The 72,089-nt window shown below is 41.5% G+C and overlaps 1 protein-coding gene across 1 annotated transcript; it reads left to right on the top strand.

The window, feature by feature from the left end:
- Positions 1-55,788: 55,788 nt before the first annotated feature.
- Positions 55,789-56,769, top strand: LOC124413798. The gene is made up of 5 exons (XM_046894579.1): positions 55,789-56,179; positions 56,273-56,349; positions 56,404-56,502; positions 56,581-56,668; positions 56,744-56,769. Exons 1-5 carry the CDS (start codon positions 55,789-55,791, stop codon positions 56,767-56,769), a joined length of 681 nt encoding a protein of 226 aa, XP_046750535.1.
- Positions 56,770-72,089: the final 15,320 nt, after the last annotated feature.

The raw sequence follows: 72,089 nt of genomic DNA, 5'->3' as shown, positions 1-72,089 counted from the left end.
GTCCTGCCGGTTTTGCTTGTATGATTTTTGTCCGTTGGCAAGTTCCGCATTTGCGTACGTGGTTGACTATGTCGCGGTACATGCCGGGCCAGTAGTATTCTTTTGCTACGCGTTGGTATGTCTTTTCTATCCCTAAATGTCCTGCTTGCGGTGTATTGTGGTTTTCGTGTAATATTTGTGTGATATTGTTTTTTAGTATTACTAGTTTCCATGGGTTTGTGTCGGGTAAAAGGTTTGAGTGTAGTGGGTCTGGTCTATGGAAATATAGGTTGTTGTCGCGGATCCGCCATGCTTCGTTTTTCTCTGGGCGTGTTTGTACTTGTGCTTTTTTGTATGTGTACCATTTGTCTGTGTTGTCTGTTATCGCGTGTGTGATTTCTTCTTGTTCGTGTAGTCGTGATAGTGCGTCTGGTACGTGGTGCATAGCTCCTTTTCTATGTTCTGGCTCGAAGTCGTATTCTAAAAGCTCTAGTGCCCATCTCGCTAGTCGTCCGGTTGGGTTTTTTAGTTCCCTGAGCCATTTTAGCGCCGCGTGGTCTGTGATGACCCGGAATTTGTACCCTTCTACGTACGGTCTAAATTTTTTGATGGCCCATACGACGGCTAAGCATTCCCTCTCCGTTGTCGAGTATTTGCGCTCTGCCTCGCTTAACGCTCGGCTGGCGTATGCGATGACGTGTTCTTCGTCATCGAGGGTTTGCGTTAGCACGGCGCCGAGGCCTGTACCGCTTGCGTCTGTTTGTAGTGTGAATGTTTGTGTGTAATCTGGACATGTGAGTGTGGGTGGCGTGCTGAGTTTATGTTTGATTGTGTCTAATGCGTGTTGTTGTTCTTTTCCCCATTCCCATTTCTGTTCTTTTTTCAGTAATCGGGTTAGTGGCTCGATTATTTCCGCGAAGTTTGGGATGAAGCGTCTGTACCACGAGGCCATGCCTATGATTCTCCGTACCTGTTTGATTGTTTTTGGTTGTGGGTAGTCTGTTATTGGTTGTGTTTTGTCTGGGTCTACGTGTAGGCCGTGTTTGTTTATGATGTATCCCAGGTATTTAACTTGTGAGCACCCGAATTCACACTTTCCTGGGTTTATTGTTAATCCTGCTTTTGTTATTCTGTCTAGTATGTGTGCGAGTCTGTGTATGTGTTCCTCGTATGTTTGTGTGACTATAATGATGTCGTCTAGGTATGCGAATGCATATGGTTCCGCGTCTGCACCTATTAGTTTATCGAGTAGTCTTTGGAATGTCGCGGGTGCGCCTGATAGGCCGTACGGCATTCGTTTAAATTGGAATAACCCTTTTCCCGGTACTGTGAATGCTGTTATGTGTTTGCTGTTCTCGTCTAATGGTATTTGGAAGTATGCTTGGCTCAAGTCTATTTTTAAGATGTATTGTGCTTGTCGTAATTTGTCTAGTATTGCTATCATGTATGGTAACAGGTATGCATCTTTCCGGGATACTAAGTTCACTTTTCTGAAGTCTAGGCAGAATCTGTATGTATTATTCGGTTTTTTTATCATAACTATTGGACTTGACCATTCGCTGTTCGAGGGCTCTATTACGTCCTCTCTCAGCATTTTTTCTACCTCCTCGTAAATTGCTTCCCGTATTTTCGGTGATACCATGTAATATCGTTGTTTTATCGGTGCGTGTCCTTGTGTGTCTATTTTGTGTTTGATTAAGTGAGTGAGGCCTAGTTGTCCCGGCGGTGTGGTGATTTTCTCGTGTATTACTGATTGTAGTTGTGTGTGTTGTGTTTGTGTGAGCTCCTGTATGCCGGCGCATGCTTGTGTTTTTGGTGGTTGTGCGTGACTTTGCGTTGAGTGTGTTTGTGTGTACCGGTTCGGGTCCGGTAGGGAGTCTGGTGTAGGTAATAGTGCTTTTCTTGTTCAATTTTTTTCTTCCGGTTTTCCCTGCGTGTGGATTTGTGTTGGGTGCGGTTGTGTGTATAAATTTGGATTCGGCGGGAAATTCGGTGTGGGTAATAATGCTTTTATTGTTTTATTTTTTTCTTCCGGTTTTCCCTGCGTGTGAATTTGTGTTGAGTTTGTTCGCGATCTCCGTGCGGTTAGTATTTTCTTGGTTCTGTTTGTGTCTTTTTTATTTTTGCTCCCGCTTGTTGTAATTTTTCCGCGGCTTTCGCTTGTTTTGTGTGTGTTTGTGATGCTTGGTCGTGGGTGATAGGTTGTGGGGTGTGTGTTTGTGTTGCCTGTTCTCGTGTGGTTGTTTCGTCTGGTGTTGGTAATTTCTGTGGGTTGTGTGTGATGTTGTATTTTAATTCTGGTTGCTCCGCTATTGACCATGTATTTTTTTCATAATTAATTATCATGCCGAACTCTGTTAACGCATCTACGCCGAGAATGCATGGTTCTGCGAGTGTCGTTACGGTGCCGAAATGTATGAGTTTTGTGACCTTGCCGATTCGCAATGGCAGCATTGTAGCTCCGCTTATAGGTGTTTTGGAGCCGTTAGCTGTGCTCAGTGTTCTGTTCGGTGTGTCGTATATGTCTATTTGTGCTTTGTGTATTAGTTTGATGGTTTCCGCGCCTGCATATGAGTGAGATGAGCCTGTGTCTATCAACGCATTGAATTCGAAGCCTATCATATCCACTCGCACGTGAAATCTTGGGTCATGTGTGTTATTGCGTAATGTGTATGTTGTGTAATCGGGTGTGTTGGTGTTGTTGTTTCCGGGAGCTACCTCCACCCTGTTTAGGTGTTCCCTTATTCGTTTCCCTGGTTTTGAGTGTGGGGGCATTCTCGTCTGAAATGTCCTGTTTGGTTGCAGTTAAAGCATCTGCTTATTGCTGTGTTTGTATTTGCCTGTGGTTGAATGTGTTGGTACGGTGGTCTGTACTGTGTTTGGCGGTTCGTTGGCAGGTTGTAGGTTAACGCTGGTGGTATGTTTGGTGTGGGTAATAATGCTGCTCGTGTTTGTATGTGTGTTGCTATCCGTGGTGTGAATGTGTTTGTGTTTTGGTATGCTGCTGTGTATTTTTGTTGGCGGGAGCTTGGTGTTTGCGATCTGATCGTATGTTGTCTGGTGTTTTCCCATTCTACGTTTGATTTCCACATTTTCGCCGCGTTTTCTAGTTGGTCGAAGTTTGCGAAGTCGTATGGTTTTATATAAGTTTTGTATTCTATTCTCATGTTTCGGTATGCTATGTCCAGTTGCTTGTGTATTGGGTATGGGGTTATGAGTTGTGTAAATAGTGTTCTTATTGCGATGAGATATGGTGTGATTTTTCAGAATTGTCCCTGCATGTAATTTCTCATTTTGTGTTCCAGTCTGTCTCTGTATTGTGAGTTCTGGAATGTGTATAGTAGGTCGATCTCGAATTGCGCACGTGTTTGCCATTTTCCGCGGTTCAAGCGGTACCAGTTTTTCGCATCTCCGTCTAAGATCGGGGTTAAATTGTCTATCAGTTGTCTGTCCGTCATGTCGTATCCTGTCTGTAATTCTCTTAGGTTTTCTATGAATTCGTATGCGTTTTCGTTTGTTCGCCCTGCGTATGATATTTTCCACGTTTGTATGGTTCGCATTGGTATTGTTGACTGCTGTGTGTTATTCATGCTCGTATTGTATGTGTTTATTGGTTGGTTATGCGTGTGGTGTGTTGTTTGTGTGTCATATCGTCGCGGTTCGTCAAAGTCTATCAGGTTGCGAATTCCTGCTAGGTTGAGGTTGTTTGTGCCCATAAATGTATCCGCGCCTATTGTTGGGTGTGTTAGTCTGTTTTGTGGCTGGATGGTTCTGTTGCTGAGATCGTGTAGTGGTGAGATTCTTAGTGTTTGTGTGAGGTCTATTGGTTCGATTCGTCTCGGTTGTATCTGTGTGCTGTGCAGTGATTCGCTAATCGGTTCATTTATAGGTGCATCTAATAGGCTTAACTCGTGGTTCATTATGTTTCCGTCGTCTCGAAATGGTTCGTGAACTTGCATACGCTGATAATATGGGTATTGTGTGTGCGTCATCTCGCCTGTGTTGTGGGTTTCGCGCGCGTCGCCGTGTGCCGTATTGTTTTGGTTCCGCGCCCGGGTGTGTGTGCTGTGTCGTCGGGTGCCGAGCCGTGCGGCATGCTGTGTCTTCTATTTGACATTGTTTTGTTTTGATCCTGTGTGTTAGTGTATATGTATGATTTTAACCGCTCCTTTTCAAATATCTCGAATATTCTCGTCGTGCTTCTAATTTGTTAGACTGATTAATTTGTGTATTGTGTCGTTTCTCGTCTCGATTTTTGGGACTTAATGTGGGTGATTTACGTTGGGCGCCAATTTGTGACGAGGGGTGAGCCTCGCACCTATTTGGGGAGAGCGGAAGGAGACGAGAGACGAGGGAGAAAGAGTTCACGCGTCTGAGTCGTGCAGAACAAATATCGGACGTATATTTTCTTGTCCCCCGAGGGGCCTTAAAAACTAAATTACACAGCGTGGTCCCACGTGGCGGCCGGTCACGCCCCGGCCGATTAGCGTGTACTTCAATCTAATTCCTTAAAACTACGGATGATGTATAAATGATGGTGTGGTTGAAAGGGTGTGTGTGTGAGTGTGTGGGTATGTGGGGGTGTGTGTGGAAGGGTGAGATCTGGAGAGGGTGCCGTGGTGCGATGCAGTGACGGGAGGAGGGGGCGATTAGCGTGGGGGTTGCACAGAGGAGCAAATACGGATCAGCTGACCTTTTCTCTAACGTGGCGGTGACTTCGTCGGTGCTTCCGTCTTGGCCGGCGGTTGTCACAAGAGTGGCTTCTCCGGCCGGCCTGGCGCGTCTTCGGGTGCGCCCGGGCCGGTTCGGCATTGTTCGGCCACGCTCCGCGGGTTTGGGGCTTATTGTGACGTGCACGCGGGGTGCAACGTCACAAAATGTTGAATAAATCCATTTTACCTTCGTTGTTTCCTTTTCGTTCGTTCTGAATTTCGGTTTGTAAAGCAACGAACAAAAATCAAATTTGATAACTGCACAATTTACACTTGCCGTCAGTTGTAGCCAAGATTACAGTTCGTAGTAAACTAACCATAGAAAGAGAAAACAGGCGGGAGAGCACCAGACAATCGCTTCTTTGCGCCCTTCCTAGCAGCGCTCCAAAAGGCTAAAATAATAACGATAAACGCCTTTTCGGGTTATAATTGTATCGGTAGGTCACTCTGTCGATATATATACACGCTAATACTCGAACCAAGAGCGACAGCCACGTACTATACTGTAACAGGTTTTTTAATGTATATTTTCTGAAAAGCAAGTTGCGTATTGTATATTTTATGAAATTCGCTTCGGTTGGTATTTTCAACTCTTTTAGGTAATTTTAAAATCCTCTGATGTATGAAAATGCAAGTGAAACTTTTGAGTTTAACCTTTATTTACAAAATAATTCGGCAAACCGGCTAAAAAAAAATCGAATTATCAAAAATGGTTGTTTGACAGGTGGAGGCAGTCTCCTAGAGTTTTTTTCCGCAAAAAACGAAAAATCGATTTTTGGTGAAAATTCGGGTAGGGTCTTCCCTTAACAAGTCTATTCAGTTTTGATAAGGTGATAAATATTCAAGTATTTCACTTTTTGTAATTGAACTGTTAATGACCTCTTTTTATACGTAGCTTTTAGCCAATTGAATAAAAGTGTTGACAACGGTTTATATTAAATCGATTTTTGGTGAAAATTCGGGTAGGGTCTTCCCTTAACAAGTCTATTCAGTTTTGATAAGGTGATAAATATTCAAGTATTTCACTTTTTGTAATTGAACTGTTAATGACCTCTTTTTATACGTAGCTTTTAGCCAATTGAATAAAAGTGTTGACAACGGTTTATATCATGCGTTCACGTTCTTTAATATCACAGTAAGCTCGACAGCTCACTTCTTTCTTTCTCGGATTCTTATTATAAATGAAGGGTGCAGAATCCGAGTCAGTCCTGACTATATACGCTTCAACGAAGAGCGCTTTGAGGGAAAATAAAGTTGCTTAAAAGCGAAAAATATTTTTAATGCGTCAATAGAGATATTCCAGTCTGCTTCTGAGCTCTCCGTATCATCATTATTATATTTATCTCTGATACACTGTTTAACAGGTTACCTGACAGTAGAGTTGTCACATTCGATTACACTTTTGCATGTATTTTTCGACACAAAACAATTTACGTTGCACTTATTGGTTGGTTGTTATAATTGTATTAATATTAAGAGCTCCAATTTTCACAGGCATGTTTTCATACCTAAATGAAACTTGAAGCATGTTTCCAAGAGAAAGAATTTTTTTTTCAATACCCCGGTGACCACACAATAATTGTAACATAAATCTGTTTGGAGTCGTAGGATACACCAAATTGTGTTTCGTAAAGTCAACACTCTGTTGTTCGATATAACGTCATACGGTGTACTAACGCAATCACCAGTAAGTGCTATTTTTTGGGTCTGAACAACTGTCTTCAGAGTTCTTCGTTACGCGAAAAACAAGCAGAGGAAATCGTATCGTGTGTTACCTTTCACACCATATAAAGGCAATCGTACTTTGCGTTTGGTGTTGAAATTATAAAACGAAACTACACATGGTGTGGAAAAACCACACAGTTCAGTGTTGTGGACTTGATTTTCTGACCACTTTTGACACCGACTTCATAACACCAAATGATTTTTTCCGACCACTATAGAATTTGCCCTGGTGTTACATCGAGTCCACTTTTTAGTGTTAAATCTAATTATCAACATTCTGGTGTCAATAATCAATGCACCAAACGGAGTTACTGATAATATCTCAGTTTGGCACAACATCTTAACACCGGACGATTAACACTACTAAGTCACACAAAACGGGGTGGACCACTATAGAATTCGGGCGCTGTGTTGAAATAGTGTTCAATTTAAAACCAAATTTTTCACAGTGTACGCTGTCTAGGATGCATCCAGGCGGCAGTAGCGTTGTAATGATGGTTCGGCTTGCGGCCGATAATTCTATCTGATTGGAGGTCTTCTCTGTGCTTCAGGAACAACCCTATTCGCAATCTGGGTAAACATCCATCCGAAGTTGGTTTTGCGGTATCCAATCCGTTGCAATTGATGATAGTTGGCTGTTGACCCGGTACGTGACCTCTGCCGTGCGATATTCGGTTCACTCGAAGCGATGTTCTTGAAAGTAGTTCTTATGGTGCGATACAACAGATATAAAATAGACAGGAATTAGCACAATAAATAAATATCACTTAAAAATTGGTTGCTCGTTCTTTTTGGAGTAGTGGTCTCAGACGTGTTCTCGTTTTCTTACGTGACATTCTAAAAATAAGGAGTGCGATATTTAAACCGTGTGACGGGGTCCACCACGGATTCTAATACCACGTCACAAGGTATTAGAAATTTTTTATAATTGAATTTAATATCATTTATCAAAACCACGAATTTTTAGTGAAATAACAAACATTATAACAAATTTTGCTTATGTTATGTATTACCTATGCATACTTATAATGTTAGATTACGTAAGATCACCTAATATCTTATCTCTCTATTTAATAAAAAGATTTGTGGAAATACGTGAAGTTAGCACTTTTAAGACGCATGAAGTTATCGTTTTTGAGACGCATGGAGATAGCAATTCATAGCTGTTCTCTTTATTGTTGTTCAGCGTAGATTCGTGAATAAATTAATGCGCGGGGTAAAACATAGCTCCACATTCTCTGCTGGACCGTGGCTGGACAGCGAAAAGCTTCACTCGATCTGCCGCATAGCACCGCCTTCTTCGCTATTTATCCCATAGACAAATTAACGTATAATTATAAATAACTGGGTTCGATTAATCTGTCAAATCAGAAATTCTAATTCCAACTTATTGCAATACATGTTGAAGCCACCGCAGAAGTAGCTGTGTGAGGTGCGAAGTGACGAATCTCTCTATCTAGGCAAAAACATCTGAAATGTAAAAAAATCCGCCAAATTACCGAAACCAAATTACGATAAACATTAAAGAATAACTTAGATATTGCCAGTTTCTATCGTGAAATCAGGAATAAACTCCAAGCCCTACGATCTCTCAGCAAGTGGGTATACGTCGTGAAGTTGGACCTCGCTGTTTCGTGTAGTGATATCGAAACATCATTCCAAGCGCTACGTACTTGGCGGGCACATTTGCTCTGTATTTTTTATCGAAACGGTCATACTTATTCGTGACGTATATGATTCCGTGTAATAATTGCATCTCTAAGACCAGCTATTATCGTCAAATAAATTCACTGAATTTTCTTCTTTCTTTTCAACAAAAGTAATTGTGCATCGGAACCACTGATTAATTGTTTGATATTTGAATAAGATCGCTTAATTTAACCAGCCTACCGAGCTTGTAACTTTTTTTGCCACTTACAGTTTAAGTTGATATTTTATAGAATTGAGACTTCATGGGATTCAGTCTATCGATCAGTTAGCTTTGAACAGTAATATTATTGTATAGTTTCGATTTTAGACTGGATATATGCATTTCATTTAATTTTTTTTCGCATCATTTTGTAACGTGTCAGAACTCGCTCATTATATCATTCAAACAATTTCATCAATCTATTCTTCCGATCAGAAATAAATGAATGTCTAGGGCAAAACAGAACCCCACAATCTCGAGCAGACCGCAGCCGTCAGCAACGAGCTTCACTCGAGCTGCCGTGCGGTACCGACTCCCTCGCTATTTCTCGCATGAACAAAACAACGCAAAATCATAAATAAATAGAGCTAAATTAATCGATCCAACCGGTGAATCAGATCTGCTCATTCCTATTGAGGTGGCGCATCGCGGATCGTACTTCGGTCTTTCTGCCTGTCAAAACCCAATGTTTTATTAACTTCTTGCATTAGATACTCGGAGCTACAAGTCCCAGCATCGCGGATCGCACTTGGGTCTTTCTGCCTGTCTCCGGCTTGTGGTCGAGAGTTAACGTAGAATCCTTGCTTATTAAAATCATTCTTTTTAACTCTTCTCGTTGGCGACGCATCGCGGCGTGTACTTCAGTCCTTCTACCTGTCCGACCCTTCGATATTACGAGATCATTCAACGGTGGCGGATCGCGGATTGTACTTCGGTCTTTCTGCCTGTCAAAACCGTTTGAATTTGCTTATAACATTTTTGGATTTGAATTAAATGACTCTTTTCACTGGGAAAGCATCGCGAGTGTACTTCGGTCTCTCTGCCTGTCGGACCTTTTGACATTACGAGCTAAATCAACAGTGGTGTCCGCGGATTGACTTCGGTCTTTCTTGTTCGCTAAAAATTTTCTTTAGCTTCCTACAATTCGCCCAGTCAATTCAAATATACAACCTCCCGTATTGCGCACTACTGCGAATATTACGTGACTAGTGTAACTTTGTTCTCCCGTTAAATATAAAATCTCATATCGTCAGTAGGCCCTTGCAAAATTAAGAAGGACAAAGCCGAACACGAAATTATCATGTAATTTATAGCAACCCAATAGTGGATGTATTGCCATTTTATTATTATATGTTCATGTACTGAGAGTTCACTATCAATAATTCCTTTTATCTCATCAAATGATAATATATAGATATTAATTGTTCGACTTATTTTATCGAATTATTTGATAACAGACTCAACCATAAGTACCCCTTCAACCCAAATACACTTAATATTGTCCTAATTCCTAGACACCCAACACCTATATTCCTACCGCACATACGTCATCATTTCCTGAATAAACGAAATATTGACAAATTTCTATATATACAATTGTTCGCCTTGTCTAACCAATTTACTGCCTACGCTCATTTATTTATACCAAGATGATTCATTGCCCATGGTAACGTCCAAACTTCCCGAGAAGGAACTCATTGCTCTCCGTTTTACATTTCCGCTTCGTTCCTTAGATGTATTGCTAGAAAGCAATTGGCGCCCAACAAAAACATAACATAGATAAATATAAAGTGCACTCGGCTGGAGTGTCACAATTTATTGTTGATTAAAGTCCGAAAATCGTTGCGTGCGAGTGTAAGTACGCGCTGGCGTGCGGGCGCCAAAGACGCGTGAAGGCGCCTACACCCTACCACTCCCGTAAACTCGCACGCAACGATTTCCGGAAAATGCATACTTATCGTGACGGAGTAATGTTCACACCCCTTATACAGGGTGTATAATCATCATGTTATATAGGGTGAGCTGATGCCAATACAATATTCGGTCATGAAATGTTTAATCATTTGTCTACGAATGAATAAGGTTACTGCGTTATCGAATATTATTGTAATAATAGTCAGTCTTTAGACTCCAGTAGAAGTCCTTCGATGCTGAATATATCCGCTTTTTCATACATATCCTATTGTCAAACTTCTTTGGCTCGACGTTTGCTCGACGCACCGAGAACCCATTTATTACTTTTTACGGCATGGGCCTATCGGGGCCCCCGGAACCTGGGGCCCGGCAGTGAGCTTAAAAATGAGTTTTTCATTCGTTTAAAATTCAACTGTCGACTTATTTTCTGTTATTATTCAGCGAAGGTTCCTAATCACATATGGCATTAAATAAATAACTTCGTATATTTTGAGGTGAAACGTGACGTCGTCACATTCCATTCTGCTAACGAAATTGTGAAACGATCTCTAACTGTTTTTCTCTTACACGTGCCTCACGATCTAGCTATTTCATTCTTTTACACGCCTTTCCTTGCGTGGCGCGATTTCCGTGCTATCTGTAGGAGACGGCTGAAACTCTGTCGAACTGTCCCCTCGCCTCTCGCCGTTGTTTCAGCCAAAAAAATATCAATTTTATAAAGATCGTGATCTCATTACATTTCGAATAAATTTATTCCACTTCCTCGTCCATATTTTTTGACACCATATGTATTTATCAACTAGAATAACAAAACCACAATTGAAGTTTCATACGTCTAAACTCACACGCGACTTTGTTATTTTCATCAAAAAATTACTATCTGTTTAAAATTATATGTAATAGTAAACGAGCATAAAAAATTGATTTGAGAGAGACAGATAAATGTAATCTAAATGATTTGAAATTGTGTAATTTTAGCAAGTTCAGTTTGACAGAAATAATAAAGTTTCACTTCTGTCCTGTGTCCCCCGACACATTCATTGTTTTACATTTGTAGCAGCTTGCCACCAGTATGCCCTCGTCTTACGAGAACACGGATATAGAAATCAAATCATTCAGTTCTACCTACACGTGTATACATAATACCCATAATTTCGATTGTTTTTTCATACCTGACAGTTAACAAATAACGTTACGCATAATCAATATTTAGTTCAAAAATTCTTGTCGACCATAATCTGTTTAGATATAATAGTAGCGAACAAATTTTTGCGTCTTCCCAAAAATCTATGTCGCTCGCACTCGAGGTTATACTCTTGTGCCGGCCTCGAGGTACACTGGATCTGCACAGGTCGAACTTGTCCAGTTATCTCCATTGAGACCTATGACAAGAGAGTAAAATTAAATGATACTCAGAATGTAACGCATTTTTAGGCGACTTAATATAAGAATAAAATGATTTTCCACCTTCATCGTCTTCAATACCATTATACTTATCGGTATCACTTACCACTGCTAGAACTTTTTCGGAAGCGTGACGGTCTTCTCCGTTTACGTTTTGAACTTCGTTTTTGATCAATAATATCTTGAACAGATTTTTCATCACATGTAGACATATCAACGGCAGCCATCTTAACTGCTCTAGCCGCATCATAAGTGTCTATTTATTAATTAGAAAACAAATCACAAATCAATTAAAAATAATTAGCATGAGTTCGATTTTACCTATAAAGAACACAATAACAAGTTATTGTAAAGTAATTACTGTACGGTCCTAATAATTTGTTGTACTTAAAAGTTTCTGAAACGGTTTTGGTACAAAACTTTTCTTACAAGCTAAAGTTGCACTAATTTTCTTATGTGGCCATGAAACATATATCTCATTTGCATCTATCCATGATTCTGGTACTGTTGCACACCAACTGCCATAAAATGCGACAAAAAAATCCTGAATAAAAGTAATGTTAAAATTAGTAAAGACAGAAGTGAGGTTATAGATCATACATTGCAATATTCTTTCACTAATCTACTAAATATTCAAAAGTATACATGTCACATCCTCGATGCCCTCTGCCCCTACTCATTAGTTTTATTTCAGTTTCGATTAAATTCATTTATATCTCTTGTTTTTGAGTCTCCGTATGCATTGTATGCATACGGCTTTCTTTATCACTTTTTACGGCTCTAGGAAATAACCACCCCCAGCTTATAATAATCTTACTCATTAAATAATGTTACGGGATAATCCTTATCTAAACAGACTAGAATATACAAACTCTCTAAGAGTAACCAGATGACCGGAAATCGCTTCTCGATATTTCCAGGTATGCAGAATCTGACACGCACGTGCAACGGATTAAAATCCATATATCCATCTTTGAAGTGTCTGTTTGGACAGGGTCATCCCGAACATACAGTAGAATATTTTTTATCATGTACCAAAACAAGCACGGCAATTCCCACCCGCACTCATGGAAGAGGCGGGATTAGTTAAGATAGTTTTGCATGTTACACCGTACCCAAAGGGCGGGGGTAGTTAATGGCGAATGGGAAACTCAAAATCTTATCAATACTTCCTTATTGGGCAGCTCTCTCAAAGATGCTGGGAACCAATCAGGAAGTAGTTTCTCTCAATTCTCAATTCTCAGTTTTCTGAACAGTCAGTTGTGGGATAGTCGTCAGTCAGTCGTGACATAGTTCAGCAGTTCTTACCGTTTCGTCAAACAGTTGTTACATTTTGTTTCGTCAAGCAGTCGTTACATTTTGTTTCGTCAAGCAGTCGTTACATTTTGTTTCGTCAAGCAGTCGTTACATTTTGTTTTCGTCAAGCAGTCATTACATAATTGCCAGACAGTCTTCAACAGAATTTGTTCTCTCAGTTTTAGGCAGATCAATCAGACCAGAGAATCTGTTAGAAATTCAAAAGGTCTTTTATTTTATTTAACTTAACAAACTAAAGCGCTAAAAGGGAATTCCGTGACTTTACATTTAAAACCTTTTATCTTTTATAATTAAAATCATTATAAGAATTTTCTTTAAACCTTAATTGAATAAACAAATATCGTGTGTTAAACTTACATCGCGAGTTGAACAATTAATTACCTTTAACGCCTAATATAAATTAAGCGATCAGTAACTTTAACCAATTTCACCACCGGCCGAACACGCAGAGCCGCCCACATAGCCCGAATCAACGGTCACCAGCAAAAGGTAAGTGACCATTTTATTATCAAAGTCGGTTCAACCAAGAGGGAAAACGACATCAAAATTCAAATAATTCACCATCCGGGAGAACTAGTCCGAGCCAAGCGTTATATTTTTGGGAGTGGTTTGGTCATCAACCAACCCAGCCCATAACAGTGGTAACAGCGGTGTGGATCGAATTTAGCCAAAAACCGGAATTTTTTTTTTATTATTAATCCACTGATTACGACTTCAATTTTTATTTTTTCATGAGTGTGAAAACTCATTGGTGACAGCATAGCCTATTTATCTTAAAATCATGCCTTTAACGCGAAGTGCAAAGGACACCGGAAAGGTTATTCCTCTTACAGAAGCAGAATTATTAGCATATACCGAACAAGTGAATAAAGAAAAACGGTTATTAGATTTAGAACGTGAAAAAATGACCAGTACATCACATCAATTTAAAGAAACAGAAGCTGCATACGCTGATCAAATTAACGCGTTACAAAATAGGGTACGAAAAGCTGAAGAATTAGTAGAATCACGGTCAGCGGATTTAACACAAAAACAAGAAGACGAAATCAAGAAACGGGAAAGTGAACTGCGAGCAAAATTAGAGCAAGAATTTTTAGTCAAACAATTGGAAATACAAAAACAATTAGAACAGGAACGTGAAGAACGCGTTCAAGCACAAGGACAATTAGAAAAAACGCGAAAAAATCAAAAATCATTAGACAAACAAACAGAATCGGAAATTAGGATAGAACCAGTGTCCGAAAAAATCGAAGAAACGGTAATAAACACTAATAAAGCATTATCTCAAACTGTCGAATCAAGAGATGAAGCAACAAATATACAAATACATTCAAATGATAATTCAGATTGTAGCAATCCTATTCAAGGTCTAGAAACAGAAGAAGATCCTCAGGTATTGTTAGAAGAATGCGAGAAAGAATTTTTAAAAGAACAAGCTGAAATGCAAAAACAAATTGAAGAGCTTAAAAATAGGAAACTTAAGAGAAAATCATTAGACCCGCGTATGTTATTACTAGCTGAACGTAAGAAGGAATACCAAAGGAAAAAAGAGGAAATGAAAAAATTACTCGAAGATTTGCAAAAAGAAGAAGAGTGCGAAATTGCGAAATTAGAAGTAAAATCAATAAAACCCGAGGAAAGCATCCCAAATTCTGAAGCAGGTATAAAAGATGAATTAGCAGACTTGAAAGAAATATTAAAATCAATTAATGTAGGTAGAACTGAACGTCCGCAAAATGAAGTAGAAATCGTTACGGCAGAACAGTCAATTCCGATGGGTTCAATTATAGCAGGAATACCATCTTGCGACGGGGATAATTTACCGTTTTCTCAATTTGTCCGAGCTTGCAAGCGAGCAAAAGCTGTGATTGCACCTAGATTAGAAAAACAGCTAGTTAGGAATATCAAGGCAAAGCTAAAAGATAAAGCGTATATCGTGGTAGAAGAACAAACTTTTGACACCCTCGAATTGTTCTTAGATAAATTATCGACAGTTTTCGCACCTTCTCGATCAGTGAATTTTTACCGCGGAGAATTAGCTAGAGCATTCAAAAGATCTGATGAGCACATTATAGAATACATCGGTCGAATCAAAGACATTAAGACCGCAATTTTAGAATGTGAACGACGCACAAACGGTTACGTGAATGGGGAAACGGAAAGAGCCATAGAGTCAGAAACACTGAAGGGCTTTATAGAAGGACTGCCATCAGAATTCAGCATAGGCTTACATTTAAAAGGATATACCTCCCTTACCGAAGCATTTGACACAGCCATAGAGTTAGGTGGACGCCTTGAGATGGAGAAAGCAAGGGGAAAAGTAGCTCAAAATTTCAAACAGCAATCGCAACAGGCTAATCCGCAATCATTTATAAAATGCCGAATATGTCAGCGAACCAACCATGCAACGGAAAACTGTCGCTTCAGACGAGAAAACCAACCGCGAAGTGATAGCAGAAGTAATAGAAGCAATAGCAATAACGGAAATAACAGTAGACGTGGAAATTTTACGCAAAATCAACCTCAAAGTAGTCGAAGCAACGAGCAAATAGGTAATTGCACAAATGAAAATCTAGCATCTTGTAGATATTGTAAAAGGACAGGCCACACAATAGATGTGTGTCGTAAATTGCAATATCGTAGAAATATTCAAGAAAATTCGAGTAATCAGAATTCGGGAAACGGCCAGGGACCCTCGGTAACATAAAGCAGACCCCGGGTGGTCAACCAAACAGCCATGATTGCTCAGGAGGTACAAGAGTCCGCGTCGCAACAATAAAATTAGAAATCAATGATCAAGTACCTACAATAAAAATAAAATCTAGGGACTTGATAGATGAAATAGACGTAATGATAGATACGGGATCGGAGCCGAATCTTTTAAAAATAGGAAGTCTTTCATCATTAAATAATATTGATATGAATAATGTGTTGCAACCGAGAGGAATAACAGATAGTTACGTTCACACCTTAGGATGTGTAAAAATTGAAATATCTGGAATGCCCGTTTACTTTCATGTCGTCAGTGACAATTTTCCAATTCCTCAAGCCGGCATTCTGGGAACGAACTTTTTCCAATCTCAAAAAGCAACAATTAATTATGCTCAAGAATTAGTCGAAATAAACGACTTGGTATTTTATTTCAATACGCGTGAGGTAGTTACAATTCCCGCACGTTCAAATGCTCCATTTTATATCAAAATAAAAAATAAAGACGTAAACGAAGGTTACGTACCAAGATTTACCGTAAAAGAAGGAGTATTCTTAGGAGAAGCGTTAGTTAAAAATGATAACGGAAAAGCGCATATTCGAATAATTAATTCTACGGACGAGGAGATGGAGTTGCTTGTACCGACCATAAGTTTGCTACCTAGCGAGGGCGCGATACCGCTGCACGATTCAACCTTAGGGCTTGACTTGCAGGAAAATTGCGTGAGTGATTTAGCAAATCATCTAGTGAGAAATGGAATTTCTGAGTCAAACCTTTCCTTAGGGCAGGGAAATGACGATAGAATAGGTCAACAAGGTTTGTTTTCAAATCCAGAATTAATTTCAAAAAGAAATAATCAAAAAAATCAAAATAATAAGAGCATCCAAAATGATCATTGCAATCAAAATAATCAGAGCATCCAAAATGATCATCGCATTCAAAATAATAAGAGCATCCAAAACGATCATTGCAATCAAAATAATCAGAGCATCCAAAATGATCATTGCATACAAAGCTTTCAAAAAATTCGAAAGATTTATAAAATTGACGCAAAAACACGTTATAACGAAATCTTAGAACTGTTAAGACTCGAACATTTAAATGACGAGGAAGAAGAAAGTATACATCGTCTAATATATGAAAACCAAGACAGGTTTCATATTCCCGGTGAGCTATTAGGAGCCACAAATGTTATAGAACATGAAATAAATACAATCGACGAACAACCAATAAATATTAAACAATATAGATTCCCGCCAGTTCATAAAGAAGAAATAAATAGGCAGGTAAAGGATTTATTAAATAATGACATTATTAAACCGTCATTATCTCCATATAATTCTCCACTATGGATCGTACCAAAGAAGGACGATTCCAAGGGTAATAAACGCTGGAGAATGGTGATAGATTATCGAAATTTAAATGAAAAGACAGTAGGAGACGCCTACCCGTTACCAAATATAACGAAAATTTTAGATCAATTAGGTAGTGCAAAATACTTTTCAATATTCGATTTAGCCTCAGGTTTTCATCAAATTAAAATGAGAGACAAAGATGCAGCTAAAACAGCATTTTCAACACCATATGGCCATTATCAGTTTCAAAGAATGTCGTTTGGTTTAAAGAACGCACCAGCAACGTTTCAAAGGTTGATGGATCACGTTTTACGGGGTTTACAGGGTATAGAACTATTTGTTTACCTCGATGATATAGTAATATACTCAAGTTCACTCAAAGAACACGAAGATAAATTCAATTTATTAATGACAAAACTAAGAAATGCAAATTTAAAACTTCAACCAGATAAATGCGAATTTTTAAAGAAAGAAGTAGTCTATTTAGGCCACATAATCAGTGAGGATGGTGTAAAACCCGATCCAAAGAAAATCGTAGCAGTTAAAGAATTCCATTCCCGAAATACAAAATCGCTATGCCTAAGATAGGATGTGGTTTAGATAAATTGCCATGGGAAAAAGTAAAAGAAAAGATCGATATCCTTTTTACAGAACCATTTCAAGTACTTATATATGTCAACAAAAAAACTGAAACACCCAAAATATATAGGCCACAAGGTCAAGGACCTTCAGGTAGTAAACCATACCACGAGGGTAGTCCATCGCGAGAAGGTAGTGTAATAGCTGGCCCAAGTGTAGAAAAGGATAGAAATTCGGAAAACCCAAACGTTCAGAATACAGCAAATATGGGTCGTAAACTGCGAGACAGACAGACCATAAAAGCACCAGACAGATACACGGACAATTTTAAAATGCGTAAATCAAAATTTAAAGCACATATCAATGCAGAAGATATTTTAAATGATTCTGATCTTTTTTACAATGAAAACCAAGAACAATCTAATAATACAATAAATGATGAAATTCTAGAAACTATTAACACAAATAATAACATACAAAACACAGAAGTTCACAGATCCATTGAAAATGAAAGGGAGGAAATCATGAACAGCCCTGTTGAATATTCTGATGATGAATCTGATAAGGATACAGAATTATCCGCAGATAGTGAAACAGAAATGGTAAATCTTGAATCAGATGAGGAAGAATCACAAAATAATCTAAAATTTACTGAGACTAGGGATAGACTTTCCATGCGAAGTGATAATTGTGTCATTTTTACAACTATTCGAGGAATTCCGTTAGATGAGGGATCTAAAGATTTGCAAAATATAAATAAATTACCAAAAATCACAGAAGCTATGTTAGGAAAAGCACGAGTAACTCCAATGGGAAGCAAGAAATGTATTGTCCTACCAATCAAGGAATCAGTAAATACACCCTTGGATCGTGATATTTTAATAGAATCATTAAAATCTCTTTTAGATGTTGTTCGAGAATTAAATTTGAATACTTTATCAATAGCAAAAACTGGAAAAATAGATGAAATAAATTGGAAAGAAATTAGAATTTTATTGGAATCCATTTTTAATGATAATGAATGTAGAATAACAATTTGCAAAAATTTAATTAGAGTCCCATCACTCAAAGAACGTACTGAGATAATTCGAGAATATCATGCATTACCAATAGGAGGACACAAGGGTGTTACAAAGACGTACAATAGAATTAGACAGAATTTCTTTTGGCCAAATATGAAACTGCAAGTCCAGCAGTACGTTACAGAATGTATGGAATGTCAACTTAAAAAATGAACAAGAGTTAAAACTAAGCAACCTATGGTGTTAACTGACACGCCAGGTTCAAGCTTTGACAAAATATCTATGGACATTGTAGGTCCTTTACCTATCACTCCTTCAAACAATGAATATATTTTAACAATTCAAGATCAATTAACAAAATATTCCGTAGCAGTACCATTAAATTCAACAACCTCAATTGATGTGGCAGAAGCCCTGATCAATAATTTTATTTGTAAATTTGGAGCTCCTAAGCATATTCTTACTGATCAAGGTGCTAATCTCACAAGTTCATTAATGAAAATAGTAGCAAAGAAATTTAAAATCAAACAATGCAAAACAACAGCTTTCCATCCCCAATCAAATGGATCTATAGAAAGATCACATCATGTTCTAGCTGAATATCTAAAGCAATATGTTACGAAAAATAATAATTGGGATGAATGGCTAGACTTTGCAATGTTTTCTTACAACACAAGTGTTCATGAGGGAACAAAATATACACCCTACGAATTAGTTTTTGGAAAATTAGCGAGACTACCTTCTGAACATGAAATAATTGAGGAATTAAATGATCGAACTTACGAAGAATACTTAGTTGAACTTTTCACCAAAATTAGAAATATCCAAAATCTGGCTAAAGAAAACCTGATACACTCTAAAGAAAAATCTAAATATTATTATGATAAAAAATTAAACTCGTTAAACTTGGTGAAAGGAGACCTAGTTTTTCTTCTAAAGGAACCCAAAAAAGGGAAATTTGCTGATCAATATTCAGGACCGTATGAAATTCAAGAATTATTAGAAAATCAGAATGTCAAAATTCAAGTTGGAAATAAAATCAAGACAGTTCATATGAATAAACTAAAAATGTTAAGGGGATAATTCACTCTTATAACTAACTATAATTAAATGCAATAGCCTAATAAAAGGGAAAGATTATATATAAATAAATTTTATAACACACATATTTAAATGAAAAATGAATTTAGTTTTATTCAAGTATTGAAAATATGTACAATCAAATTTTAAAAACAAATTTCGAGAATATATTATCCTAGTGGGGATTCAGAAGTGACCCGTTAGGGTACATAGTTTGATTCTCTTGACACATAACATAGTTGAAGTAATCAAGGCAAACATTGCACTTCCACGACTCCAACCGTGCCATTGTGGAATCGCATCCGGCACACCTTTTCAGAATTGGTACTCTATGCCTTTCCACTAGCGGATGGGTCTTGTGTAGCGTGTATGGTCCAGGGAAGTGACGGTAGCAGTGTCTGCATAATGCCTCACCTCTTCTGGCAACGACATACTGCTCTTTAAAGCAGTACGCATTGTTGGCAAAACGACGATACATTTCCTCCCATCTTTCAATCCCAGTTAGTGGATATTCCACAAGCCATATATTCATCATGGTCAAGATATCTCTGACCATGCTAGTCATAACTAAGGTCTTTGTAACAACTGAAAATGAAATTGACATTTTTATTTTTTATATTATAAATAAAATTCAAATTACTATCAGAAACCAAATTATATAGAATCAAATTACTTACTGGGCTCCATTTTCAATAACTTCGGTATTAATGATACAACTTTTACTAGACTGGATGTATCCACTCTCGTTGGAAAACAATTGTAGAGTAACGAAAATGTAAAGGGGTACCCTTATTTATACTCAAGGGTTACATACCCCCTCCATTGGCACGTGGCCAAAATCAAAGCCCGCTGAACTCGGGAAAACCCTATTCAGGTATACCTTTAAGGGACTGCGTCCTCCTCAAATAAGCATAAGGTATAGCTAAATAGTTCGTAGTATTACCAGATGGAAATTATAATGTTAATTAAATACGTTCATTATATGAAAAATTGTATCAGGAAAACCTCCATAATATGGTATTCCCAGTCTTGGATGAACTTATATGAATAATTTTATATAACAAATCTAACTTACTTGAATATAAATGCATTGTTTTAGAATGAAGATACCACCTGTACACCCACCCTTCGAAATTTTATTTATACTCAACCCGACAGTAGACGGCTTGATCATACGGGTTGACGATAACACACAAACAAGGATCGTGGAAACCAGGGGTCCTATTATTGATCCCGAACGATGACTGATTATCGATTTAATTCAAGACAGAGTATTAATTCCAGGAACTTATTTTATGTTGCTCTACTACGAAGTGGAAGTCTCAAGTATACAGTCCATTTTCCAGACAATTGGAAATGTGGAAAATTCTTTCATTATGATACATTGTGAAAATGATTTCATTTGCTCGAAAATCGTCAAAGATTGGAGGGTGTATAAAAGGCATCACATATTTGAAAATGAACAAACCTTGATTAAAATTCCAATAAAACCAGATAGTGAACCAGAAAGATAAAATCCAATTGTATTCAGTTGTAACGTCTCGTTTTTCTGTGGCTGTCACAGACGCGATGGACGTACTTTATCCCCTTTCCAAGGGCGGTTATGTCGATAAGTGTTGGTGTGGGCGGTCCCTGCCCAAGGGTGCTGCTCGTCCTTCGATGCGGAGGTGCAACGCTGTGCGCGGGAGTATGAGGATTTACATGGGTGAAGCGGCGAAGAATCCACCACTGCAATAGTGCGTAGACGTAGCCGGCGAGGTGGATGGGTGTGTGATTTAGCAATGCAGGGTGCGTTGCATTATCGCACGACCGCAGCCGTGGGTGCGTGTGTGGTGGCAATGAATCCTTCACTGCAATAGTGAGAAGATGCAGCCGAGGGTGTGAGTGAATGTGTACTTTAGCAATGCAGGGTGCGCTGCAATAGCGCACGACCGCAGCCGTGTGTGTGTCGCAGCAATGAATCTTTCACTGCAATAGTGAGAAGATGCAGCCGGAGGTGTGGGTGCGTGAGTGATTTAGCAATGCAGAGTGCGCTGCAATAGCGCACGACCGCAGCCGCGTGTGGGTGTCAGCAATGAATCCTTCACTGCAATAGTGATAAGACGCAGCCGGTGTTGTGGATGGAGGTATGATTTAGCAATACAGAGTGCGCTGCAATAGCGCACGACCACAGCCGTGTGTGTGTGTGGGTGTCAGCAATGAATCTTTCACTGCAATAGTGAGAAGACGCAGCCGTTAATATGGGTGGATGTGTGAGTTAGCAATGCAGAGTGCGCTGCAATAGCGCACGACCGCAGCCGTGTGTGTGTGTCAGCAATGAATCCTTCACTGCAATAGTGATTAGATGCAGCCGGTGGGATGAAGGGGTGGGTGATTGACAGAATCTCTCTTTGCGCGTGTTGGATAAAATAAGAATTTTAATCTATTTTGCCTGCGGCGTTTAACATTATACAAAAAAAATAGAAAAATGAAGAATCAGCCAATGTTGGGTGATAAAATAATGATAATGATAAGTATTAGTAGTGAAATAGTACAGAAAGTTGTGTGGCCTAATATCGGCGCCAGCTACCGAATAAATTGGTTAAATGTGGGTATGGTAATTAATGGCAATCGTTAAGAGTCGTTGACGTGCTGCAGGGCAGTAAATAAAGATAATATAAATTTATGTAGGTTTGCTGTTTAGAATGGTCTGAGATTTCGAAATAGAAGAATATAATACTTTAAATAGCCGTTATACGGTTAGAACACAATGTATATAATTGGATCAACTGAGCGGTCTCAGTTGATCCTTTGTTTGCGAATTAGCTTCTCCAAAGGAGAGCTGGAAGAAGAGAGTATCCTCCTGTGTCCGAGGTGCCGGCTTATATACTATTTTGGTTCCTTCCCCCTCTTTGTCGGCGCGCGAGGCTCGGACGCCGTGCGTTATATAGATATGGGTTTTTTGCTTGCTGTGCCGGATTAGCGTGCCTCCTATAGGTATATTTCTTAGTATATACATATTATTCTATTCTCTTTGGCTTTACTTGTTTTTGAATATTATAGGACTAGCTTCAGTCTTTTATATGTTATATCCGTGCTTTGTGACGGCTAAAGTTAATTCGAGGAGTGGTTGACTCGAGGGAAGTGGGTTGCTTCCGTGGATTATAATACATAACGTCTTTTGGGCGTTACACAGTAGTTTAAGATTATTCAATTAAGCAAATATTTTCTTCATTATTAAATAAGTAGAACACTCTGTTCTAGAAAAGGGACAATGAGTAAAATCATTCTTATGTTCGCCTTTTTGATGCCCACCGTAACTTGGGCACTGGTGGGATATGACTGTGGAGGAACCTCGAGGAACACATCAATTATTGACACTGCCAGCATCGGAAAATGCAATATACCAGAAAAGGAACCTATTGTGACGTTGCACCCCGCGTGCACGTCACAATAAGCCCCAAACCCGCGGAGCGGGGCCGAACAATACCGAACCGGCCCGGGCGCACCCGAAGACGCGCCGGGCCGGCCGGAGAAGACACTCTTGTGCCAACCACGTACGACGCCGGACGCCCAGGAGTTCCAGTCACGAGCGAAAAGGTCAGCTGAAATACATCCATTCTACCGCGCACCAACCACGCACCGCACCGCCACTGCCACTCACTGCATCCACCCCCTGCATACCCATCCGATCCACACCCACACGCCCCCCCCCCCAGTCCCCCTACACATCCACACGCTCACACACACATCCACCCCCCTTTCACTCACACGTTCATTAGCACTAATTCATTAGTTTTTAAGGATTTAGATTTAAGAAACACGCTAACCGGCTGGGGCGTGACCAGCCGCCACGTGGGACCGACCCCTTTGTCAAGTAGCCCTTAAGATCAATACAACATTAAATACACGATATACTTTATTTTTCACAACGCCGGCACGTGCAGTTTCTCTTCCCCGTCTCTCGTCTCCCTCCTCTCTCCCCCCAAAATAAGTGCGGGATTCACCTCCCGTCACAAATTAGCGCCCAACGTAAATCACCCACATTAAGTCCCAAAAATCGAGACGAGAAACGATACAATACACAAATTAATCAGTCTAACAAACTAGAAGCACGACGAGAATATTCGAGACATTTGAAAAGGATCGGTTAAAATCACACATATACACTAACACACAGAACCAAAACAAAACAATGTCAAACAGAAGACACAGCATGCCGCACGGCTCGGCACCCGACAACACAGACACACACACCGGGGCGCGAAACCAAAACTGTACGATACACGGCGACGCGCGCGAAACCCACAACACAGGCGAGATGACACACACACAACACCCATTTTATCAGCGTATGCAAGTCCACGAACCATTTCGAGACGACGGAAACACAATGAATCACGAAATAAGTTTAATGGATGCACCGATAAACGAACCAATTAGCGAATCACTACACAGTACACAGATACAACCGAGACGAATCGAACCAGTTGACCTTACACAAACACTAAGAATTACACCGTTACACGAACACAGACACAGGGCCACTCACTCCCAAAACAGAGTAACACAACCAGTGATAGGCGCGGATACATTTATAGGCACGAATAACCGCAACTTAGAAGGAATTCGAAATCTGATAGCCTTCGACGAACCACGGGTAGACGACACACAAACGACACACCACACACATAACCAACCAATAAACACATACCGCACGAACACGAATAACACGCAACAGTCAACAATACCCATACGAACCATCCAAACATGGAAAATATCATATGCGGGACGAACAAACGAAAACGTATACGAATTTATTGAAAATCTGAGGGAATTACAGACAGGGTACGACATGACGGACAGACAGCTACTAGACAATTTAACCCCAGTTCTAGACGGAGACGCGAAAAATTGGTACCGCCTAAACCGCGGAAAATGGCAAACACGGACGCACTTCGAGGTTGACCTACTATACACATTCCAAGACCCGCAATACAGACACAGACTAGAACACAAAATAAGAAACTACATGCAGGGACAATTCCAAAAAATCACACCATATCTCATCGCAATAAGAACACTATTTACACAACTCATACCCCCATACCCAGTACACAAACAGCTAGACATGGCATACCAGAACATGCGAATAGAATACAAAATGTACATAAAACCATACGACTTTGCGAATTTCGACCGATTAGAAAACATGGCAAAAATGTGGGAATCAAACGTAGAGTGGGAAAACACAAGACAACAAACAATCAGGTCGCAAACACCCAACTTTCTCGAACAAAACCACACGGAACTACAACAAAACACAAATGCATTTTCACCACGAGCTGTAACACACACACAAACATTTACACGCCCGGCATTATTACCCACACCAAACATATCACCAGCTATAACCTACAACTCGCCAGCAACCCATCAAACACAAAACAGACCACCATACCAACAAATCCAATCACAAACGAACACAAACACAGCAGCAAACAGATGCTTTGACTGCAACCAAATAGGACATTCAGACGAGAATGCCCACACACACGGAACCAGGGAAACGAGTGAGGGAACACCAAAACAGGGTGGAGGTAGCTCCCGTAAACAACAACACTCACACACCCGACTACAAAACACACACACTACACAAGAACACACACAATCATCAGAGAAGCGATCATCAGAAAGTGAGAATCACCCCCCACATGGCATACCGATCAGACAAACACACACAACAGACACCACCCATACCACTGCTACAGACACCAGGGCAGCCACCACATCCCCACAGATACGGGCCAGACGGCACAGACAATACACACACATCATCTCTCACCACCGCCACAAGACCCACGCTACTAGCAACCACAACCACATACGCGCAAGAACTCACAAGCAAACCTACACACACCACACAAACAACAAAAACAACAACAGAACACACACAAAAAACCAATCCCAGTGGCGCGGCCACTTGCAGCAAATGCGGCGGACTGGTCCGCAAAGAAAAATTACACGCACACGAGAACGCAGGCAAGCACACAGACACCACCACGAAACGCAACACAAAGACATCACACAACCCAAGTACACGCATACGAACACCATCACCGACACAAAGGCTCAGAGACCGGGTAGAAAAGGCGCTGGAAGAAACGGAAAGACACGACACGTGGGTGAAACAAACACGAACACACAACCCAACACCTACACAGCAAACACAAAAACCGACGTACGACGTAGCCATGACTATTTACACACCACAACTAGCACACACCAACGAACTACCAACACACAGACAAAAACAAGACACCCCGAATCCACCACCCCCCATCACAAATCCACCCAAAAACACACCAAAAATGAAACGACACACACATAGAGCCGCATACACACACACACACACACACAGCCATACACACAACACAAGGACCGCCCTTTTTTCTTTGCTTTGTTAAGAACAGTACGGAGACAGACCAAAAGACAGACCGTAGACGAGACGACAGACGGGGTGAGAGAAAGAGAACACAAGCCAGCCACCAAACGCAACAGACCACACACCGGGTGCAGCGCAACACAACAGGTCAACACAGAGAAGAAACACAGACGAAGGAAACACGCAGACGCAACCCAGAAAACGCAGAGAACGACGCCACAAACCGGGGAACCAACACGAAAATTTAAGTACACATTAACGTAACAATAAGTAAACAGAAAACACACAGCAAAACAAAAAGTAACAAAAATGTGATAAGACAGAAATCGAAAGTACAAAGTAAAAATAGAATAAGAACACTCAGAATAGAAAAACAAGTATTAGTAGATCTAGCACGACACAAATTAGGATTAAGACAGGACAAATTAGATTTAAGAAAACACCAAGTAGATTTAAGGCAAACAGTAGAATTAAGAGATAGAATAATAGGTATAGAATAAAACTAACTAGAATAAGAACACACACACACATCAAACACACACACAAACACACCAAGTAACACACTACTCATCATCCCTTAACCCCTCCCACAGATTGGCAGAACGACAGACAAACGGAACAACACCCAAAAAGGCACGAGGAGAAACGGCAAACATTCAACCAACAACGACATCCAGAACAAACACACGAAAAGGCACGAGGAGAAACAACAGACATTCAACCAACAACGACATCCAGAACAAACACACAAAAAGGCGCAAGGAGAAGCAACAGACACTCACTAACAACGAAACCCAACAAGAAAACCAAAACCAAAAAACACCCACACGACCACACCACCCTTCCCGCTCACCCTATAGGCCTCGCCCCGTGTGGGGAGGGGGGAGTTGTGACGTTGCACCCCGCGTGCACGTCACAATAAGCCCCAAACCCGCGGAGCGGGGCCGAACAATACCGAACCGGCCCGGGCGCACCCGAAGACGCGCCGGGCCGGCCGGAGAAGACACTCTTGTGCCAACCACGTACGACGCCGGACGCCCAGGAGTTCCAGTCACGAGCGAAAAGGTCAGCTGAAATACATCCATTCTACCGCGCACCAACCACGCACCGCACCGCCACTGCCACTCACTCACTGCATCCACCCCCTGCATACCCATCCGATCCACACCCACACGCCCCCCCCCCCAGTCCCCCTACACATCCACACGCTCACACACACATCCACCCCCCTTTCACTCACACGTTCATTAGCACTAATTCATTAGTTTTTAAGGATTTAGATTTAAGAAACACGCTAACCGGCTGGGGCGTGACCAGCCGCCACGTGGGACCGACCCCTTTGTCAAGTAGCCCTTAAGATCAATACAACATTAAATACACGATATACTTTATTTTTCACAACGCCGGCACGTGCAGTTTCTCTTCCCCGTCTCTCGTCTCCCTCCTCTCTCCCCCCAAAATAAGTGCGGGATTCACCTCTCGTCACACTATTTCCGATGAAATCCATGTTCAATTGCTCCAACTAGCTGAATTTCATCATGTAGATGTCGTCCAGTGCAAAACTGAAATTGATAGAATAGTCTATCACTGTGGTATGCACTCACACAATTCTGCGGTCAGGAAAGGACGACGAGTTTATATACACGAAGTTAGCAGAGAAGCCTGTATGGGGCTTTATAACTTTGGAATAGTCAGATTGGGAAATAATGTGATTGTATCAGGACTCGTTCAGAACAGAACCAACATCAGAGATGCGATTTTTGCCGGGAAAATAACCGACACCGGAATTTGTGTTGGTGCCAGTTACGACGATGGATACGGACAATGGGAAGATGTAATTGCTCAAGGAGTAGCCAAAATAACAATTGAAAAATATTCTGCAACAGTGAAATTCGATAAAAACGAACTTGTATTGAAGGATGGAACGAGATGCACGTTATCAAACGCGGACTGTTTTGGGAATGATGGATCGTACGCGTATTGGATAAATTCACCAATGAATGATTGTAAACTTGACCGTTACGATGCCTTATATACCGGACCAGCGTTAAGGATTAGAGAGCCTCAAGAGGATGGCTTCGCACCTAATGTCTACACTTATTCAAGCGAAAAGACGACTTTCGCCTCGATGAAGACTACAGAATTCAAAATTTGTGGTTATAAAATTGCACGAACAGAACACCCCAAACTGTTCATTGTAGAAATTGACTCTGCAAATCCGGTAAAAGCTAAAAGTAAAATCGCCGCTGAGAATGTTGATATCCTTTCATACATGAATACTAAAATAGTGTACCTGGAAAAACACCTTAGCAATCAGATAGCTCAAGTTTATAAGGATGTGATCAAACAAAAATGTGTCCTAGAAGAGCAGGTATTGCGGAATACCCTTACGCTTGCCATCCATACACCGGATGAATTTGCATATAACGTTATGAAGGGACCGGGCTACATGGCCATACGAGCAGGGGAAGTCGTTCAACTAATTAAATGCGTACCCGTTACGGTAAATGTTAGGAAAACAGGTACATGTCATCAAGAAATACCAATAACATTTCAAAATCAATCGCTCTTTTTGACACCAAAATCACGCATCATCGTCAGGAAATCAAACGAAAGAGAATGCAGTGAATTACAACTGAGCACATTTAATATTGATGGAACCTGGATCAAATTCTCACCTCTACCGAAGGTTATTGTCGACGCACCGGAGAAGCTTACACCAATGACCCAGTTATCTTGGAAATATACCAAACCGCCACCTCTTTCTGTCAGTGGTATTTATACCGAAGAGGATTTGGAAAGTTACCGCGATCGAGTAATGTTCCCGATCGAAAAACCAGCTGTCTTGAACGCAGTTGCAAGGGGAGCAACCGGACATACTCTATTTCCGAGTCTAAAATATCTTTATCAGGCTTGTTGGATGGGAACTCTTTAAATAAAATCGTCGAATCTACATCACGAAAACTCTGGAATGGATTCATGTTGTTTGGAACTGCTAGTTCTGGAGTCCTGGGTGTCTACTTCACTATTCAGTTAATTAAAACGGTGATCAATGTTGGAATCCATGGGTATACTTTACACACAATTTATGGCTGGAGTATGCATCTGCTGGGGGCACTACTCAGCTCATTGCCAACTCTGCTGACGCATTTGGGAAAACCCAAATCGGACAATGGAAACAATGGAGAAGCCTTTACAGAAGAACAAAACATGGAAAACCCACCGGTCGTACCTCAATCACAGGCAATAAAATTAATACCCACCAGAGTGCTAGAAGACCATTTACGCGAGCGTCAAATGTTAAACACACGTTTAACATTTGAAACGGAGGGGGGAGGTGTCACATCCTCGATGCCCTCTGCCCCTACTCATTAGTTTTATTTCAGTTTCGATTAAATTCATTTATATCTCTTGTTTTTGAGGCTCCGTATGCATTGTATGCATACGGCTTTCTTTATCACTTTTTACGGCTCTAGGAAATAACCACCCCCAGCTTATAATAATCTTACTCATTAAATAATGTTACGGGATAATCCTTATCTAAACAGACTAGAATATACAAACTCTCTAAGAGTAACCAGATGACCGGAAATCGCTTCTCGATATTTCCAGGTATGCAGAATCTGGCACGCACGTGCAACGGATTAAAATCCATATATCCATCTTTGAAGTGTCTGTTTGGACAGGGTCATCCCGAACATACAGTAGAATATTTTTTATCATGTACCAAAACAAGCACGGCAATTCCCACCCGCACTCATGGAAGAGGCGGGATTAGTTAAGATAGTTTTGCATGTTACACCGTACCCAAAGGGCGGGGGTAGTTAATGGCGAATGGGAAACTCAAAATCTTATCAATACTTCCTTATTGGGCAGCTCTCTCAAAGATGCTGGGAACCAATCAGGAAGTAGTTTCTCTCAATTCTCAATTCTCAGTTTTCTGAACAGTCAGTTGTGGGATAGTCGTCAGTCAGTCGTGACATAGTTCAGCAGTTCTTACCGTTTCGTCAAACAGTTGTTACATTTTGTTTCGTCAAGCAGTCGTTACATTTTGTTTCGTCAAGCAGTCGTTACATTTTGTTTTCGTCAAGCAGTCATTACATAATTGCCAGACAGTCTTCAACAGAATTTGTTCTCTCAGTTTTAGGCAGATCAATCAGACCAGAGAATCTGTTAGAAATTCAAAAGGTCTTTTATTTTATTTAACTTAACAAACTAAAGCGCTAAAAGGGAATTCCGTGACTTTACATTTAAAACCTTTCATCTTTTATAATTAAAATCATTATAAGAATTTTCTTTAAACCTTAATTGAATAAACAAATATCGTGTGTTAAACTTACATCGCGAGTTGAACAATTAATTACCTTTAACGCATAATATAAATTAAGCGATCAGTAACTTTAACCAATTTCACCACCGGCCGAACACGCAGAGCCGCCCACATAGCCCGAATCAACGGTCACCAGCAAAAGGTAAGTGACCATTTTATTATCAAAGTCGGTTCAACCAAGAGGGAAAACGACATCAAAATTCAAATAATTCACTATCCGGGAGAACTAGTCCGAGCCAAGCGTTATATTTTTGGAAGTGGTTTGATCATCAACCAACCCAGCCCATAACATACAAATATGATTGGTTTTAGATAAATTGATATATTATTGTTGGCATCTAGAGAGAGAGAGAGAGAGAGAGAGAGAGAGAGAGAGAGAGAGAGAGAGAGGGAGAGGGAGAGGGAGAGGGAGAGGGAGAGGGAGAGGGAGAGGGAGAGGGAGAGGGAGAGGGAGAGGGAGAGGGAGAGGGAGAGGGAGAGGGAGAGGGAGAGGGAGAGGGAGAGGGAGAGGGAGAGGGAGAGGGAGAGGGAGAGGGAGAGGGAGAGGGAGAGGGAGAGGGAGAGGGAGAGGGAGAGGGAGAGGGAGAGGGAGAGGGAGAGGGAGAGGGAGAGGGAGAGGGAGAGGGAGAGGGAGAGAGAGAGAGAGAGAGAGAGAGATTAGGTTAGATTAGATTCATTGTTATGCCGTGGCCTGCGTGAGGCCAAAGGGCAATCCAGAGAGGTACATGCTATACGTATTTTGCACAAAAAGATATATACAGCAACAGAATACTTATGACTAATTACTGTAGGTACTACTAGATTTACTTTATAAATTGACATACTCATAACAAAAATCAAAACTTACAGGATCAGAGTAGCGAGAAAAGAATAATCCACATACTTCTTTAATTCGTAACACACTATACTAGTTACATAAGTCTAACTGATAATCAAAATAATAAAAGAAACTAGTTAAATAAATACTAAAGATATAGAAATAAACAAAAACGCGATTTAGCTAAGATGCTCATAGCCTCTGTCTCGGCACAAGATCAACAGAGGTTATCTCACTAGTCAACATATGGTCGAACCGTTGTAACGGTGTTACCGGTCCTGGTCGGTCGAATTACCCTTCGGTGGTGGTTGCGCCCCCCCCCCCCTCCCCCCCAGCCAGATGCTTGGAGTCGACCAGGGTCAGTTTTGGAGGGGGTAGGGTAATTGAAATGATTGAGACACGTTATTAGAATAAGAACTGTAGTTTATTGGATCACGTAACTTTGCATCACTATAGAAAAACAGAAATATCAACAGCGTATGCTGCAATCAACTCAGTTTTCAACAAATTATTATAACCAACATATATGTATTGTGACGTGGCGGGTCTACCAGCCCGTCACCGACCCGCACCTCCACTCCCAGGCGGCCGCGTCAAGCGCTCTTAAAGAGCAAGGGAGAGTCCTGCCGTGCCGCCAATGAACAACCAGAGTTAGCTTTAAGATTTATGTATTGTTGCTAATGCTTTTTGTTACTCCCCCAACCCATTCTCTGAGGTGACCGCCACTGCCGCGACCACTGCCGCCGCCAATGCCGACGCCATCCAACGACCACCCTGCGCTGCCGTCGCGGGAAACGCGGAGGGACCACAGGACGACCGGCGCGGAGTTCGAAGCCCCGGACCCAGTAGTCGCGCTGTTGCTCGCTCGGACCTCGATGCCGCCAAGGACATGCTGCCGCTGCCGCCCAGGGGTCGAGTTGCCTCCACCTGAGCCTCTGATAAGACCGGCCTTGCCACCCGGCACCCAAAAATAACCGGACTCAGTCTCCCCCTGGGCTCGCCGATGCCGTCAGGACATTTCCGCCTTCGCCAGACCACCCTCGCAACTCGCAGCACAGCGCGGCGAACAGACCGGCTGCCTAGGCTCCCGCCGGTCTCTCGCCAATCTGCCTATCATCTTCTCCCGTAGCGCCACCGCGGGATCGCGATCGCCGAGGGCGGCCACCTCACTCGCCCTTGCGCTGTGAATCAGTTAGCCACGATTACCACTGTTCCGCATTGTACCGAGTTTAGCCTATTATTATTGTGCTTATTGTTGCTTTGTTCACTTGTATTTGGCTGTCGTTGTGTGGATCATCGATACCGAGGGTTTTGGGAAGACGAGTAGTTGCCGCTTCCAAGCCAGGAGCCGCTTGCCGTAGAAAGGTAGGCTGTCGCTATCCCGAATCTCGCTGGCTATAGATTCACAACGGCCTCAGGCCATTTTCGCTTGTAACAGGTTGCCGGCCGGCTCTGGTCGGCTATTTTGTATGAAAGCCCGCGAGCCTCGTGGTAGCTAAGCTTTTCTATTTGAATATATTGTTGATCTTGTTTGCTATTCTTCTTTTATGATTAATATCAAATGCTCTGGTTGTTCATTCGGTAATTTTCTGCCGTCTTATTGTATCGTATAACTTGTAATAGATTGTGTACCGTGCCGCTTCCCGGCCGCGTACCACGTACGAGAGTGTGAGAGAGAGAGAGAATCTGTGAGTGAGTGTGTGCGCCCGTGCCGTTGTTGCCGAGCGTAACTACCACCGTCAAGCAGCGACAGGCGACCGTGCCGATATTATAGAAAAAGCGAAGAAGGATTATCTTGTATTTGTGAAACTGTTAGATTGTTAGCAAGTTTGTTTTCGGAATTGTTTCGCCTTGTTTTGAGTTTTGAGATTGTCAACGAATTTGCTTAACACCGATTCTGTTATTGCATTAGTTATTGAATTGTCAACGATTGCGCTCCGCTGATTATTTGCCTATCTTGGTCGCTTGCCGCTTGTCGCTTCTAGCTTATATTGCTTGATGTTTGCTGTGTTATAGTGAATTGTTTAATTTTGTTGCTGTGTTATATTTTATTTTTATTTGTTTTTGAATTGTATCGAAGCGTACCGCCAGCGATAAGACCGCTTGCCGTGTGAATATTTTATTGCCTGTTGCCTTCTGCTTTGCCGTAACGGCTCTTTTGTTAATAAATGCTGGTAATTACATCTATAATCATTCGATTATCAACTATACTATTTCACCTTCGCGCCCACGTTCCCCTTACCGCTAGCTAATCGGTTGTTTTTGTTTGTGCTTGCCCCTGCTATAGTTTTGCTTTGAGATTTAGTTGTGTGAGTTTGGTTCGCCGTTCGAGTCGGCGGACGAATGCTACAGGACGGTAAATTTTGAATCTGGTAAGAGTATAGTCTCTTACGGCTCTCTCGAGCCTGGCGCCCAACACCAGTTCTGCAGTGCCGTCAATTATTACTTTGCCATCTTCCTACTGCCGTGTTGGTCAACGCTATTTTTGTAAACGAGCCTCTGTGCCGACCCCGATTCCCCCCGGGTGAAGTAAAAAGCCCGTTACAGTACAACTTGATCCTAATGTGAACAATCGAATTATATTTTTTGTAACACCTGCATGGAAAGTGTCATTTTTGAGGGTCGTGTATCGTGCGTGAAGTGCTTCATTCCTGAATAATAGAGTTGGCACATGCGCGCATTCGATATGCTCTATTTCCCGGTTCAGCGTATTCTTGTCACCGACAACACGGTCGACGGCAGCCGCGCGCGGCACTCTATACAATTCGACGTTGGTTTGCCTCCCAAATAACACTTTCCTACGCATATGTTACAAAAAAATAGCGTGTGTAGCTAGTGCGTGAAGGCGATACCTACCTCGTGTGATTGCAGCACTCGCCTGTCAAACTTCACACTCGTCGGATATCGCCTGTTTCACGCACCAGCTACACAATATACTATTATTTACAGCTGAATGCCTACGCTCCACCACGTTGTGAATTTCTAATTTCCAACAAAATATATTTAACATATTAAATTTAATCAAGCAAAAGTAAAGATAGTAAAAACAGACAAAATAAAGGACTAAAACGAAAAAAAGTTAACTTGCATATAACATTAGTCAAATTGATTATTTCAATTCTTTGCTCTTGTCTGACAGCTGTGGATTGATTTGAGTTATCTCTGTGAACCTTTACTCAAATCGCCTGGTATGTTCGGCCGGGGTCTGATACCTGGTCTGAAATCGTATTCAAAATGCAGTGAGTGAGCCGGGTCGATTGCCTCTGGTCTGCTGACTGGTGCGCGGTTAGCCGGTCAGATATTTGGTTCCCCGTGTCACCGTTGTTTCGGGCCCAGGTCGTCGCGTCGTCCCTCTGTCGGCGTACGGTCAGTACTGTCGGTCGTCTCTGTTGGGTTATGGTCGGTCTCTGTCGTCGAGGGTGGTCAGTCCGCGGCTCCCGCAGGGGGTTCTCATCCGGTGACTGGTTGGTGATGTGACCAGTCACCGGTCACGTTACAATATACAGGGTGTCTTTAAATATCCTCCCACGGACTAGCCAGCCTGATACGTCGCTAAAATCGAACCCAGAATTTCTTTACCGGAACCTCGTAGGACGCATAGTTTTTGAATTATAAGCGATAGCGCTAGGCCAATCCGAGTGCAGCTTGTGACGATATAATATCATTTGAATTATTCGCGCCCTAAATTTACACGTGGCACTGGGTGCGCTAAACGCGAAATTTGAACAGTTCCGACACAGCCACCTAGAATTGGGTGCTAGGCGGAACAGGTAAAATGAGGAAATTAAACACATTTGGAGAAGACGCCGGACCACGTGGTCAAAATTCCTCCGAATTAGTTAAAACTTTATTCAATTTCTATTACTTCAATCTAATGTGGCGTTCAAACACCTAAAAGTACAATTCGAAGTTTCATAATGGTATCAAAGAGAATCCGACAACTAGAACGTGGACCATCAATGAGATTTAATGCCGATATAATACGAAGATATCAAGATCCGAATTCAATTCGAACACGTGAGCATCAAACTGGGAACCACCATCAAATATTCTCCATGTACTGTAACGAGCTTTTTGCTTCACCCGGGGGAAAGCGGGGTCGGCACAGAGGCTCGTTTACAAAAATGGCGTTGACCAACACGGCAATGGAAAGATGGAAAAAGAATAAAGATTGACGGCACTGCAGAACAGGTGTTGGGCGCCAGGCTCGAGAGAGCCGTAAGAGAATACACTCTTACCAGAATCAAAGTTTACCGTCCAATAGCATTCGTTCGCCGACTCGAACGGCGAACCTAACTCACACCACCAAATCTCAAACGAAACTATAGCAGGGGCAAGCACACACAAAAACAGCCGACTAGCTAGCGGTGAGGGGAACGTGGGCGCGGAGGTGAAATAGTATATGTGATAATCGAATGATTATAGATGTAATTACCAGCGTTTATTAACAACTAATGCCGTTACGGCAAGGCAGAAGGCAACAAAATAGTTATTTACACGGCAAGCGGTCTTATCGGTGGCGGTACGCTTCGATACAATTCAAAATAAATAAAAAAATAAAACACAATAGCATACAATATAACACAGCAACAAAATTAAACAAATCAATAGAACACGGCAAAATCAAGCAGTATAAGCTAGAAGCGACGAGCGGCAAGCGACCAAGATAAGCGAATAATAAGCGGCATAAAATCAGTAGCAATTCAATAGCTCGTGCGACTACGGATTCGTGGTGAAGCAAGTTCGTTAACAATTTCCAATCTCAAACCAAGGCAGAACAATTCTAGAAACAAGCTTGCTAATAATCTAACGGTTTCACAAACACGAGGTAATCCTCCTTCACTTTTTCTATATTATCGGCACGGTCGCCTGTCGCCGCTTGACGGTGGTAGTTACGCTCGGCAACGACGGCACGGGCGCACACACTCACTCACAGATTCTCTCTCTCTCTCACACTCACGTACTCGGTACGCGGCCGGGAAGCGACACGGTACACGATCTATTACAAATTATGCGTTACAATAAAGCGGCAAAAAATTACCGAATGAACAACCAGAGCATGTAATACTAGTTATAAAATAAGAATAGCAACCAAGAATAATAATTTAATCAATTAGAGAAGCTTAGCTACCACGAGGCTCGCGGGCTTTCACACAAAATGGCCGACCGAAGCCGGCCGGCAACCTGTTGCAAAAAGGAAAAATGGCCTGAGGCCGTTGAGAATCTACAGCCAGCGAGATTCGGGATAGCGACAGCCTACCTTTTACGGCAAACAACGTCCGGTTCTTCACGAAACAAAAACGGCAACGGTTCCTCCTCGGCAGAGACGCAGACAACAGCCAACAAAACTGACTCGACTTCAATATTTCGATATACTTGTAGAACGATTATACACTACGGTGCGTTACGAGGTTTTCACAGTGCAGCGCAAGGGAGAGTGAGGTGGCCGCCGGCCCTCGGCGATCGCGATCCCGCGGTGGCGCTACGGGAGGGGATGATAGGTAGATTGGCGAGAGACCGGCGGGAGCCTAGGCAGCCGGTCTGTTCGCCGCGCTGTGCTGCGTGTTGCGAGGGTGGTCTGGCGAAGGCGGAAATGTCCGGTCGGCATCGGCGAGCCCAGGGGGAGACTGAGTCCGGTTATTTGTGGGTGCCGGGTGGCAAGGCCGGTCTTGTCGGAGGCTCAGGTGGAGGCAACTCGACCCCTGGGCGGTAGCGGCAGCATGTCCTTGACGGCATCGAGGTCCGAGCAAGCAACAGCGCGACTACTGGGTCCGGGGCTTCGAACTCCGCGCCGGTCGTCCTGTGGTCCCTCCGCGTTTCCCGCGACGGCAGCGCAGGGTGGTCGTTGGATGGCGTCGGCATTGGCGGCGGCAGTGGCGGTCACCTCAGAGAATGGGTTGGGGGAGTAACAAAAAGCATTAGCAACAATACATAAATCTTAAAGCTAACTCTGGTTGTTCATTTGCGGCACGGCAGGACTCTCCCTTGCTCTTTAAGAGCGCTCGACGCGGCCGCCTGGGAGTGGAGGTGCGGGTCGGTGACGGGCTGGTAGACCCGCCACGTCACAGTACATTTAACGGACGTTATCGTTATCATCATCAACGTGGATCTCTTCGAAGGCTGCTGCTGAACTTTCAACATCGATGGAACTATTCGTATCATGAGTATTTTTAGATGAAATAACATTTAGTGAATTCCCTTTGATACCCGAATAATTTAAATTTTTACAAACAAGTGCATTCTAAATTTAACTTTAAAATATATACTTTGACAATGCGGCGTATTTTAAAATGTCTGTATGAGTGTTGTATGGATGGATGTGTGTGTAAGTTTTAACTAACTTGAATTTGTGTATTTAAAATCCGATTGAATTAAATTTCTTGCCAAAAGAGAAAAGAGACATATTAAAGGTTCTCTGGTTATACATATTTTGCTCCTTTCTTGTTAAATTTGAATCAAAGATGAATGATTAAGAAGGAGAATGTAAATCTTGTTTTATTTATTTATTATTTACTGCTCTTATTAAATTGCATGATAAATATAAAAATTACATTTGGCGCCCAACGTTCAGGCAAGAATTTGAGTCTGGTTTAGCTGTTTGTGTAATTTTGAATTCTAAAAAAAAAAAAAAAAAAAAGAAAAAAAACATATATACAAACGTTCAGGCAAGACCTTAAGTCTTGTTTACCTTTTAGGAATGACCTGTTAGATATAGTATGACATGCCTTGTTGATGGGTAAGACTAATCCTAATGTAATCGTTACCAGGTCGAGATCGAAAACACTGAGCCTGTATTCTACTACCACTCCGTTGACTATACATAGACGTAGGAAGACAAATCAGTCAATTCCAATAGACAAAGCCATGGAGGAACAAATCATACAATTACGATTGGAGAAGGAGAAATTGGAAAAACTCAAAGATGATCTTAGGAAACAACAGGAGGATCTCCAGTCTCGTAGTGAGTTGGCGAAGCAGATAAAGAGATGTTGCAAGAAGAAAAAGAAAATCAAGCTAGAACCTTAAATGAATTACGTAGAGGTTCATCGAGTCAACAGGTAGATACAACAACTCAATTGCTAGGTGGATTGATGAGTCATTTTCAGTGTTCACAATTGGAAATTAAAGCCCCTAAATTTAGTGACGAGGAAAATGAAAACCCTTTAGAATTTTTATCAGATTTAGAAAATTATTTTAATGTATGTAATGTATCAGATGCACAGAAAGCATGGGTATTTAATAATTCGTTAACAGGTAGAGCTAAAGTATGGTTAGATTTGAATAGAGATGTGTGTGACACCTATGATAATTTTAAGAGACATTTCAAATTAGAATTTTATTCAGTGCAGTATCAGGTTAAAGCAAAGAGTAAATGGGCTGCACGTAGATATAAATCACAAGAGGGTACATTGAAAAGTTATTTCACAAAACAAAATAAGGAAGCAAAATATTTTGAACCACGGTTATCAACGTATGAAGTAAATTATGCGATAGTACAACAAATGCCGTTTAGAATAAGAGACGTTTTAGCCACTGTAGATTTTGCCAATACCCAAGTCCTTTTACAAACCTTAGCTAATTTAGATAGTACGCATGAAGAAAAAGATGGTTCAAATAGATATCAAAATTATAATCAGAAATTCAATAACAATAATGGTCAAATTAGAACTTTAAATTATCAGGGAGGTCGAAGTAATAAAAGACAGAAGGTTGAAAATCAACGACAACAATATCAGCAAGTCGCATCCAGAGGAAATTTCACTAATCAAATAGCATCACCTAACTTTACTTTACCGAACACCCATTTTCCACCACCAATAGTCAATAATCCACAAAATACTGGCCAACAAATTCCCTACAATGATCAAAGTCAAAATTATCAGCATTTAAACTAATCACTGATGCGATGAGTCGAGGTCCATCATCGTATCATGGTTATTATGAATTAGTAGAAGACCTTACAGGAAATATTGTAAATGAATCAAAACAACAAAACAATAATGATAGTTTGAAATGCCCTCACTTATTAGTATCAATTGGTGGATATAGAGTACAAGCCTTATTAGATTCAGGTAGTCAATTAACGTGTATGTCAGAGAATTTTTATAAACAATTATCGAGTCATTTGAAATTAACTGAACTACCAGTTTCGAATTTGAAAATATTTCCCGCATTTGGCAAATCTAGCGTAGGAGTTAGAAAACAAATACTCATTGATATGTATGTTGAACATCGAAGAATGACTTATGCATTTTTAGTCGTACCTAGGCTATCTATCCATGTGATATTGGGAGACGATTGGTTAACATCGAATCAGGTTCTACTAAATTATAACACCGGAACTATTGATATTGCTGGATTTCGAGTAGATAGTAATTTTGTATCGTACGGTCGTATTTTTTTCGGAAAAATTAGGATCTTTATGCGAAGATAATATTACATATATCAAATCGGTAAATCGAAATCAGTGCAGGAAGAATCGAGGGTGTCACAGTAATCATGTGAATCAATTATCTGAGGAAAGAAATCATGAAATCAATTTCAATGTTCTCAAAACTTCCAATTTGCCTTATTTATTTGAAAACAATAATAAAGAATCAAATATGTGTCAAAGAATTTGTAATGAAAATGTAATTGTAAATGGGAGCCTGCCTATTGGAGAGGAGGTTATTCCCGAAAATACTATTGAAGACCTGCCTATTGAGGAGGTTGCTTCAGAAATTATTATAGAAGACCTGCCTATTGAGGAGGCTGTTTCACGAATTGTATTTGAAGACTTGCCTATGGAGGAGGAAGTTACTTCGCAATGTTTCGTTTTTGATAATTTGTTTAATGTCCCATGTATTGCCAATGATAATTCAAATGTTTGTGATTTAAATGTTTATAAAATGAATTCCGATGATGACACAATTGATCAGTATGAAAGTGCTAACGATGAGCTGTGGACTGTCGAGGATTCAGGGGGGTTTTCACTGAAACAATTAGCAATGGGAAATAATTCAGTGGAAATTTCACAACCATGTAAATTGAATGAAAGTCCGGAAGATCATAATTTCTTTGATGATTTACGAATGATCGCGTCTAAACTAACGTTACAAAATGGCTGTCAAAAAAAAGCCATAATCAATTTGATTTTACACCATAACGAACTTTTCTCGGAAAAACCAGGATGTACCAATATATATGAGCATAAGATAAGACTAATCAATGACAAGCCATGTATTCGTAGATCATATCCCGTACCAATAGCATTGAAACCCGCTGTAGATTTGGAAATTCAGGAAATGTTAAAATTCGGAATTATCGAACGGTCGATTAGCCCATTTTGTAATCCCCTTCGTATCGTACAAAAGAAAGACAATCGTGTGCGTATTTGTTTAGATGCTCGTTACTTGAATGATGTAATTGAATCCGATAATGAATCACCACCTTTAATTGCAGAAATTTTACAAAAGTATTCTGGAGTTGAATATTTCAGTAGTGTCGATCTAACTCACGGATATTGGCAGATACCATTGGAAAAAGAATCAAGACCTTTTACCGCATTTTTATATGGATCAACTCTTTATCAATTTTGTAGAATACCTTTTGGCTTGAAAACTGCTGGTTCAGGTTTCATTCGAGCTTTGAATTTGGCATTTAATAATGATTTTACAACATTCTTAACACCATACGATTTACTTGTAGCTTCAAATAATTTCGAACATCATTTAGAACATTTAAATTTGATATTCACTCGTTTGAGACAATATAACTTCACTCTCAAATTACGAAAATCAATATTCTTTAGTAAAACTTTACCGTTTCTTGGATTCATTTTATCAACCGAAGGCGTATCTCCTGATCCCGAAAAACTTAAAATTATTAGAGACTTTGCACAACCTGAAAATAAAAAACAACTACAGAAATTTTTTGGTACATGTAACTATTACCGACAATTTGCTATTCGATATGCGTCTTATGTAGAGCCATTCCGAGATTTATTGAGAAATGATTCTGTATGGAATTGGACAGAACAACATTCCCAAGCTTATACTGAACTTAAAAATAATTTTATCGATGCAGTTACAATGAAACATTTTAATCCTAATAATCCAATAAAATTACAAACCGATGCTAGTGATAAAGGAATATCAGGCATTCTCTACCAAATTAATGATCGTGATGAACAAGGTTTAATAGGTTTGGTTAGTAGGTGTCTATCTAATTGTGAAATCCATTACACTACTACCGAAAAAGAATTGTTAGCTATCATTTATTCAGTTATTAAATTTAGGTATTATCTTATTGGCCGAGAATTTGAAATAATAACCGATCACAAAGGACTTACATTTTTAAAGCAAACACCTTTTTTAAATGCAAGATTAATTAGATGGAGTCTCTTACTTCAACAATATTGTTTTAAAGTAAAATATTGCAAAGGGACAGACAATATTGTCGCTGATTTCTTCAGTCGTAACCCAGATAGTAAATTTCATGAACAAACATCCAATGACCATATAATTGCAATTTTAACTTTATTTTTATCTCCTGAACTTTTGAATAATGACCAGTCTCCTAATGAGCTAATACAATCGTTAACAATAGACATTGGATTACCGAAACAATTTAAACAAATTGGAAAATTACAGCGCGAGGATCCAATTTTGACAATTAAATTTGACTCAAGCAACCAGAATCATAATAATAATGCTTATGAAATTCATGATGACGTATTGTTCATCAACAATAAGAATGACAAAAAATGGAGAATTTGTATTCCTAATGTTTTAACCCAAGAATTGATTAAGATAGTACATAATAAATTAGGACACATAGGTGTGTACAAGACGCTTCATTATTTGAAAGAATATTATTATTGGAAAAAAATGTCAAAAGAAGTGAAAAAGTTCGTAACAACTTGTGATTTATGTCAACGTGTAAAATATTTAAACTTTACTATGGAAGGAGAATATCAATTTGTAAAATCAGACAAACCCGGAGATTTAATTACTGTTGATTTTTATGGTCCTCTACCACGATCAATTGGTGGAGTACAAAATATTTTAGTAGCCATGGATGCTTTCTCGAAACATGTCACCTTATATCCTATGAAAAAAGCTACTACGCAAGTGAGCTTAAAGAAAATTGTCGATCATTATATACCTAAATTTGGAAAACTGAACCGTATACTCTCTGATAATGGAACTCAATTCACATCTGGAAAATGGAAGACTGGATTACAACAATTAGGCATTAAAGTTTGTTATTCATCAATACGGCATCCCCAGTCTAATCCTCCCGAAAGAGTTATGCGTGAACTTGGAAAATTTTTTAGAGTTTATTGTGCAGAGCAACACACCAAGTGGGCAAAATATATAACAACAATTGAGAATATTTTGAATGTTACCGTCCATCAAAGTACCGGCTTTACTCCACATCAACTTCAATTTAATACAAGTCATGTCGATAAGATCCAACAATTAATTAAGTTTCCTGAATCTAAAAAACTTGATAAGAATTTGCAGTTAGAATTAGCTAAAGAAAGATTAGTAACAAATTTTCATAGACGTCGCTCACATCAGAAAAATAAATCTAAAGTAGAACTGAAAGTAGATGATTTGGTACTTATTAGAGTTCCCATGCAATCGAGTGCAATTGATAAGGTTACACAGAAGTTTTTCCATATATTCCAAGGCCCTTATAGAATATCGAAAATTATAGGTGTAAATGCATATGCTCTAGTCGATACTGAAAATAAAAACAAGGTGAAGGGTACATACAATCGAACCATGTTACGTCGATATTATCAATCTACCTAGCTATTGACGAGTTGTTCTATGATACGGTAGATACGAGCCAACGTATTGTTTGATTGTTCCTTCATCGCTGTGGAAGATTTAAATATAAGGAAACCATGACGAAATGTAATATGAATAGTTATTAAGAGGTTTGTTAATAATTTGTTGGTATGTTGTATGCTGTGTGAATGTTTTAGTTTGTAAGAACAATAGTGACCCAAGTGAGTGTTTTTCACGAGTAATGACCAACCTCATGAAAAAAGGGGAGTAAATGTGACGATATAATATCATTTGAATTATTCGCGCCCTAAATTTACACGTGGCACTGGGTGCGCTAAACGCGAAATTTGAACAGTTCCGACACAGCCACCTAGAATTGGGTGCTAGGCGGAACAGGTAAAATGAGGAAATTAAACACATTTGGAGAAGACGCCGGACCACGTGGTCAAAATTCCTCCGAATTAGTTAAAACTTTATTCAATTTCTATTACTTCAATCTAATGTGGCGTTCAAACACCTAAAAGTACAATTCAAAGTTTCATAATGGTATCAAAGAGAATCCGACAACTAGAACGTGGACCATCAATGAGATTTAATGCCGATATAATACGAAGATATCAAGATCCGAATTCAATTCGAACACGTGAGCATCAAACTGGGAACCACCATCAAATATTCTCCATGTACATTTAACGGACGTTATCGTTATCATCATCAACGTGGATCTCTTCGAAGGCTGCTGCTGAACTTTCAACATCGATGGAACTATTCGTATCATGAGTATTTTTAGATGAAATAACATTTAGTGAATTCCCTTTGATACCCGAATAATTTAAATTTTTACAAACAAGTGCATTCTAAATTTAACTTTAAAATATATACATTGACAATGCGGCGTATTTTAAAATGTCTGTATGAGTGTTGTATGGATGGATGTGTGTGTAAGTTTTAACTAACTTGAATTTGTGTATTTAAAATCCGATTGAATTAAATTTCTTGCCAAAAGAGAAAAGAGACATATTAAAGGTTCTCTGGTTATACATATTTTGCTCCTTTCTTGTTAAATTTGAATCAAAGATGAATGATTAAGAAGGAGAATGTAAATCTTGTTTTATTTATTTATTATTTACTGCTCTTATTAAATTGCATGATAAATATAAAAATTACAAGCTTTTCGTCTGGATTTGCCGCCACGGAAATTGCCGTTTTGTTTGTCTCGGTAAATTATGATTATTTTTTTATGAATTAAATATCGGCATCGCTAGCAACCAGAATTGTCGCCGCGGTATTGTTGCCACGGTCCGCGGTGCTAGCCGCACACATTTTTATTTTCACTCGTAGATGTGTGTTTCGTAGTATAATCAAGCTGGGGATGCTCTTTTGTTTACATACACGAGTGCCTACCCGTATGTGTGCGGCTAGCACCGCGGACCGTGGCAACAATACCGCGGCGACAATACTGGTTGCTAGCGGTGCCGATATTTAATTCATAAAAAAATAATCATAATTTACCGAGAGAAACAAAACGGCAATTTTCGTGGCGGCAAATCCAGACGAAAAGCTGCACTCGGATTGGCCTAGCGCTATCGCTTATAATTCAAAAACTATGCGTCGTACGAAGTTCCGGTAAAGAAATTCTCGGTTGGATTTTAGCGACGTATCACGCTGGCTAGTCCGTGGGAGGCAATTTCGAGACACCCTGTATATGAAACGGAACGGATCTAGAATAAACGGTTTAACTATTTTATATAGTTCATAAACGGCGGACGGCCAGTAATATTATACACATATATCGGAACGGTATATATATGAACTGTGACGTGGTATTTTATACCCCGTCACATGATTTGAATATCGCTCCCCTTATTTTCAGAATGTCGTAAAAAGTAACGAAAACACGTCTAGGGCCAATACTCCAAAAAGAACAACTACTTAATTTCTATGTGAGACTTAATTATTAAGCTAATCCCTGTCTTTTTTTATCTTTGTATCGCACTACGAGAACTATCTTCAACGACACCGATTCGAGGGAACTGAATATCGCGAAGCAGAGGTCACGTACCGGGTCAAAAGCCAATTATCGTCAATTGCAACAGATCGGATACCGCCAAGTCAACTTCAGATGGATGCCTACCTAGGGTGCGTACAGGGTCGTGCGTAGAGCACAACGAAGACCTCCGATCATTTAGACTTATCGGCCAGGAGCCGAACCATCGCTACAACGCCACTGCCGCATGGATGCATCGTAGACGGCGTACAGGGCTGTGCGTCAAAAACACAATCAAGCCTCCCGTCGCGGTACTTATCAGCCTGGAGCTGAACCAGCATAATACCTACTGTCTCGCCTATTATACCGCAGAATCGTAGCTGTCTACAAACCTACGATTATCGAAGGACTGCATCGTGAGGACAGGCCCGAGAAACAGTGGTGGACCACGCCGGACTGATGGTCTTAAGGATGGGAACCCTGCGTGTAAATCATCACCATCAGGAAGGCTCGGTGCAACGGTGCCGTAGGGCCCGCACCAAGTTGCAGTACCGGAGAGATAGTCAGCGCGGGGAGTACTAGCACTGCATAAGTTGACGACGCACCAATCCCGAATTCTGCAAAGTATCGATACCGCAACAATGTGAGTAGGATCATTTTTCTCGTCGTCGTTCCTAGATCTTCTCGCACACATCGATACCGCAATACCGTGAGGGGTAGACCTTTCCCTCTCACGAGTACCGCAAGCAGCTGACTATAGCCCTCCCACATATCGCTCGACGGATCGGTAGTTCTCTACATGACAACGTGGAAGGAGAAGACACCCAGGAATGGACTATCGCCCATCTACACCTGTTGACCCGTACCACGTGACCCTCTGGCCCAATTATCGATCACCGAACACCGGAAAAGGATCACGTGACGAAGGCTCGCCGAAAATCGACCGGGATCGTCAGGATCGCCGCTCGTCTCTACACACTCTACGTCCAGCTTTTGTTGCCAGCAGACGTGCTTTCGTTACCGCTCTACCTATTCGCTTTTCTCTACTTTCGCCTATACATTACAACTCAGTGTTCTTCTCTCATCTACCTGCTTTCAACTATCGCCTATCTCTGCTATATCTTCTATCTTCGTAAGTGAGGTTTTTCTTCTATCTATTTTGTGAAGCCACGAATTTACTTGCTTCATGTCTTTTACTCCCTTTTCTTACCCATTATCGATTTTCTCTCTTTTATCTCGCAGTTTGCTCTGCGTGAGCCACGTGGGCTCGTATCGAATTCTCTTCTTATCTCTTATCTTATTCTCTCCCTTGTTATCGAATATTGCAAGTAATTTCGCGACTGGTTAGTTTCTATTATTTGTAATGACTATTATCTATTTCCTTGATTTATCTTGTTTGAATGATTTTCCTGATATCGCTGAATAGCAGCGCCTTACTTATGCTTTCGTAGAATATCTCTGAATACCGTATCTTATTTGAATCTCTGATTTATTGTTCTCAGTAGTGATTGTTAAATCAATTAGCTTATAAAGTCTCTAATTTTGTCTCTTATTTCGTTTCTCGCTATCTAATATCTATTTTCTCTCTGTATCTCTTTTATAATTTCTCAAACATCGTTTCTTTGATTTCTTAATATTTTACTGATTTAAATATTATCGAACATCTTTCTGATTGAATTATTATCGCATATCTTGGAGGAATTATACCGTAAGCGTACCGCGTGCGCGATCTTATATCGCTGCGCGGTATAGCCGTTGTTCTCTTTTGACATTGGAGTATTGTGCCGTACCGAATAACACCTTTTTCACTGCTTTCTTTGCTAATACCGCTGTTACGTAGTTTGTCCGTAGATCTCTAGTTTGTAATATATCGCATTATAATATTTTGCTCTCTATAATACCTGTTCTTGACACGTCAAGATATCTATTTCTTGTTTATCGTAATTATAATATTTCTTCGTATCGCATATATCGCAAGCTAGAACCTACATATTTCTCTAATTTCTCTTGTAATTTCTATCGTAATTTCTCTTGTAATTTCTATCATACCTGTTTTATATTATTTCGCTATACTTGATTATTTCTGACTTCGCTTCAAGTATCGAATTATCTAACTGATTTGTAATCCTTGCCTTTTCTATTAATTGTTATATCTCTTGTTGTCGATTAATTGTAATATCTCTCGTTTTTCGATTAACTATAATATCTTTTGCTTTTCGACTAACGATAATATCTCTTGCCTTCTTTTGCCAATTGTATTTTCGTATCTTCTATCTATTATCGTGCCTCATTATTGTTACACATTGCTGCGATTATTCTGTATTTCTATGTGATCATATCTTTTTCGCTATACCATGCTATTTGATTTGAATTGTAACAATTAGTTTAAGAACCTTAGATTGTGTATTGCATGCTAGCCTATTTCTTATCTGCTTTGTAAACTTGCTGATTGTTATACCGAGTAATAGTATCGCGATCACCCGCTTCATACCGCTAAATTACTTGAATAAATGTACCGCTACCGTGTTATCTCTGAATTCACTTTCTCTCCGGCTGTATCTGAATTTCTCTGCTCGCCTTTTCAATACAATTGATACTATTACCATTTTCTTCAATATTGTGTTTTATCGAATTGGATACGACCCATCCCCTCTACCATTATCTTTACCTGCTGAGTGATCTGTGCAAAACCGTCGTAGAATCTGATCTATCTCATCATATCGTATTCTCTAATTATCGTATCTCTGACGCTACTGCGTCTGGCGCCCAACAATTATCTCTTTTTCTAATTATCGTTTTATTCAGTGATCAGGTCAGTACCTGCGCCGTAGGGTAGCGTGATTATCCCTCCCTCAAGAATTATCACTATTTTCCTTTTCAGTTAATAATCACGTTGCAAAATGGCGCCCAACGTGGAGCTACGCTAATGAAGAGGGAGTATCGCATTCAATTGTAACATGAAGAGTAGTAGAACAAGGAGAGTTCTGCGTATAGATTCTTGTTACCGACACTTACTGACATTCACCCCAGACTCAAACCCTTTCCCCGCGATGACGTCACAGTCCGCTGTACCGACCGAAGATCAAAATGGCGCTACCTTTTTATCAACTGAAGGTTTGACCTTACCGACAGTGTTATCAGCCAAAGGTCAAAATCTTGCTGCTTTACCGACCGTTTTATCGACTGAAGGTCAAAATCACGCGGCTTGACCATTGGTCTCGCTGTCATCCCCCCTACCGACGGTCAAGGTATAGCGGAGACGCCAACCCTTCTGTTCCCAACGTACCTATCTCAGGAATGTTTCGGTTAACCTTGATCGGCTTGCAGTCTGATATTTGACACCCTACATTCCTTAAATATCAGCTCCGAGATGTGTTTTCGATAACCCGATATCAACCACCTAACATTCGACAATTAATAGTTCCGAGAATGGCTTGGGTGAACCACTATATTTGACACCCTACATCCCACAATTAACAGATCCGAGAATTGTTTTCGGTAATCCGATATCAACCACCTAACATTCGACAATTGATAGTTCCGAGAATGGCTGGGGTGAACCACGTGACATTCCGTTCCCACGATATCGAACCACGTGTCATTCTTATCAAAAGTCCGAAGTCTGAAGTGATTTTAACCATGTGACATTCTTTTCCCCTCTCCGCTAAATTTCAAAACGCAAGTGGGGGAGCAGTGTTATAAAAGTTGGAACCGCAAAGGTCAGCGTCAGTTTGAAGCTGTTCTTCATGAAAAGTACTCCGCAACAACAACAACGTGAATTCAAGAAGCGTCTACAACTTTTAATCAAGAATATCGAAGAAGTAAAAGAACTCCTAAAAATCAGATCCGAACTGCATCAACTCACAAGAAGATATGAAGCAATACGACTCAACAGTAACCATCATCATGGACTTCACAAAATTAAATGAAATCGCACGCTTGGAGACTTTGTTGCGATTGAAAAAGCTGGCAGACCTTGACGAATACTACGAGTACGGAGTAAGCAGTGTTCGTCGAGTGAAAACGAAGTTCGACGACAAAGTGGTTGCAGACTTGGAGGATTCCTTTACCATTTTTCTTTCAAACCGGTTGAATAAAGCCCTCCAAGAAGACGAAGAGCTGTTCCAGAAGGTGACCACAGCCAGTAAGGATGCACGATTGCGCATACGCTACCTTGGTGGACCGTATGGCCAACTTGAATTTATTTATGTATGATCTACACATCACGTATATCCACTACCTTGTAAAAGTCATGCGTTCAATAAAAAAATAAATGGAGTTATTATGCGTTTATCATTTAGCGTAAAACCTTCCTCCTCCTGATAATGATATTAGTATGGAAGAAATTATACTCTGAACAGCGGAAGGTGAGGTATCAAATTAATGCATGAATATTTAAAAAAAAGCTTTATTGAAATTACTTTATAACGTTGGTACTATAATTTCATTCAACAGTATCGTCACCAGGATGATATTCCCGCCAGGAATGCGGGATCCTTCTTGTAGATGCTTCTGCGCAGTAGCACAAATCGCTCACCGTCGCCATCCGTACAACATGGTGATTCAGTAACCAATTTTGGAGTAGCATGACGTTTCGAGCTGCACAGTTTGCGTTGGGTATTGTGTGCTCGTCACATCGTACATGTACAGCTGAAGTTTTTTGAATGGTTTGAAGCGATAGACAGCCTAAGTCCAGCAAATCGATGATTTGAACTTTAGGGACAATTTTAAGCAGCCGATCTCGTTTTTCTTCTCCCTTCACGTACACCCTGCGAGCTTTGCTCAGCTCGTATTCAATTGTCCATTCCACTTTCTCGAACGGTATATTTCCACAGCTCCAAGGTAGACCATGAAAATTGCGTTGCAACCATGAATTTTGGCTTTTATATTTGACGTGTAGACAGTCCCATTCGTAAGGTGGCTTGAAGAGAAACGTCGATGGTGGTGCTTCCGAGTAGATTGAAATTAGAGCCAATTCTTTCAACGTGAAGGTGTTGTCGCAAGGTCTACGGAAGCCTTGTATGTCAACGATAAGCTCCATGTTTCAACTGTGAGAGGTGGTGGGAATTAGACAGCTTTTATCCCAACTTTTTCACCCCACCACTGAGTGGGTTGTATTCAACGATTCGATCGTGAACAATCAAGCAGTACGCCGATGTTTCAGCGGAAAAGTTGGCTTTAGCTTAAAATTCAAGGTGGATGTCAACGGGTCCGTACTTCAAGGATTCGTTTTGTTTTGAACAGTCAATAACGAATAAGGAAGCCTTCAGAAGAAATTCACTCCTTGTCAGCAACGGCTCGGGGTTCTTGTCGTAGTAGGTAGCTTGGAAATTTGCGTACATCTCGTACAAGAGTGCGTACAGATTACTACTCATGTTTAGGTTCAGGTTACCGTATGGATAAGATTGTGAGTTTAAAAACAGCTTGACGTCCGTGACATTGCAATAATCGAAATGACTTGCGTTTTTGCCGATCTCGTTCTTTCGACTTGTTTGGAAAGCCAAAATTACATATCAAGGTTTTTCAAGCTGAGTGGAAGTTTTCACAGTCCAAACGTGTTTCGATGTAGTGGGAAGTGAAGGATATTCGTACAATTCCCAACTGCGAATTTCTTCAAATAAATGACAGATGGCGTTGTTTACGAACTGCGTGTTCACAGTCGCTGTTCCATCAGCTTTTAAGAGTCGTCCGTGGATATGGACCGAACTTTTGCCGGGTAATATGCATAAATCCTGATGCTGAACAGTGATTCGAATTTCATCGCTGTTGTTGAATGTTGACAAGGCGTAAGGTTTGTGAGCGTGATTTCGTAATGCGCAATGGATTCGTCGAAAATGACCGGTGTTTGAATGTTTAAGATTTCTTCTTCTATGGTACGTAGCAGACTACGAAACAGCAAAATCGGTTTCCTATTTGCCGGAATTTCCTTTTCCAAAAGGTGTCAGTTTCAAGCCCAGAGCTATCAGAAACTCTACGTTCCGAGGTGTTAACGGTTCGTGAATCGATCGATGACTGACTTGATCGGGACATGTCGACTTACTGATATACCTATTCTTTGGATGTCTGTTATAAACGATACCCATCGTTTATTGCGATTTGATGTGTAGTCCGACAGTTTTAACTTCACCATGAAAATTAACCAAGTCTCCGTCTTGATCCACTAACCAAAGCTGAACGTGATCTATGGTCCTGACGGTGATCGGAGGGTAGATGACGTGCGACGGCACTTCCACGATCTTATATCCTGGTGGGACGGTTGGAAAAAATTCGTGAACAGTGTGTACTTTACGTCCATTGACATGGGCACCCGTAGTAATGCTGCACTCAACTCGCAACGCGTTGACCTGGAGTATAGTTACAGGCACGTCTGATTTGTGAGTTCTATCAGCCTCCAATACACGTGGTGTGAATCCCAAAAGTTGAGCAATGGAATCGTTCGGTTCAAAGTTTAGACTGCGGTTGCATGTGATTCCGCTGCGTAATGTGTTATTGTTGGGCTTAATGTCGAGCCTGATGCTAGTATTTCTTAGCACGTTTTGACGATACTTCTCTATGTCTTCGATCTTGTAGCTGCCGGTAGGTATAGTGATCACTCTATCAGCCACGTAAATTTTATTGTGACCAACATCAACGTTGGGGATTGAATTAAAGATCAACAATTCTACTAAACCAAGAGCATAATCTTATCAGAAGCAAGTTCAATCGGAGGAAAATATTGCGCTTCGAGAATCGAAGAGGTTCCCAAAATTGTTAACGTTAGTGAATCATCCATGGTTGCGAGTGATAGACTGGCTGTGTTGAATTACGCACCATACTTATATAGCTCATCGCTCAAAAATTTCAAGCACAAATGTCCGCATTCAAATGTATCATAATCCTGGTACCTTTCATGATTGTATATAACGCTACCAATACCGAGATATTTTATGAGGTCCGAGGGTGGTTGAAGGTTACCGAAACTGTCAGAGTATTCGATGTTACTGTCACGTTTCTTGTACGCAACCCAGTGTGTTCCCGGACCCTCTTTGTCGTCAAGGTTACCTATAGCTGACTCGTTTTTTCGTGGACCGTTTTTGGGCATTTCGTTCCGCTTAAAAACACCGCGGAAATACGGTATCTTGAAGATTTTTGCATACTTCAACAAGTCCCAATCGGTCAACGCTCGACGTGGTAGCTTCGCATCTAGTTTTTCGGAAGATGGAGAGCGAGACCCGTTTTATACGGTTTCAAATGAAGTCCTTTACCCAAAGCGATAGCTTCCATAGTTTTGTTGTGCCGTTTGCTCTCTTCCAGTTCTCGTTTAGCAGCGCTCGCATCGTTCACAGCTTTTGCTATACCTGCCGCACCACCAGCCATCGCGCCTGTGGCACTGAGTCCAGCGAAAATAGGAATCAAGAATGGTAGAAATCCACCAACTTCTGAAGGTACCGGTAGAACGCGTGGTGTTCGCACTTTACATTCACCACCTGCTTTTTGAACAGCGATTTCAGCCCCCTTGAGCGCAGACTCGATAGCTACTTTTGCATCGTTGCTTGGAATCATAGATCGTTTCGCAGCATTTATAATTTTTTTGAAGGTCACGTTTTTCGGTTTTCAAATTCCCATTCCTAGTTTCGATTTCACTTTCATTGTATTAGCTACCGCCCAAGCCGCTGCTTTCTCGCTCAAATTGGCGTCCGGTGCGAAGACCCGTTTCCACGCTTTTTCAGCCAATACCCTATCAGCCGCGTTCCTGACTTCAAGATTTTCACGATTCTGCGAGTAAGCAATGTCATGGTTCTTGCAAGCTGCGTCGAGAGGATTGATTCCCGGATCAACTCGCGCGAGTCTCTTTGTCAACTTTGTACCAGGTTCACAGTATTGATAACCAGGTACGTGCAATTCGACTGGAAGACTGTTGATGATTTTATTCACCAGACCTTTGCCGCGATGTTGCCGTTTGCTGCTTTGTTTACCTCTGTGCACGATCATGTTCAGGCTTTGACTGACGGGAAAGGTTTAAAACCGAGGTATCTATAGGAAATATGGTCAGTCGTGTCTAAGATGCGGTTCGAGGCACAGCCTACTAAGCTTCCCGTGATAAATTTCGACAAACTTTCAGAGCAAAATGTGAAAAGACAAAAACGGCATGGGTAATTACTTCCGAAAAGTGTGCGTGCAATATTCTGCGGACCGTCTAATTGTGGTAAAACTAATGCGTTGCTCACACTTATAACCTATCCCAATGGACTTAGATTTGAAAATATCTATATCTACTCAAAACCCCTAACCAACCGAAGTACTAATTGTTGAAGCAATTGTTGGACAACGTTGAGAGTATGGAGTATTTTCCTTATACCGTGCGTGAGCGAGTGATTACACCGGACGAAGCACGACCCAACTCGATAATCGTTTTTGATGATGTAGCGTGCGAGAAGCAGGACAATATTAGAGCCTACTTCTGCATGGGCAGGCATCACGATGATGATTGTTTTCTATCTCTGTCAGGCGTACGCGCGTATTCCCAAACATCTCGTGCGCGACAACGTAAACTTACTCGTGTTATTCAAACAAGACGATATGAACCTGAGACACGTATACAACGACCATGTGAACACCGATATGTCTCACATACAGTTCAAAGATGTGTGCTCCGCATACTGAAACGGTGATAAGTACGGGTTTCTTGTGATCGACAAAGACAGCGAGCCCAACCAAGGACGTTGTAGGAAGGGATTCGATTCTCTCATTAGCTTGGAAAAGTAATAAAAATCTTGCGTTTCCAAGCGAGAGACACAGTAGCGTTGCAGACTCAGTTGCGTCAACATGCAGAGCTCCAAAATTGCTGAGCAAAAAGAAGACCTACATCAGATCGCTCGAGCGAGTGCTGCGATCCGTCGAAAACACAGATTGCTTAAGTCGGGCAAGGAATCCACTGCTCGGAAATTGAGCGACGTTTTCAAACCAGTAGTGGCTCCGTTGCGAGAACTGGTGAATATTACAAAAGAGACGAAATCTTTGAAACAAGAAGTGGCAGAAATTAAACAAGAAATAAAGCAGATGAAAAATGAAACGAACAATGAAACAGTCTCGGAATTGGATGATTCCTTTGCTTCGGCAGGAGATAAAACAATTGTAAAAACACCTGTTGATGAAACCGAGAATGAGTATTTCGAAATGATGAGAGATGAGACGAGAAAAAGTGAATTGGACAACGTGTAGGTGTACGCAACCTCTCAACCGGACTAATGAGTGGTGATTCGTTAATGAGTTTTGAGAGTGACCAGATCCGTATCAGGGATATGCTTTACCCAAAAACGAAGGGGTTGCTGGAACTTTTGTTCAAAAAGAAGCCGGACAGGTCCTATTTGAGTGACAGAGATCGGGAGAATAATAGAAACATAATCCTCAAAACGAACGCACATAAAAAGTATTACTCGTCTCACGGAGCTGTTCGAAGCGATAACAGTTACAAATTGAGAAATGTCATTGCCGAATTGTTGGATTATTCACCATCACCTCAGCGAAAGGGTAAAGGTCTACTTCCGCAAGCTATGATTACACGACAGGGCGTTCAAACGGAATACGTTTTCTGAGATGATCCAAACGAGTTAGTGGAGCGTCTTCGTCTACTCCTTGCATCCCAGGCGGCGGGTAATCCGAGTCACATCAACGAAATAATGTCCATTATCGAAGAACTACGCGAAGCAGAAATCATTAATTAAGCAGCTCTTATCGCTTTTGCATTCATATCCGAGATGAGCGTCGATGTGTTCGGACGGCATCTGGATAAAAACACAGCTGCGGGTAATCGCGGTTGTTCACGCGTCCGCGGCACAATTATTGGAATCGCGTCTCGCACGACGTGAACTCCTACAATTCTAATTAAAGGATTGTAGGTACTTCTGGATAAGATATTGATTGACTCGGAGTATAATATTTATATTTGAATATATTTAAGTACGAATCAATATGGTGAGAAGTTTACAGTTGTAGTTAGAAAATTGGTTAGAAGTTAGTTTGTTGAATGAGTTTCGTTTGTTTTCGATAGTTTAATAACGAGAATATAAGTTAGATATTCCCGGAGCCAATGATCTTTAGTTCAGTTTCGGGGCGATGGTACTAGTGTGTACCACCGTGAGGATCGTTTTAGACTGAGGTTTTAGTTTCGAAATATTTCTGAGGTAGATGATAATAGGAGTGGGAGTTTTGGTTTAAGGGTAGGAGACGGAAGTCAGAAAAATTCTTGGTCCTGATTTCTGATTGGTAGGAATATAACAAATTTTCGGATTGGTTGAGAAAATGAAAAGGAATGGCGTAGAAAGTGGGGAGAGGACCAGGTAAGAGTGTAAAAGTTAAACAATAGGCGACCGTGTCGCAGCCGCGTTGTCCAGGCTGGTTCCCGTACACATCTGTTGACCAACTGAGTGTCGTAAAAAATGGGAAAAACCCATGTGGGTGAAATTCGTGCTATGATTTGACTCGCCAAAAAGGTATTTATTACTTGATTTGAAGGTCCCGAATAAGTATATTGTTTGCCAGATGTGGGATAGTTACAGCTGCCGGACAGCGCGGCACGGACTGACCTGGCTGAGGCCATATACCGGGTTCGGCATGTCCGTACTTAAAATCTAATGACTCTACAGCATTTTTGCTATAAAATGTATACGTCGCAACAGCGGTCCTCCCGGTGTCGGATTTCAAATCACTGCGGACGGACATTACGATCTACAGAATAAAAGACTGTGCAATGTCGCAGAACCTGCTGAGCAAAACAATGCTGTAACTTTGAAAATCTTACGACGAAAATTCAACGTGCTGCAAAAACAAATCGACAATCTCGATTAAATGATCAAAGCTTTGGAGATCACGACGGGGAAAGCTTTGGATACCTTCTACGCAGATTTTAAAACAGGCAGAGACCTGTCGATTCGAAACGCTGAAATCATTTCCAAATTGGACACCAGACTAAGAGCATTGGAATATGAACGAGAAAAAGCTAACGCTAGTGACGGAACTGCATAAGCCTGCACGCCGGAATTACCCGCGTCGCCGTGTAGACGTGCGCGGCATCGACGAGACCAGGCAGGCGGATCTTGTTGATATGATGTCATACGCAGGACAAAACAAAGGCTACAAGTATATGCTCACAGTCATTGATATCCTTTCAAAGTATGCGTGGGCTGTACCGATAAGGAGCAAGTCCGGGGATGATGTTACAAAGGCCATGAAATCTGTGCTAACTCAAGGACGTGTACCGAAAAAATTACACGTGGATAGAGGAACGGAATTCTACAACTCAAAATTTGGATCTCTTATGTCATGCTATGGTATCAAACTCTACTCCACGTACAGTAATTTGGAGGCTTCGATCTGTGAACGGTTTAATCGTACGTTGAAAAGTAAAATGCGGAAACGGTTCAGTATGCAAGGAAGCTACAAGTAGCTCGACATCTTATCTGATTTAGTATCGGCTTACAACAACACGAAACACCGAACCATAAGAATGAAACCATCGGATGTCACCGTTGCGAACGAAAGGCTGGTATTACGTCAGTCGTACGGAGGGCTTTGAGCGAAACCTTCCAAACCGGCAAAGTTTAAAACCGGTGACAAAGTTCGAATCAGCAAGTTCAAAAACGTCTCTGAGAAAGGTTACACTCCCAATTGGACGACTGAAATATTCACAATAAGCCAAGTAGAAAATACCAATCCTGTGACGTACAAGCTCAAAGACTATTAAGGTCAACCCATCGCTGGTGGTTTCTACGAACAGGAGCTCCTTAAGGTGGAACATCCGGACATCTATCTGGTGGAGAAGGTGCTTCAGAAGCGGGGAAAAAAATTATACGTCAAGTGGCTAGGTTTTGACTATACACACAACAGTTGGATAAATAAATCTGATATGTAATATTGAATAAACGAAATTATTTTCCAAGTATTTGTCTTTATTTTTACATCTTAGAGGTACAATTCATACCGATGCTCAGTTTAACTGCAGGTCTTGTAGCCCCACGGCAGCGTATCGGTTGTGTTTCGAAATACGATACGCTTATCGTCGTTCCAGCTCAGTGCTACTTTTTTCTGTTCAATGGTATAGACCTGATGCTTCTGACTCTGTATCAGACTCTGACGTTCGACTAAATTTTCGTGTTCTAAAGCACACTTTAAGTAATCATCGAAGGTTATAGTCTTTAACAGGAATCCTTTGACACCCTTGGCTCGTTTTTGATCCTTAGCCTCCCCCATCACTCTGAATGAGTACAACTTCGCTCTCAAGCCAATGATTTCCGCTATTATTTTTCCGTTACACTCATCTCTCATCAAACCTAGAACTTTTTTGTTAACCAACGGTATTTCGTAGACGTCGTCAGGTGGATAATCAGAGGTAACAAATTCATCCAAGTCCTGTTTGATGCATTCGTAAATGTTGGGGACGGTGAAGTGATATATCAAACTATCCGTGTCAGTGTACATTGATTTTGCCTGATGCCCAAATTTCGTTTTAACATACTTGTAGTGAAAATCGTAGATAAAGGTCTTCGCAAGATCTAAAATGGTAAAACCTGCATACAATTGTTTGTTGAATTTGACTGTTGTTCTACGCAATTCAACTATTATCATATCTTTATCAAAGATTGTACAACTGTGGAAATTTGGTTTGGCTATAGTAGCTCTAGCACCGTATCTTTCATTCCATTTCGTGATCAGCCTGACATCTCTATACTTCCCAACATTTTTCATTGTCTTACCGAAAACTGCGTTGTTCGTCAGTTTATAGAAGTTTTTTTCGAATTCACTGTTTGATTTTTTGCGTAAGTCTGTATATAAATCTATGTACTTTTTGAGCCACGGTGTTTGTCTGAAGTTTAGAACTCTATGAATTTTAGCTCGTTTTAAACCTAATTCTAAGCATTGTTCCAAGACGTGGTAATGAACAACGTAGTTTGGCTTGGAAAGTAGCGTGGTCGTCAATTTCGGCTGCTTACTCTCTAAGATGGGAGGTATGTAGTGTTCCGGACACAGTGGTAAATTTTAATGCATTTCATGCAGTTCCTCGGGATATTCCAAATCTACCTCTAATAAGTAGCCAAACTCCGCTTCGTCTGTGATGGCAAAAACATCGAATTGTCTGAAATCTATTATCCATTCGAAAGAACTGCATGGTAGAGCAAAGCTCATAGCCGCGCCGTACAAGTTGTTAACGTCGAAGTACATGAGATAAGACTCTTCGAGCGCTGGATTGAAAGCATCTCCCATGTATCTATTGTTAGCCTTTGCATATCGGTTAGAGCATTGGGACACACCACCCCGAATACCTTTTTCTATAAACATAAGCATATCTATGTCAGTGAGAAGCTCGAGTTCGATACCGGTACATTTCAACATCGCGTCAAACGAAAGACCGGGCGCCGTGTAATAATGTCGAGGGTCCAGGTTGTACGTTGCATAACAGTTTTCTCGAGTTTTCAAAAACGTCAGCCAACAGAAAAACATCAGTTTGCAAATATAAGTCTGAATATTCCCCTAACGTTTTAAGGTTAAAAGCTTGCCAAACTTTACACGCGTGTGCGTAATCTTCATCCGAAATACCTTGATTGTTCAATTTTTAATAAAATTTCTCTTTAGGCGGTAACTTTACGTCCTCCAGCTTCTTCCAACTATCCATATACTCATACGGAAAAACACCTTTTCTGGTTAATAACTCGAATTTTTCAGAGCTAGTGCAAAATTTACGTGTAATTGCTTTTTGATCATCATTCAAATACGTTGCCAATTTTTCGAGGCTGCTGGGCATAAAACGGTACGAATCTATAAATCTCAACTGTACATCTGTTCCTTTAACGAATTTTGTGAACGAAATATACTTCTCTTTGTTCACGGGTAGAAGCTGAATAGTACCCTGAAAAGTTGTGGCCAATGCTTCAATCAAAAAATGTGAATCGTAACCCGACAGATTGTGGAATATCACTGGGATAGTATGAGAGTTTTGATAATTAAGATTACAGCTTTGATGCGCAGGACCACGATACCTTCCTGTGAAATGACAGTGATCACGATGTTTCACGTCTTCGCGCGTGAACGGCTTTCCACAAATATGACATACCTTTGATAAATTCAATTCGTTAATTTGATTGAAGTTTAGCGACTCCATAGGTACAATAGTTTTGAAATACGTTTCTAACGAGTGTGCCAATTCCTCCAACTCGTTCACAAACCATTCGATGCAAGTCTCCCCGCGGTTAATTTTGAACTTTGAAATGGAATCGTTGAAGGTGCAATGCAGGTAATATGCTATACTGTAAGGAATATGAATTTGGTAAATTGTTCTATTTTCTGACACTTGAATGTTAGTAGCTTGCAACAAGCATTCTAGATCCGCGTGAATACAGAACGGAACGGTTTCCTTGTGCTCAAAATTTTTGAATTTTATAATTTTTTCCTCCTCTGTAGGTAATTCGACTTTGGTTTCGTTTAAATCTGTGCAATAAAATTTATGCTTTGTCAAATATTTTTCAGATTGGAAGTGCAACAAACATCTATCACATAACCAAGTACGACCATTACGGGTGGAAATTTGAGAACTAGTTAATCGAGATAAATTCGAATCCAAGCGAAATGAAAGGTTCTGTTTTTTTTTATAATTTTCCATATCGACATCATCGTCATCGTCTGTCATTTCGGTTTCCACTGCCAAGAGATGAATTACGGGTTTATCAGACTTATTCTGACTCAAGTGAATCGGTACTATTTCACTTTTTTTTCCACCATCTTGGTCTATACCATAAAAATTGATGGAAAGTCCGTTGAGTTTTTCAAATTTCGAAATAGCATTTTTGTCTAAAGACATAGGAAAGTTTATACTGTCATACCGTAGCACTGAGCTGAAATGTGGATACGAGCTGGTTATGTTGGGATTTCTGTTGTTAGCTGGGTACAGAGCTGCGGTGACCTACCAAAGGAAGCAATACGAGTCGTTGTTTGAGATGTTCACCACAGCCTTCTTATCTCTGATGTGTTTTGGCAACGGGGTGTAGGTATACAGACCACCTCGAAGTGGTGTATACTTGTTGATGTTGACGGCAAGATTGATAATTTCAAGTAACGACCAGCCTGAATCCTTTTCCTGGAAATCTTCCACCTTTGTTAACAAACGGTTTGTTACATTTTCGATGAACCATTCGTTAATATTCGTTGTCTGGAGGATGATTTCGTTTCTCGTATTAAAGAATTTGTTCTCTTCTACTGTGTGATCATCCTTCTTTACTTCGAATTTACAAGCCAGGATGGCGTTGACTTTTAGGCTCCTGGCTTTCTTCAAAGCGTTTTTCAGTCTTGTCACAGCAAGTAACTTTGCGTCTTCTAGAAACCTCTCTACGTCTTTATGTTTCAAATTGGTGATGGATCCGGTTCGTATTCTTCCCTCGAAAGCAGACTCCAACTCTTCCCAGTGTACGCGATCGCTTCGTCTTTGTTTCCGCGTACCGTCACCCGTTCTCCGAAGACGTTTGAATTTTTCCGCCAGCGATTTCAAGAGTCCGATGGTTGTGATAATTTTCGTTTTCTCACCCATCGTTGAAGCCTTCCGCAGAATTTTGTTTAGAAGCCGGATATTTTGCGTCCCAAATTTCATCCATTTCTGAATCTCCGTTGGCGATGATTTGTTCAACATTTTGTATGCAGATTCTATAATGTTGATCAGTTTCAATCATTTCGCGGATTCCATCTTTCTTACTTCTCACGTGCTCTTGACAAGTTTAAACATGAATGATCGTTTGCTGTAATGGTAATCCTTTTTATAGAGCGAGCTATACGTGTGTCTATTGCGTGTGGTGTCGTGTCATTCGGTGAACATGGGGGCTGGCATACGATATCACATTTCTCCGTTTGCAAAACATAAACACAAGGTTCGTTACATTAGAGTCCTGGAGAGGTATTTGGTGGGGAGAAAGAACGTCACGTGGTTGATATCACTTCGGATTTGGGATTTTGATAAGAATGTCACGCGGTTGATAACACTCCGAACCTTGGACCCGAAGAGAACGTCACGTAGTTCGATATCGTGGAAACGGAATGTCACGTGGTTCACCCCAGCCATTCTCAGAACTATTAATTGTCGAATGTTAGGTGGTTGATATCGGATTACCGAAAACAATTTTCGGAACTGTTAATTGCGGAATGGAGGGTGTCGAATATCAGACTGCAAGCCGATCAAGGTTAACCGAAACATTCTTGAGATGGGTACGATGGGAACAGAAGGGTTCGCGTCTCCGCTATACCTCGACCGTCGGTAGGGGCGATGGCAGCGAGACCAATGGTAAAGCCGCGTGATTTTGACCTTCGGTCGATGAAACGGTCGGTAAAGCAGCAAGATTTTGACCTTTGGCTGATAACACTGTCGGTAAGGTCAAACCTTCGATCGATAAAAAGGTAGCGCCATTTTGATCTTCGGTCGGTACATCGGACTGTGACGTCATCGCGGCAAAAGGGTATGAGTCTGGGGAAAATGTCGGTAAGTGTCGGTAACAGGAATTTATACGCAGAACTCTCCTTGATCTACTACTATCAAGTTTTACCTAATTCCGCAAAGCACCAGAGAAAAAGTCAAGACACGAACCCAAAAACCAACCCAGACCCGAAAAACGCGAAAAGAGTCCAGACAATCAAAACAGCGAATCCACAATTCAATACCGCCACCGAAAATTAATTTTCATAAAATTAAAAAATTTACTTGACCCATCTTATATCGCATACTTAAAACAAAATAACTATCGCACGTCTTAACCGCTATAAATATCGCTCTACATCCGAAAAACTTAGGGATTAACCAGCATCACGCAAATCTCGACAAAACCGCTAAACTTGGAATCCTTGGAGGATAACATTCTATTGTTGCATATCGACTTGACGGGCTAAATCTCGTTGTTGTTTAATTTTTCTTCATACATTCAAATCTCGATATTTTGGTTTCTTCAATAATTTCACAATAACAATTTCGCTCAGCCTACTCCATCTTCTGTGGTTGTTAGACCAATTTTGACTTAGTAACAACTCGGTATTTTGATAATTCCGCAATAACAAATTTCTTCTTCGCTATTGTTCGACCGCCGATTTTATACAGGACAGGATAATCCCCTATTGTCTACAGAACCCAATTTCGACTTTGCGCACTCAAAATTTTGGTTTCTTCAATAATCTCGCCAAAATAAATTTCTTCTACGTCTTTATTCTCACCCAGTACATATCGCGTAGCATCGTTCTCTTATGACAACACACATGCCCGCCAAGGCGTGGGTAGACTCACTGTCCGACGCTAATCTAAACAAGGAATCAGAGGTCCGTTCACTGTCAATATCTGGTATATTACCTGTTCGTCGACAACGTTTGCTTAATTACTGTAAACTACACGGCTTAAATATGGAAGATTCCCCCACTTTCGATAACTCTGATACCGCTCCACCAGTAGGAGACATCGACAATACCGCGTTGCATACACAAGTGCAGCATATCGATATTGCATCCGATGCCGAAGATGGAGCTCGCGGACCAATCCAAACATCGAATGATTTTCCCGATACCGTAGCGAAGGGCGCGGTCCGAAAACAACCACCGGAACCGCAGCCTAGCCGAATTAGCCCGAGGAATATCCCGTCAGAATTTTCATCGAACGTCAGTCAACCTATCGAGCCACCTTTTGTCCGTCGACCACTAGAATCACGAGAATATCGCCGGAGTGATCCGCCGCGTTACGACTATCGCGACATACCGCCACCTAGACCTGCTTTCCGCACTCATGATTATGATGACAATGCCTACAATTTTCCGCCACCAAATCGCCATATCGCGTCACCCGCTAGACCTACAGCTTTAGCCGCTTACGAAGTAATGCGTAAGTGGAATTTGAAATTTTCCGGAGCGCGTAACGAAGACGCCGAAGCATTTTTGGAACGCATTGAGGAAGGTCGATCGCTAATCAACATCCGAGACGACGATATCATCAATAGCATACCCTTTTTCTTATCAGGAGTAGCAATATATTGGTTCCGCAGCAAACGCACTTCTTTCCGCTCTTTCGCTGATTTTAAAGACGCGTGGCGCAGACGCTTCGTCAACCCGGAATTACAATTCGCGTTGAGAGAGGAGATCCGTAGACGAACACAGGGCGAATTTGAATCCGTATCAGATTATTCAATCTACATGAGGGCATATTTTGACAGGTTAAGGCCCGCGTGGCCAGAAGATGAACAAGTAGATTACGCATACCGAAATTTGTTACCGCGACTTCAAGTGCTCATTAGACGAGATGAAATAGAGGGTATTGATGAATTAGAGGATATCGCGAGTAGAATAGAGAGTAGTTTCCGCGTCGCAAGCAGCTATCAACCGCCACCGACACCAGAAAAGTCTGTGTTACCCGAATTAGTATACTGCGGGCAACGTAACACCCGAACCCCGCGTAACAACGTAGTATCGCTTGATTTCTTCGAAGAAGCTCAGGGTTACGAACCGGAACTAGCTAATGCCGCTCAGATATCAAAATCACCGTCGAATCAGAGACCACAAACTAGTAAAAATACCGCGAAGTTCCAGTCATCAAACAATAAGCAATTTACATCTCGTCAACCTAATAATTTCAATCCCGGCAATACCGCGCCAAGGGTCGATACCTCAACTCCACCAGGCATTAATACCGATAACACCGGCAACCCCTCCATATCAAACGCCACTTTCACGAATACAGGCCCAAGACGCCAGTTTGTATGTTACAAATGTAAGCAACCCGGCCATAGGTATTCCGATTATAGTAAGCCGGCTACCGGATTATTTTGCTACCGGTGTGGAAAAGAAGGATATGCTAAAGCCACGTGCCCAAACGACTGTGCGGGAAACCACTAGAGGAGCCGCAAGAACGGGCAACCGCGGATACAACTCCATGTCCCGAGTCGATAGATTTCTGTAGTCCAGTTCAGACACAAAATCGTATGCCGTTATTATTCCTCACTTTCTATGTCTTGTCGCAGCCAATACGAGCTTTATTTGACTGTGGATCGTCTCGCACTTTTATTGGATCCAGAACATTATCGCTAGTAAACTCGTTAGGCCTCCCAATTTCACCCTCTCGCTTAGGACCGGTAAAGATGGCCGCTGGCCAAGAAGCCGAAATCACCGGCGAAGTTGAGTTGCCAGTATCGCTTCAAGGTGTGCAACACAATATTCTCGCTCGTTTAGTCCCTAATCTCAGCTTCTCTTGCATTCTCGGTATAGATTTTATTCAAACTTTCGGAATGATCGTAGACTTTGCCGCCTCCACATGGCACTTTAAAGATGAGCCTGATAGAATATTTGCATTTAACGACGATCCTCGTGTAATACTCAATCCATTCTGCAATGGCTTGACCACTCCATCTGATTAACAAAACGCCGAGTTAGAGACGTTCCACAAATCAGAGATACCGCCCATGCCTGCGCACGTAGGTACCACCAGCTTAGCTTCCCATCGAATCGATGTAGGGAATTCTCCCGCAATTCGACAACGATCATACCGCGTTTCGCCTAAAATCCAGGAAGCTATCAACGAAGAGGTTGACAAAATGCTCGCAGCAGGTATAATAGATCCGTCACATAGCACGTGGGCTAGTCCCATAGTAATGGTCAAGAAGCCCAATGGATCCTATTGCTTTTGCATAGACTTTCGTCAAGTTAATCAAGTATCGAAAAAGGACGCTTATCCGCTTCCAAGGATAGACAGCATTCTAGATAAACTTCGCTCCGCTCGTTATATCTCCACCGTCGATTTAAGCCAGGCATATTATCAAATACCGCTAACCGAGGATAGTCGGGAAATTACCGCGTTCATAGTTCCCGGAAAAGGATTATTCCACTTTACCAGGATGCCTTTTGGCTTAACCGGAGCTCCCGCAACGTTTCAACGATTATTAGATCGCTTAATAGGCCCTGACATGGATCCACATGCCTTTGCGTATCTAGATGATATTATAATAGCCACCAAAACTTTTGATGAACACCTTTACTGGCTCGGACATGTTTTACGCACTATTCGCGCAGCTAACTTGACCATCAACCCGGAAAAAAGTAAATTCTGTCGCTCAGAGGTTAAATACCTTGGATTTCTTGTTAATGAATATGGTTTACAAGTAGACCCGGATAAGATCGAACCTGTAGTTAACTATCCAGTACCGATCAACGTCAAACAAGTCAGACGCTTTCTAGGAATGGCGTCATGGTACCGCCGATTTATTCCAAATTTTGCTACTATTACCGAACCATTAACTAGACTTTTGAAGAAATCTCAAGCTTGGATTTGGGATCAGGAACAAGATACCGCGTTTAGTAACCTCAGAACACATTTAACTACCGCACCAACTTTAACGTATCCGAATTTCGAGTGGCCTTTTGTCTTGCAAACTGATGCCAGTAATGTGGGAATCAGAGCAGTGTTGAGTCACATAATAGAATATATAGAGCACGTTATCGCATACGCCAGCCGAACTCTGTCAGAGGCAGAAAGAAAATACTCAGTTACGGAATTAGAATGTCTCGCCGTAATATGGGCAATTCACAAATATCGCACTTATATCGAGGGCTATCATTTCACGGTCATCGCCAACCATAGCAGCCTGAAGTGGCTTCATAAGCTGAAAAACCCCACGGGTCGACTGGCTCGTTGGGCCCTTGAGCTTATAGGCTACGATTTCGAGGTTCTTCATCGCAAGGGTGCACTTAACATCGTACTTGACGCTTTATCGCGCATTCCTGAACTATCTGCCGCAATAGTAGACTCAGATGATCCTTGGTATGATCGCCGAATAAAAGAAGTAGCTTCGCAACCTAGAAAGTTCCCTTACTGGAGAATAGAAGACGATAAGCTGTATTATTACCGCGAGGATCCGATAGTAGGCCCACTCGTTCAAGACTTAGATGCTTGGAAATTAGTTCTTCCCGCAAAACTTCACTCTCGCGCTCTCCAGGAGGCTCACAATGACCCTCAGGCAGGTCATCTTGGTGTAGAAACATCATATCGCAGGTTAGCTCTCGCATACTACTGGCCTAGGATGTACCACGACATAGTACAGCATGTCAAAGCCTGTGACGTATGTCAGAGAAGCAAAGTCAGCCAACAGGCGCCAATAGGCTTAATGGGACGCCGAGTCGTCGACCAACCCTGGTTAGTGGTCACTGCCGATATAATGGGACCATTTCCGCCTAGTCGATCAGGTTACGTTTATCTCCTTGTATTCCAAGACCTTTTCACCAAGTGGGTCGCGATTTGTCCGTTGCGCAAAGCTACTGGTCGTAACATCAGTGACGCTTTCGCCGATTTGATAGTATCGCGATGGGGCGCACCTCATGTACTACTTACGGATAACGGTACCGAATTTGTGAATAAAGCCATAAAAGATCTTGCCGCAACATACAATTTAATCCACTCTACGACACCACCATACCACCCCCAAGCAAACCCCGTGGAACGCATCAATCGAGTATTAAAGACCATGATTATCGCTTTCCTTGAACAAGAACATCGTGATTGGGATGTACATCTCGCTGACTTTCGTTTTGCATATAATACCGCGTATCACACTTCCGCGAAAACAAGTCCCGCGTTTCTAAACTACGGCAGAACACCAATTCCCGCAAACTCCCTTCGACGGGAGGTCAACGAAAATGAATTTAAGGTGGAACGTCAAGACCCAGAACTGTGGGGAGAACGCATGGAGCGTCTCCAGTTGCTACGGGAATGGGTCAGCGAGAATTTGGCCGACGCCTTTGAACGACAATCCGGATATTATACCCGCCGACACCGGACACAACCTTTCGCCGTTGGAAATTTAGTGATGAAGCGCCAACACACGCTTTCTTCCGCAGCTCAACACTACAGCGCGAAGTTGGCGAAGAAATTTTACCGACCTTATCGCATTACAAAAATTCTATCCCCAGTGGTTGTGGAACTTGGTGAATTAGATGGTGGTAAGGTAATTGGGAAAGTACATGTTGGACATATAAAACCATATTATGACACCTAGGGTTCAATTCACAGATACCGCAATTCCCGCAAAACATAACTATCGCATCCACGGTCATGGCAGACAACTGCAGCGACACGACGGAGGAGTTCGCGCCGGGGGACTCCGACGTCAAAATTATTGACGTCATGGAGCCGCCAGTACTCCGAGGGTGGGACCGACTAGCCACCCAAAGCCGAAAACTCCAGCACCTCGCGGACGCATACCCAGAACTCTGGCTGGAGGTCATGACCGCTGCCAGGGAGGTCCAGGAGGACCGGGAGGCAGAGCGGGCTGCCGCTCACCAGACGGCCATCTGGCACCCGCACCCTCTGGATAGCACGCGGGGAACACAGGCCGGCAGCGGCTTAGCTCGGGCGGACGTCAGTCAGCAAACCACCCGAGTAACCCAGGTGACCACCGCTACGGGCTCGGAGGAGGGGATGAGTTGGGCATCACCGCGGACCACCCGCTCCATAGGCACCCAGACCAAAGACTCGAGAAAGCGCGTCACCATCGCCGACACCCCGCCGGAGGTGTTTGGGCATCACGAGGAGTCCAAACCGCAACCAGCTCCGCCGAAACCGCCCACCAAACCATCGAGGGAGCCAACCACCACCGCCAACACCACACACCATTGACCGCGGCCGGAGAAGGGAGAAAGGTCACCATACGGGAGCTGTTGGATATGTCAACGGTTTGGCCACCGTATCCCCGCCTGCGACGACAGGACATACGACGATGTCGTCTGTTATAAGTGCGGCATCTACGGGTACAGACATGTGGACTGCCCGGGTTGCCATCCCGCACCACTGAACCCCATCAGGCGTCCAGAGCATTCAGCCGCAGGACCGTCCGAGGCCAGGGCATCACCGCCACCCCCGCTGAAGGAGCCAGATTTCTACTGGATACGTCGGGGGGACGAAGATTATCGCGACTTCCGTCTCTTCTAACTACTGATACCGCATAGCCGCCAAGGCGATAAACAAAAAAAAAAAAAAAAAACTTATATCGCTTATTCATATCCATACATATAACGGCTTAAATATATCGCAGAATTAGGCATACACTGGTGTCACGATCACTCGAAACAACGGCTTTCCCTTCCTCTAAGCTTAGGTCGACATGGCGAAAGAATCTTGTCACAGGTCAACAATTCAGGATTTTATCTCGTTCTCTGTCAATCATCGAACGAACGCTATCATCCACAAGTCTAGTAATTTCGCAACATATTTTCGGTGAGCTAAACTAAAACATTTATTTCGCCATGGTTGAATTCCGTAAGTCATAAAACACACCTCACGTTATTACCTTCCAACCAATAAAACTTGAATTATCGCAAATTTACAAAAAAAAAAAACATTGTCTGAACTCTTCCGAAAAATCCACCCCCACACCAAACTAAAAACCTATCTTCTCGCCTAATCAAACTTTTCCTCAGCTTTCTTCTCTGCCATACAAGTCAGTCAGGTCGAATAATCCGAAGCTACGCTACAGTAACAAGCCAGTCTGCCGTACTCCAAATGTCTGTCAAAAATCCAAGTATCGCACGAAGCAAAAGTAACGCTCTGTCTATCGCACAATCTCTATCTACTCCAGTCGCACAGTCACTTGCAAGTGAGTAACAAACTTTCTGGTTTCACTAATAGTGGAAGACCTCATCGGTCCTCCGTAAGGAGGGGGGAGTTGTGACGTGGTATTTTATACCCCGTCACATGATTTCAATATCGCTCTCCTTATTTTCAGAATGTCGTAAGAAGTAACGAAAACACGTCTGGGGCCAATACTCCAAAAAGAACAACTACTCAATTTCTAAGTGAGACTTAATTATTATGCTAATCCCTGTCTTTTTTTTATCTTTGTATCGCACTACGAGAACTATCTTCAACGACACCGCTTCGAGGAAACTGAATATCGCGAAGCAGAGGTCACGTACCGGGTCAACAGCCAACTATCGTCAATTGCAACAGATCGGATACCGCCAAGTCAACTTCAGATGGATGCCTACCTAGGGTGCGTACAGGGTCGTGCGTAAAGCACAACGAAGACCTCCGATCATTTAGACTTATCGGCCAGGAGCCGAACCATCGCTACAACGCCACTGCCGCATGGATGCATCGTAGACGGCGTACAGGGCTGTGCGTCAAAAACACAATCAAGCCTCCCGTCGCGGTACTTATCAGCCTGGAGCTGAACCAGCATAATACCTACTGTCTCGCCTATTATACCGCAGAATCGTAGCTGTCTACAAACCTACGATTATCGAAGGACTGCATCGTGAGGACAGGCCCGAGAAACAGTGGTGGACCACGCCGGACTGATGGTCTTAAGGATGGGAACCCTGCGTGTAAATCATCACCATCAGGAAGGCTCGGTGCAACGGTGCCGTAGGGCCCGCACCAAGTTGCAGTACCGGAGAGATAGTCAGCGCGGGGAGTACTAGCACTGCATAAGTTGACGACGCACCAATCCCGAATTCTGCAAAGTATCGATACCGCAACAATGTGAGTAGGATCATTTTTCTCGTCGTCGTTCCTAGATCTTCTCGCACACATCGATACCGCAATACCGTGAGGGGTAGACCTTTCCCTCTCACGAGTACCGCAAGCAGCTGACTATAGCCCTCCCACATATCGCTCGACGGATCGGTAGTTCTCTACATGACAACGTGGAAGGAGAAGACACCCAGGAATGGACTATCGCCCATCTACACCTGTTGACCCGTACCACGTGACCCTCTGGCCCAATTATCGATCACCGAACACCGGAAAAGGATCACGTGACGAAGGCTCGCCGAAAATCGACCGGGATCGTCAGGATCGCCGCTCGTCTCTACACACTCTACGTCCAGCTTTTGTTGCCAGCAGACGTGCTTTCGTTACCGCTCTACCTATTCGCTTTTCTCTACTTTCGCCTATACATTACAACTCAGTGTTCTTCTCTCATCTACCTGCTTTCAACTATCGCCTATCTCTGCTATATCTTCTATCTTCGTAAGTGAGGTTTTTCTTCTATCTATTTTGTGAAGCCACGAATTTACTTGCTTCATGTCTTTTACTCCCTTTTCTTACCCATTATCGATTTTCTCTCTTTTATCTCGCAGTTTGCTCTGCGTGAGCCACGTGGGCTCGTATCGAATTCTCTTCTTATCTCTTATCTTATTCTCTCCCTTGTTATCGAATATTGCAAGTAATTTCGCGACTGGTTAGTTTCTATTATTTGTAATGACTATTATCTATTTCCTTGATTTATCTTGTTTGAATGATTTTCCTGATATCGCTGAATAGCAGCGCCTTACTTATGCTTTCGTAGAATATCTCTGAATACCGTATCTTATTTGAATCTCTGATTTATTGTTCTCAGTAGTGATTGTTAAATCAATTAGCTTATAAAGTCTCTAATTTTGTCTCTTATTTCGTTTCTCGCTATCTAATATCTATTTTCTCTCTGTATCTCTTTTATAATTTCTCAAACATCGTTTCTTTGATTTCTTAATATTTTACTGATTTAAATATTATCGAACATCTTTCTGATTGAATTATTATCGCATATCTTGGAGGAATTATACCGTAAGCGTACCGCGTGCGCGATCTTATATCGCTGCGCGGTATAGCCGTTGTTCTCTTTTGACATTGGAGTATTGTGCCGTACCGAATAACACCTTTTTCACTGCTTTCTTTGCTAATACCGCTGTTACGTAGTTTGTCCGTAGATCTCTAGTTTGTAATATATCGCATTATAATATTTTGCTCTCTATAATACCTGTTCTTGACACGTCAAGATATCTATTTCTTGTTTATCGTAATTATAATATTTCTTCGTATCGCATATATCGCAAGCTAGAACCTACATATTTCTCTAATTTCTCTTGTAATTTCTATCGTAATTTCTCTTGTAATTTCTATCATACCTGTTTTATATTATTTCGCTATACTTGATTATTTCTGACTTCGCTTCAAGTATCGAATTATCTAACTGATTTGTAATCCTTGCCTTTTCTATTAATTGTTATATCTCTTGTTGTCGATTAATTGTAATATCTCTCGTTTTTCGATTAACTATAATATCTTTTGCTTTTCGACTAACGATAATATCTCTTGCCTTCTTTTGCCAATTGTATTTTCGTATCTTCTATCTATTATCGTGCCTCATTATTGTTACACATTGCTGCGATTATTCTGTATTTCTATGTGATCATATCTTTTTCGCTATACCATGCTATTTGATTTGAATTGTAACAATTAGTTTAAGAACCTTAGATTGTGTATTGCATGCTAGCCTATTTCTTATCTGCTTTGTAAACTTGCTGATTGTTATACCGAGTAATAGTATCGCGATCACCCGCTTCATACCGCTAAATTACTTGAATAAATGTACCGCTACCGTGTTATCTCTGAATTCACTTTCTCTCCGGCTGTATCTGAATTTCTCTGCTCGCCTTTTCAATACAATTGATACTATTACCATTTTCTTCAATATTGTGTTTTATCGAATTGGATACGAACCATCCCCTCTACCATTATCTTTACCTGCTGAGTGATCTGTGCAAAACCGTCGTAGAATCTGATCTATCTCATCATATCGTATTCTCTAATTATCGTATCTCTGACGCTACTGCGTCTGGCGCCCAACAATTATCTCTTTTTCTAATTATCGTTTTATTCAGTGATCAGGTCAGTATCTGCGCCGTAGGGTAGCGTCATTATCCCTCCCTCAAGAATTATCTCTATTTTCTTTTTTAAATAATAATCACGTTCCAGTACATAAGACGGAACGGATCTAGAATATTCTGGCGGAAGGCCGGACTGCTGAATTTATAGCGCGATATAGATATGTGTCGCAAGCACAATCGATTCACACTTCCAACTACGAGATAACAGTCGCGCCTGTTAGCTGCATGAGTCTGAGCCTGGTCTAGCAGAGACTGATGTAACATTGGGCCAAACGGCCCTCCATAAGGGTTTACTCGCGGTACCCTTCGTGTGAGCAGCATGCGTGCCTGGCGGGCGCTTACGGCCCTCAGGGGCTGCGCGCGGCTCTCGGGGTTGCGCGCGGCGTTCGGGGTTGCGCGCGGCTCGCGGGGTTGCGCGCGGCCCGAAGGGTTCGGGGCCTAGTGACGAGGTGGCGGCAACGGATTGATTTCAGGAATCGGTTGCGGATAGACAGGTGGTCGGCCCGACTGCCAGTTCCCTCGTCACACAGTCTTGCCTTCAAAACAACCATTGAGGTGGACTCCCGAATTGTCAAAGGTAGGCTGTTC

The sequence above is a fragment of the Diprion similis genome, chromosome 2, assembly GCF_021155765.1.
Source record: "Diprion similis isolate iyDipSimi1 chromosome 2, iyDipSimi1.1, whole genome shotgun sequence".
NCBI lineage: Eukaryota > Metazoa > Arthropoda > Insecta > Hymenoptera > Diprionidae > Diprion > Diprion similis.
This window is presented reverse-complemented; position numbering and strand designations above follow the sequence as displayed.

Coding starts and splice junctions, on each gene's coding strand:
- LOC124413798 (XM_046894579.1), top strand. CDS start 55,789: ATGAACGAGAAAAAGCTAACGCTAGTGACGGAACTGCATAAGCCTGCA. Junction 56,350..56,403: donor CCGTTGCGAACGAAAGGCTG/GTATTACGTCAG, acceptor AAACCGGCAAAG/TTTAAAACCGGTGACAAAGT. Junction 56,503..56,580: donor AAATATTCACAATAAGCCAA/GTAGAAAATACC, acceptor TTCTACGAACAG/GAGCTCCTTAAGGTGGAACA.